The 58,825-nt window shown below is 49.1% G+C and overlaps 2 protein-coding genes across 2 annotated transcripts; both read right to left on the bottom strand.

Moving 5' to 3' along the window:
- Positions 1–47,574: 47,574 nt before the first annotated feature.
- LOC100382090 (Organic cation/carnitine transporter 4) lies at positions 47,575–50,470 on the bottom strand. Its single transcript, NM_001174852.1, has 3 exons — positions 50,044–50,470; positions 48,260–49,106; positions 47,575–48,135 (listed from the first exon to the last, which is right to left on the bottom strand). Exons 1-3 carry the CDS (start codon positions 50,405–50,407, stop codon positions 47,826–47,828), a joined length of 1,521 nt encoding a protein of 506 aa, NP_001168323.1. The 5' UTR covers positions 50,408–50,470; the 3' UTR covers positions 47,575–47,825.
- Positions 50,471–51,814: 1,344 nt separating this feature from the next.
- LOC103645893 (protein SDA1 homolog) lies at positions 51,815–56,969 on the bottom strand. The gene is made up of 15 exons (XM_008670617.3): positions 56,343–56,969; positions 55,583–55,759; positions 55,349–55,473; positions 55,140–55,275; positions 54,870–55,019; positions 54,718–54,771; positions 54,516–54,611; positions 54,354–54,413; positions 54,187–54,261; positions 54,049–54,102; positions 53,498–53,599; positions 52,741–53,412; positions 52,472–52,603; positions 52,268–52,375; positions 51,815–52,104 (listed from the first exon to the last, which is right to left on the bottom strand). The coding sequence occupies exons 1-15, from the start codon at positions 56,751–56,753 to the stop codon at positions 51,955–51,957; spliced, it is 2,502 nt and encodes an 833-aa protein (XP_008668839.1). The 5' UTR covers positions 56,754–56,969; the 3' UTR covers positions 51,815–51,954.
- Positions 56,970–58,825: the final 1,856 nt, after the last annotated feature.

Below are 58,825 nucleotides of genomic sequence, written 5' to 3'. Positions count from 1 at the left end.
GTTTTTAAATTAGCTCTTAGTATGTAGAAAGATAAAGTGACTCATGAATCCATATAATGTGGTAAGTTTTTTTTTACAGCCACAGAAAAAGGACCATCGTTGGCACGTGAGACCGAGGCTCCGGCGTCCGGTAACTGTAGCACCAGCCAGCCTTGTTTGGCCACGATGTATCGCCTGCCGTGGTCGCGTCGCGTCGCTGTCTCGGCGTGCTCGCTGAGTCGCTGGCCTGGCCCTGCGTGCGTCCAGTGCTCCACGAAGCGTAGGCCAGGCCAGGTCTGCCGGTCCCGCTTTGTGGATTTTGTTGGACGTCTCTGCGGCTCGCTGTCGTATGTATCGCCTGCTGGCCTGTTTGCGGCCATCAACGGACAGCCCTGAGGCCCAGTACGAACTCCGCTACGCGTTGTTGGGTCGCCAATTGGCACTGGGCTACGCTATAGTCCATTCGTAAATGAGCCCACGCATGCTGCTGCCATAGTGCCATATGCCTTGCCGGCTTGCCCTTTGCATCACAGTATCACCGGCCGCAGTCTCCTCGTAGCTCTCGGACGTGCTTGTTGCCCACAGCCAGGAAAACATTTGATGATTGTGGCTGTTAAGTAACCCTAGTTAGAGTTACGTGGGCAAATACCTGCTTTGCCTCTGAGGGGTCTCACATCTCTATATAAGGAACATATACACCCCCTTATAATACGGAGATCAGAAAGAGCCAGAGGCCCAACCCTATATCATTGTTTCGTGTGTTTCCTCTGTCATGCTTAAGGGAAGGGAGACGGGTTCTCTACAGCTTCTTGCGTCTCTACTGCTGACGGGAGGGAAGGGAGCGGATCTGGTGATCCGTGGCAACGTAGTTCTTAACACGTTATCAGCATGCTCTACCTCAACGTTGCTGCGAGATCAGATCTGCATCAACTCTTCGGCACGCCGGCAGGTCCTTGGCCTAGCCGAACTGTCTTACGCGACAGCCTTCGATTCTCCCTCTACGTAATCGAGCGGTATGACTTCTAAGTAGAATAGATCTACTGTTCTTATCTGTTCATCGGAAAAATGGTGACGCATGTCACCGCCGTCGAGGGCCTGCTGCCCTAGTCGCGAGTGCTCACGTCGGTCACGCCTCAGCCCATGCTAGCCCCGGCACGAAGCAAGGCGTGTCCGTGCCATGTACGCGGTGCAACACATCGTCGACGGCTCAGCTGGCCATGCCGCGTGTAACGCCCTGCTGGCGAGTCCACGAGTCTACTACTGGAAGAGAACGACGCGTGCTAGCCGCCTAGCCCTGCACTGTAGCCGACGGCTACTCAGCCACACGCGAGGAATGGAGCCGGTCAACCAAGCGGTTAGCGCGTCGGAAACGCTCCTGCTTCCGAAACGGTCGCGCGTCCAGTCAAGCGCCTGTCAAAAGCGCTATTATCTTCCGTGAAAATTTTGCATGTGTGCATGCAAGACTTGGCCGAGTAGATGAAAAAAAGATAGTTGTGCTGACCCATTCAACCATTCCATCACCACGCAAAATGAAGAAACAATTGGATCTATACCATGAAAAGATCCAAACTTTAAATATATACCATGGACCCCACATGTCATTGACTCATGTGGACCCATATGTAAGTGAGATAGTAATGGTATGGATCTAAAATGGTGATTTTTTAATGGTATGGATCCAAATTTCTCCAAAATGAATGTAGCCATGCAAACGTCTGTATGCATGTGCACCAGCATGTGCACCACGACATGAGAGAACTTGGCCCCGATGGCTTGATGCGTGGAGGATGTGGGGCCCTGGCCGTTGCAACAAATATTAGAAAACACCTTCTTCCACTAATGAGTTTATGCACATGCATTATTTTTGGTATTTATTTTTTCTATATTAATAATTATTTCTCGCAGGAAATAATTGACAGAAAATAATTAAATTGCATGTGAAGGCTATGTTGGGTATTTTTAAATCGCTCTAAATATTTGTGGTGCGTTGAATTTCTGATTCACGCCGAGCGATTAAATATTATAGTGGGTACTCGGACACACTGATCAAGCTATGTTATTATCGACTAAATTATGACATTAGCTGAATATTGACTGCGCCCTCGCAACACGACGCAATATTTGTGCCGTTCGAACTTGGTTGCGTCATGTGATTTCTATATCGCGCTCTCGCTTAATCGGATCGCTCCCGTTGAGTCGGACCGCCATCGCCGAGTCACACATTTTTCGTGCGCCCTGAAGGCATTGCATGTGTGTCGTAACTATTGAGTCACAGTTGCGCTTGTTGCGCTTGTTATGCCTGTTGCGCGTACTTATCGTGTACCCAACTACCAAGCCACAACTGCGTCTGTTGCGCTGGTTACGAAGGTTTGATGTGTTGTCGTTGCTCTGATGGCCGCACACCCATTGACGCCAGATACGCTAGAGCTTATACTCGCGTAGTGTCAGCGTTTCGACCTCGGGGGGTCCCTGGACTGACGAGTAAATTGTCGTCGCGTGCCCCTGCCCAGATGGGTCGGCGCGAGACGGAGCGTCAAAGGGGGAAAAAAGTCGGAGGGAGACAGGCGTAAAAGGGAAAACCCGCGGCCTTCGTGTTTGTCCCGCGTCCAGGTCGGGTGCGCTTGCAGTAGGGGGTTATGAAAGTCGCCTAGAGGGGGGGTGAATAGGGCGAAACTGAAATTCTCAAAAATGATCACAACTACAAGCCGGGTTAGCGTTAGAAATATAATAGACTCCACGAGAGAGGGTGCAAAACAAATCGCAAGCGAATAATCAAGTGAGACACGCGGATTTGTTTTACCGAGGTTCGGTTCTCTCAAACCTACTCCCCGTTGAGGAGGCCACAAAGGCCGGGTCTCTTTCAACCCTTACCCTCTCTCAAACGGTCCCTCGGACCGAGTGAGCTTTCTTTTCTCAATCACTTGGAACACAAAGTTCCTACAAGGACCACCACAAGATTGGTGTCTCTTGCCTCAATTACAAGTGAGTTTTGATCGCAAGAAAGATTGAAAGAAAGCACGATTGCAAAAGCCAAGCGATAAGAGCGACAAATAACACACGGATCACTTTCTCTCTCAAGCCACTAATCACTAATGATCTCTTTTCTCAATTGTGAAACTTGAAGAGAAGGAGGCTTTGAATGTGTCTTGGAATGGATTGCTAGCTCTTGTATTGAATGTTGAAGGTTGGAATGCTTGGATGTGGTGAATGGAGGTGGTTGGGGTTGTATTTATAGCCACCAACCACTTCCTAGCCGTTACTCCATTCTGCTGAGCGCGGACGGTCCGCCCGCCAGGTCCGGACGGTCCGCCCCTGTAGATCAACGGCTGAAAATGCAACGGTCAGCAGTAACGGCTATATCAACGGCTATATTGCATTTAATGCGTCGTCAGATGTCAGACAGACCCAGTCGCGGACGGTCCGGTCGTGCACCCCGGACGGTCCGCGAGCCCGCTATAATTCATTCTTCCGAACCCGTCACCTTCGGGTTTTTCGGATACTTGCCTACCGGACAGTCCGCGCCTGAGGCCGGACGGTCCGAGCGAGGTCTCAGACGGTCCACGCTTATCCTCCGGACGGTCCATAGTGCAGACTCGGATTTTTGCATTGGTTCTGTCCGAGGGTCATCCTTGTGTCGCGGACGGTCCGCCGCAAGGGCCCGGACTGTCCGCGCTTGGCCTGTTTTTCCAAAAAGCTTCTCCTGTCCAGAATAATCTACGGTATTCCGGACAGTCGATTTAGTATAGTTGTAGATGAACCTTTGACACCTGTAGAACATATAATCTAGAGCAAACTAGTTAGTCCAATTATTTGTGTTGGGCAATTCAACCACCAAAATCAATTAGGAAGTAGGTGTAAGCCTAATTCCCTTTCAATCTCCCCCTTTTTGGTGATTGATGCCAACACAAACCAAAGCAAATATAAAAGTGCATAATCGAACTAGTTTGCATAATGTAAGTGCAAAGGTTGCTTGGAATTGAGCCAATATACATACTTACATGATATGCATGGATTGTTTCTTTATTTTTAACATATTGGACCATACTTGCACCACAAGTTTTGTTTTGCAAATTCTTTTGTAAATTCTTTTCAAAGTCCTTTTGCATGATAGTCAAAGGTAAATGAATAAGATTTTGAGAAGCATTTTCAAGATTTGAAATTTTCTCCCTTTGTTTCAAATGCTTTTCCTTTGACTTAAACAAAACTCCCCCTCAAATAAATTCTCCTCTTAGTGTTCAAGAGGGTTTTAAGACAACAATTTTGAGAATACTACTTGCTCCCCCTTTAGAACATAAAGATATACCAATTTGAAATTTACCAATTGAACATCATTAATTTTTAAAATTAGGGTGGGTGGTGCGGTCCTTTTGCTTTGGGCCAATACTTTCTCCCCCTTTGGCATGAATCGCCAAAAATGGATACTTGGAATGAAATATAGGCCCTTTCTAGCTACTTTCTCCCCTTTGGCAAGGAAAACATATAAGTGAAGATTATACCAAGGATGGAGAGTGATGCGGAGCGACGACGAAGGATGAGTAGTAGAGTGGAGTGGAAGCCTTTGTCTTCGCCGAAGACTCCAATTCCCTTTCAATATACTTATGACTTGGTTTGAAATATACTTGAAAACACATTAGTCATAGCATATAAAAGAGACATGATCAAAGGTATATTTATAAGCTATGTGTGCAAATTAGCAAAAGAAATTCCTAGAATCAAGAATATTGAGCTCATGCCTAAGTTTGGTAAAAGTTTGTTCATCAAGTGGCTTGGTAAAGATATCGGCTAATTGATCTTTAGTGTTAATGTATGAAATCTCGATATCCCCCTTTTGTTGGTGATCCCTAAGAAAATGATACCGAATGGCTATGTGTTTAGTGCGGCTATGCTCAACGGGATTATCCGCCATGCGGATTGCACTCTCATTATCACATAGAAGAGGAACTTTGGTTAATTTGTAACCATAGTCCCGCAGGGTTTGCCTCATCCAAAGCAATTGCGCGCAACAATGGCCTGCGGCAATGTACTCGGCTTCGGCGGTAGAGAGAGCGACCGAATTTTGCTTCTTTGAAGCCCAAGACACCAAGGATCTTCCCAAGAACTGGCAAGTCCCCGATGTGCTCTTTCTATTGATCTTACACCCCGCCCAATCGGCATCCGAATAACCAATCAAATCAAATGTGGATCCCCGAGGGTACCAAAGCCCAAACTTAGGAGTATAAGCCAAATATCTCAAGATTCGTTTTACGGCCGTAAGGTGGGATTCCTTAGGGTCGGATTGAAATCTTGCACAGATGCAAACGGAAAGCATAATGTCCGGTCGAGATGCACATAAATAAAGCAATGAACCAATCATCGACCGATATACCTTTTGATCGACGGATTTTCCTTCCGTGTCGAGGTCGAGATGCCCATTGGTTCCCATGGGTGTCTTGATGGGCTTGGCATCCTTCATTCCAAACTTGGTTAGAATGTCTTGAGTGTACTTCATTTGGCAAATGAAGGTGCCCTCTTGGAGTTGCTTGACTTGGAATCCTAGAAAATACTTCAACTCCCCCATCATAGACATCTCGAATTTTTGTGTCATGATCCTACTAAATTCTTCACATGTAGATTCGTTAGTAGACCCAAATATGATATCATCAACATAAATTTGGCATACAAACAAATCATTGTCAAGAGTTTTAGTGAATAAAGTAGGATCGACCTTGCCGACTTTGAAGCCATTTGCAATAAGGAAGTCTCTAAGGCATTCATACCATGCTCTTGGGGCTTGCTTGAGCCCATAAAGCGCCTTAGAGAGCTTATAGACATGGTTAGGGTACTCACTGTCTTCAAAGCCGGGAGGTTGCTCAACATAGACCTCCTCTTTGATTGGTCCATTGAGGAAGGCACTCTTTACGTCCATTTGGTAAAGCTTGAAACAATGGTAAGTAGCATAGGCCAATAATATACGAATTGACTCAAGCCTGGCTACGGGTGCATAGGTTTCACCAAAATCCAAACCTTCGACTTGTGAATACCCTTTGGCCACGAGTCGAGCTTTGTTCCTTGTCACCACACCATGCTCGTCTTGCTTGTTGCGGAAGACCCACTTGGTTCCTACAACATTTTGGTTAGGACGTGGAACTAAACGCCATACCTCGTTCCTAGTGAAGTTGTTGAGATCCTCTTGCATCGCCATCACCCAATCCGAATCTTGGAGTGCTTCCTCTACCCTGTGTGGCTCAATAGAGGAAACAAAAGAGTAATGCTCACAAAAATGTGCAACCCGAGATCGAGTGGTTACCCCCTTATGAATGTCGCCGAGGATGGTGTCGACGGGGTGATCTCGTTGGATTGCTTGGTGGACTCTTGGGTGTGGCGGCCTTGGTTGTTCATCCTCCTTGTCTTGATCATACGCATCTCCCCCTTGATCATTGCCGTCATCTTGAGGTGGCTCATCTCTTTGATCTTCTCCTTCATCAACTTGAGCCTCGTCCTCAATTTGAGTTGGTGGAGATGCTTGCGTGGAGGAGGATGGTTGATCTTGTGCATTTGGAGACTCTTCGGATTCCTTAGGACACACATCCCCAATGGACATGTTCCTTAGCGCAATGCACGGAGCCTGTTCTTCACCTATCTCATCAAGATCAACTTGCTCTACTTGAGAGCCGTTAGTTTCATCAAACACAACGTCACAAGAAACTTCAACAAGTCCTGAGGCCTTGTTAAAGACTCTATATGCCCTTGTGTTTGAGTCATATCCTAGTAAAAAGCCTTCTACAGTTTTAGGAGCAAATTTAGATTTTCTACCTCTTTTAACAAGAATAAAGCATTTGCTACCAAAAACTCTGAAATATGAAATATTGGGCTTTTTACCGGTTAGGAGTTCATAGGATGTCTTCTTGAGGATTCGGTGTAGATATAACCGGTTGATGGCGTAGCAGGCGGTGTTGACCGCCTCGGCCCAAAACCGATCCGGTGTCTTGTACTCATCAAGCATGGTTCTTGCCATGTCCAATAGAGTTCGATTCTTCCTCTCCACTACACCATTTTGTTGTGGTGTGTAGGGAGAAGAGAACTCATGCTTGATGCCCTCTTCCTCAAGAAAGCCTTCAATTTGCGAGTTCTTGAACTCCGTCCCATTGTCGCTTCTAATTTTCTTGATCCTTAAGCCGAACTCATTTTGAGCCCGTCTCAAGAATCCCTTTAAGGTCTCTTGGGTATGAGATTTTTCCTGCAAAAAGAACACCCAAGTGAAGCGAGAATAATCATCCACAATAACTAGACAGTACTTACTCCCGCCGATGCTTATGTAAGCAATCGAGCCGAATAGATCCATGTGTAGGAGCTCCAGTGGCCTGTCACTTGTCATGATGTTCTTGTGTGGATGATGAGTGCCAACTTGCTTCCCGGCTTGGCATGCGCTACAAATCCTGTCTTTCTCAAAATTAACATTTGTTAGTCCTAAAATGTGCTCTCCCTTTAGAAGCTTATGAAGATTCTTCATCCCAACGTGGGCTAGTCGGCGATGCCAGAGCCAACCCATGTTAGTCTTAGCAACCAAGCAAGTGTTGAGTTCAGCTCTATCAAAATCTACCAAGTACAGCTGACCCTCTAACACTCCCTTAAATGCTATTGAATCATCACTTCTTCTAAAGACAGTAACACCTATATCAGTAAATAGACAGTTGTAGCCCATTTGACATAATTGGGATACGGAAAGCAAATTGTAATCTAAAGAATCTACAAGAAAAACATTGGAAATAGTATGGTCAGGTGATATAGCAATTTTACCCAATCCTTTGACCAAACCTTTATTTCCATCCCCGAATGTGATAGCTCGTTGGGGATCTTGGTTTTTCTCATATGAGGAGAACATCTTCTTTTCCCCTGTCATGTGGTTTGTGCACCCGCTGTCGAGTATCCAACTTGAGCCCCCGGATGCATAAACCTACAAAACAATTTTAGTTCTTGATTTTAGGTACCCAAACGGTCTTGGGTCCTTTGGCATTAGAAACAAGAACTTTGGGTACCCAAACACAAGTCTTGGAGCCCTTGTGTTTGCCCCCAACAAACTTGGCAACTATCTTGCCGGATTTGTTAGTCAAAACATAAGATGCATCAAAAGTCTTAAATGAAATGTTATGATCATTTGACGCATTAGGAGTTTTCTTCTTAGGCAACTTGGCACGGGTTGGTTGCCTAGAGCTAGATGTCTCACCCTTATACATAGAAGCATGGTTAGGGCCAGAGTGAGACTTCCTAGAATTAACTTTCCTAATTTTGTTCTCAGGATAGCCGGCAGGGTACAAAATGTAGCCCTCGTTATCCTGAGGCATGGGAGCCTTGCCCTTAACAAAGTTAGACAAGTTCTTAGGAGGGGCATTAAGTTTGACATTGTCTCCCCTTTGGAAGCCAATGCCATCCTTGATGCCAGGGCGTCTCCCATTATAGAGCATACTTCTAGCAAATTTAAACTTCTCATTTTCTAAGTTATGCTCGGCAATTTTAGCATCTAATATTGCTATATGATCATTTTGTTGTTTAATTAAAGCCATGTGATCATGAATAGCATTAATATCAACATCTCTACATCTAGTACAAATAGAAGTGTGCTCAACGGTAAATGTAGAGGGTTTGCAAGATTTTAATTCAACAACCTTAGCATGCAACATATCATTCTTGGTTCTAAGGTCGGAAATGGTAGTATTGCAAACATCAAAATCTTTAGCCTTAGCAATTAATTTTTCATTTTCAATCCTAAGGCTAGCAAGAGAGATGTTTAATTCTTCAATCTTAGCAAGCAAATCATCATTATCATTTCTAAGATTGGGAATTGAAACATCACAAACATGAGAATTAACCTTAGCAATTAAACTAGCATTTTCATTTCTAAGGTTATCAATAGTCTCATGGCAAGTGCTTAGCTCACTAGACAATTTTTCACATTTTTCAACTTGTAGAGCATAAGCATTTTTGACCTTAACATGCTTTTTGTTCTCCTTAATAAGGAAGTCCTCTTGAGAGTCCAAGAGATCATCCTTCTCATGAATAGCACTAATCAATTCATTTAATTTTTCTTTTTGTTGCATGTTTAGGTCGGCAAAAAGGGTACGCAAATTATTTTCCTCATCACTAGCATTATCATCACTAGAGGACTCATATCTAGTGGAGGATTTAGATTTAACCTTCTTCCTTTTGCCGTCCTTTGCCATGAGGCACTTGTGGCCGACGTTGGGGAAGAGGAGTCCCTTGGTGACGGCGATGTTGGCGGCGTCCTCGTCGGAAGAGGACTCGGTGGAGCTCTCGTCGGAGTCCCACTCCCGGCAAACATGGGCATCGCCGCCCTTCTTCTTGTAGTACTTCTTCTTTTCTCTCCTCTTTCCCTTCTTGTCGTTGCCCCTGTCACTAGATATAGGACATTTTGCAATGAAATGACCGGGCTTACCACATTTGTAGCACACTTTCTTGGAGCGGGGTTTGTAGTCCTTCCCCCTTCGTTGCTTGAGGATTTGGCGAAAGCTTTTGATGATTAAAGCCATCTCCTCATTGTCGAGCTTGGAGGCGTCAATTGGTTGTCTACTTGGTGTAGACTCCTTCTTCTCCTCCGTCGCCTTAAAAGCCACTGGTTGTGCTTCGGACGTGGAGGGTTCGTCAAGCTCGTTGATCTTCTTTGATCCTTTAATCATGCATTCAAAGCTCACAAAATTCCCGATTACTTCCTCGGGAGTCATTAGTGTGTATCTAGGATTACCACGAATTAATTGAACTTGAGTAGGGTTAAGGAAAATAAGTGATCTCAAAATAACCTTAACCACCTCATGGTCATCCCATTTCTTGCTCCCAAGGTTGCGCACTTGGTTCACTAAGGTTTTGAGCCGGTTGTACATATCTTGTGGCTCCTCCCCTTGGCGAAGACGGAAGCGACCGAGCTCCCCCTCGATCGTTTCCCGTTTGGTGATCTTGGTGAGTTCATCACCCTCGTGCGCGGTCTTGAGTAGGTCCCAAATCTCCTTTGCATTCTTCAACCCTTGCACCTTGTTGTATTCCTCCTTGCTTAGAGAGGCTAGGAGTATGGTTGTAGCTTGAGAGTTGAAGTGCTCGATTTGGGCCACTTCGTCCGTATCATAGTCTTCATCCCCTACGGATGGTACCTGTGCTCCAAACTCAACAACATTCCATATACTTTTGTGGAGTGAGGTTAGATGAAATTTCATTAAATCACTCCACCTAGCATAATCTTCGCCATCAAAGGTTGGCGGTTTGCCTAATGGAACGGAAAGTAATGGAGTAGGTCTAGATGTACGAGGATAGTGTAAGGGGATCTTACTAAACTTCTTGCGCTCTTGGCGCTTAGAGTTACGGACGGCGCATCGGAGTCGGAGGTCGATGTTGATGAAGTGTCGGTCTCGTAGTAGACCACTTTCCTCATCCTCTTGTGCTTTTCGCCTTTCCGATGCGACTTGTGGGAAGAAGATTTTTCCTTCTTCTCTTTGTGGTGAGAAGAAGAGGATCTTTTCTCCTTCCGTTTGGAGGAGTCCTTCTTCTTCTCCTTCCTCTTGGTGCGGGACTCTTCCGATGAAGTGCTCCCTTGGCTCGTAGTGGATTTGTCGCCAGACTCCATCTCCCTCTTGGCGTGATCTCCCGACATCACTTCGAGCGGTTAGACTCTAATGAAGCACTGGCTCCGATACCAATTGAAAGTCGCCTAGAGGGGGGGGGTGAATAGGGCGAAACTGAAATTCTTAAAAATGATCACAACTACAAGCCGGGTTAGCGTTAGAAATATAATAGACTCCACGAGAGAGGGTGCAAAACAAATCGCAAGCGAATAATCAAGTGAGACACGCGGATTTGTTTTACCGAGGTTCGGTTCTCTCAAACCTACTCCCCGTTGAGGAGGCCACAAAGGCCGGGTCTCTTTCAACCCTTACCCTCTCTCAAACGGTCCCTCGGACCGAGTGAGCTTTCTTTTCTCAATCACTTGGAACACAAAGTTCCTACAAGGACCACCACAAGATTGGTGTCTCTTCCTCAATTACAAGTGAGTTTTGATCGCAAGAAAGATTGAAAGAAAGCACGATTGCAAAAGCCAAGCGATAAGAGCGACAAATAACACACGGATCACTTTCTCTCTCAAGCCACTAATCACTAATGATCTCTTTTCTCAATTGTGAAACTTGGAGAGAAGGAGGCTTTGAATGTGTCTTGGAATGGATTGCTAGCTCTTGTATTGAATGTTGAAGGTTGGAATGCTTGGATGTGGTGAATGGAGGTGGTTGGGGTTGTATTTATAGCCACCAAGCACTTCCTAGCCGTTACTTCATTCTGCTGAGCGCGGACGGTCCGCCCGCCAGGTCCGGACGGTCCGCCCCTGTAGATCAACGGCTGAAAATGCAACGGTCAGCAGTAACGGCTATATCAACGGCTATATTGCATTTAATGCGTCGTCAGATGTCAGACAGACCCAGTCGCGGACGGTCCGGTCGTGCACCCCGGACGGTCCGCGAGCCCGCTATAATTCATTCTTCCGAACCCGTCACCTTCGGGTTTTTCGGATACTTGCCTACCGGACGGTCCGTGCCTGAGGCCGGACGGTCCGAGCGAGGTCTCAGACGGTCCGCGCTTATCCTCCGGACGGTCCATAGTGCAGACTCGGATTTTTGCATTGGTTCTGTCCGAGGGTCATCCTTGTGTCGCGGACGGTCCGCCGCAAGGGCCCGGACTGTCCGCGCTTGGCCTGTTTTTCCAAAAAGCTTCTCCTGTCCGGAATAATCTACGGTATTCCGGACAGTCGATTTAGTATAGTTGTAGATGAACCTTTGACACCTGTAGAACATATAATCTAGAGCAAACTAGTTAGTCCAATTATTTGTGTTGGGCAATTCAACCACCAAAATCAATTAGGAAGTAGGTGTAAGCCTAATTCCCTTTCAGGTTACAAGTGTCCGCGTGGGAGAGAGCGAGAGGCTTACGCGCGCGCCGTCCCGTCCTTCCCCGCGCGGCCAACCCTCTGTAAGAGGGCCCTGGACCTTCCTTTTATAGGCATAAGGAGAGGGTCCAGGTGTACAATGGGAGATGTAGCAGTGTGCTAACGTGTCTAGCAGAGAGGAGCTAGTGCCCTAAGTACATGCCGTCGTGGCAGCCGAAGAGGTTTTGGCACCCTGTTCGTGTGATGTCGTGGCTGTCGGAGGAGCGCTGGAGCCTGGCGGAAGGACAGCTGTCGGGGCTGTCGAGTCCTTGCTGACGTCTCCTTGCTTCCGTAAGGGGGCTGAGAGCCGCCGTCGTCATGGAGCACACGGGGCGCCATCATTACTTGTTTACCGGGGCGAGCCAGATGGGACGCCGGTCTTGTTCCCCGTAGCCTGAGCTAGCTAGGGGTAGGGTAATGATGGCCCCTTCTGTGACGTGTCGGTCCGAGCCCTGGGTTGGGCGAGGCGGAGGCTCCTCCGAGGTCGAGGTCGAGTCTGTCTTCCGAGGCCGAGGTCGAGTCCGAGCCCCTGGGTCTGGCGAGGCGGAGACCGTCGGCTGAGGCCAGGGCTGAGTCCGAGCCCTGGGGTCGGGCGAGGCGGAGTTCGTCGTCTTCCGGGGCCGAGGCCGAGTCCGAGCCCTAGGGTCGGACGAGGCAGAGTTCGTCGTCTTCCGGGGCTGAGGCCGAGTCCGAGCCCTGGGTCGGGCGAGGCGGAGTTCGTCGTCTTCCGAAGCCGAGCCCGAGTCCGAGCCTTGGGTCGGGCGAGGCGGAGCTTCCTATGGCGCTTGAGGCCGGACTTGGCCGCTGTCAGCCTCACTCTGTCGAGTGGCACAGCAGTCGGAGCGACGCGGGCGGCGCTGTCTTCTTGTCAGACTGGTCAGTGGAGCGGCGAAGTGACTGCGGTCACTTCGGCTCAGTCGACTGAAGGGCGCGCGTCAGGATAAGGTGTCAGGCCACCTTTGCATTAAATGCTCCTGCGATACGGTCGGTCGTTGTGGCGATTTGGCCAAGGTTGCTTCTTGGCGAAGACTGGGCCTCGGGCGAGCCGAAGGTGTGTCCGTTGCTTGAGGGGGTCCTCGGGCGAGACGTAAATCCTCTGGGGTCGGCTGCCCTTGCCCGAGGCTGGGCTCGGGCGAGGCGAGATCGCGTCCCTTGAGTGGACCGAGCCTTGACTTAATCGTACCCATCAGGCCTTTGCAGCTTTGTGCTGATGGGGGTTACCAGCTGAGATTAGGAGTCTTGAGGGTACCCCTAATTATGGTCCCCAACACGTAGATTGTGGTGGGTTGTTCGAGCCCCTAAAGTCACATTATACGCAACTTTCGTAAACAATTTTGTTTGCCTATATATTTTATTTGATAGTGTTGTGTGGCATCATATATTTATATATATCGCCAAGGGGCCATAACAGCTGTATCAAGCTCTATAGTGCTTGAATAATCTAGGAAATTAAATTGAAATACAACAGAACATGGATAAGTTCATTCTCTCCTCTCTCCTCATGCATAAAGTTTTACCCGAAGTAACCTGAAGATATATAATATAATGCATGAAAGCCTTTTTGGCATAGAAGATATCACAAATTGGGATTATATTAGTAAGCAAAAAGACCTTACCAAATGATTTAAGATCAGAAATCTCAGTCATACATTACTCAACCAGATGTTAGCACATTGCTCTCTTTCTCGCTGGATGACATGAAGTAAACTATGAGATAAAAGGACCTTTAACCGCTAGCAACACGAAGTTGCGAGTATACCGAGAGGTTATTCTGAGAAATTTTTCACTATGTTGGTGTGAAAACCATAGTGAGTTCCCGTCGAACCACTTTACTTGTTCCATCTAGGACCTCTATGCTTGTGTCGCATACATCTCTCGGAATTGTAAATACTTATAGTCACTGAATTGACTCGGGATAGTCCTTTGACAAGTTTGGTATACATTGTAAGCTAAATGGTAAAGGTCGGTCCTGAATGGACACATAACTGGGGTTTATGTAGCCGAACTACACTGAATTCCACCATTTGGCATGCTTACCATTATCTACCTCTGATCTACTAGAAGTGAGAAGAGTAGACAAATAACTATGAAATCCCACATCACCACAAAGCTTGTAGCTAAATTAGACATTAACATATTCTTGGTCCTCGGAGCCAGAAGAGCCATATGTCTTGACCACTAGACTACTAGTGATGATAATTTGTGATAGCAATATGAAGATCTTGTAGAGACCTGTTGTATCCTCTCTACTCCTGATGATTTCTTCGTACGAGAGCAGTACTATCTGGTGTTGAAGATGGATCCTAGGCGGATACCAGTATTGTTTCGTTCTTGCCAAGCAGTTATCATCATTTGCTTCATCAAAAGCTAGTTATATGGTGATTTTCCTAGATAAAATGAATTCTTGGCCTTGTCTGTTCTATTCCAAAGCTTCTCTTTTTGTCGAACAACGAAGAGATCGAAATAATGCTTTATAGAACAAATTGGTATATAATATGAGGAGAAATGTTTGTCCTGCTGGCAACATCACAAATTATTAACTATTGTTATAAATTCTCTCACAAAATTATAATACCTAAAAATGTTGCATAAATTGATACCCAATTTCAGATCGGTATGAGTAATTGGGTAAACAATGGGCAATAATAAAACGAGCTGGACTATACATCTCTGCATATAAAAATCTCTGCTTGACAGCATTGGCCTGATGTCGTGCACTTTACTACCAATATAAACACACATTTTCCTATGTAGCATAATGCAACCAGTGAATGTCTTTGTGAGCGTTAGACCCTGATGGTCATTTTACTTGTTGATCTGAAGTCAACTAATGGCTCCAAATGACGAATGGTATTCATGAGCCCCTGAAGAAGCCTTATGGATAAAATAGTGTTGTGCATGTTAGTCTAAATCTTAACGATTGACTGTGCATTTGGTAACAATAACAATAAGTTTGCAGAATTGTAACCATGAAGCAACTTGTTGTTGCGTGTCTCGCTGGATGTTGAGACTAACCCTTCATGTGAAGGACAAATATGTAGTATTCATGCCATTACATTAATCTAAGTCCAAAGCTCACTGCATAAAACCCCTATCTGTAATGTGCATAAGATTTCCCAAATAAATCACCACAATAGCATACATTGGCCACAACTGGATGATTATGGTTGGGGATTTTATATGTATGCTTTTAGAACATCTCGGCATTAGGGGGAGGAATGCCCATATAGTGTAATGCATCAATATTCTATTAAATGCACAAAAGCCAAACTGAACCTGTCGTTCGGTGTGTACTCCTGTGTATATGGAGTTTGCCAGAAATCGTTGAGGAGTAACTGAAAGTCGCCTAGAGGGGGGTGAATAGGGCGAAACTGAAATTTACAAAATTAATCACAACTACAAGCCGGGTTAGCGTTAAAAATATAATCGAGTCCGCGAGAGAGAGTGAAGAACAAATCGCAAACGAATAAGGAGTGTGACACGCGAATTTGTTTTACCGAGGTTCGGTTCTCGCAAACCTACTCCCCGTTGAGGAGGCCACAAAGACCGGGTCTTTTTCAACCCCTTCCCTCTCTCAAACGGTCCCTCGGACCGAGTGAGCTTTCTCTTCTCAAATCAACCGAGAACAAAACTTCCCCGCAAGGACCACCACACAATTGGTGTCTCTTGCCTCGGTTACAAGTGAGTATTGATCTCAAGAAAGAATGAGAAAGAAGAAAGCAATCCAAGCGCAAGAGCTCAAAAGAACACGACAAATCACTCTCACTTAACACTAAAGCTTTTGTGGAATTGGGAGAGGATTTGATCACTTGGGTGTGCCTTGTATTGAATGCCTAGCTCTTGTAAGTGGTTGGAAGTTGGAAAACTTGGATGTCTTGAATGTGAGGTGGTTGGGGTTATTTATAGCCCCAACCACCAAACTAGCCGTTTGGTGGAGGCTGCTGTCGCATGGCGCACCGGACAGTCCGGTGCGCCACCGGACAGTGTCTGGTGCGCCAGCCACGTCACCAGGCCGTTGGGTTCCGACCGTTGGAGCTCTGACTGCTGGGCCCGCCTGGATGTCCGGTGGCACACCGGACATGTACTGTAGAGTGTCCAGTGTGCCACTTCGCGCGTGTCTGACTTCTGCGTGCTCTGGCGCGCATTAATTGCTTCTGCAGGTGACCGTTGGCGCGAAGTAGTCGTTGCTCCGCTGGCTCACCGGACAGTCCGGTGTGCACCGGACATGTCCGGTGAATTATAGCGGAGCGGATTCTCGAAGCTGGCGAGTTCAGAGTCGCTCTTCCTTGGAGCACCGGACACTGTCCGGTGTACACCGGACAGTCCGGTGAATTATAGCGGAGCGCCTCTGAGTTTTCCCGAAGGTGAAGAGTTTGGCTTGGAGTTCCCTGGTGCACCGGACACTCTCCGGTGGTGCACCGGACACTGTCTGGTGGCACACCGGACAGTCCGGTGCGCCAGACCAGGGCAGCCTTCGGTTATCCCTTCCTCTCTTTGTTGAACCCATTTCTTGGTCTTTTTATTGGCTAAGTGTGAACCTTTGGCACCTGCATGACTTATACACTAGAGCAAACTAGTTAGTCCAATTATTTGTGTTGGGCAATTCAACCACCAAAATCATTTAGGAAATAGGTGTAAGCCTAATTCCCTTTCAATCTCCCCATTTTTGGTGATTGATGCCAACACAAACCAAAGCAAGTATAGAAGTGCATAATTGAACTAGTTTGCATAATGTAAGTGCAAAGGTTACTTGGAATTGAGCCAATATAAATACTTTATAATATATGCATGGATTGTTTCTTTAATTTCAACATTTTGGACCACGCTTGCACCACATGTTTTGTTTTTGCAAATTCTTTTGTAAAACCTTTTCAAAGTTCTTTTGCAAATAGTCAAAGGTAAACAATAAGAGTTTGCGAAGCATTTTCAAGATTTGAAATTTTCTCCCCTATTTCAAATGCTTTTCCTTTGACTAAACAAAACTCCCCCTTGATAAATTCCTCCTCTTAGTGTTCAAGAGGGTTTTAAGATATTGATTTTGAAAATACTACTCTTTTGAAAGGGAAATGTGCCCTTGGGCCAATTCTAAGTATTTTGGTGGTTTAGTGCCCAACACAAGTGCCTAAGTGTAAAGAGGTGGACAAAGTACAAATCAAGAATAAAGGTATGTTTCTCAGACTTAGTACGTTGTTTTGTGGACTAATGTATTGTGTCTAAGTGCTGGAAACAGGATAAATCAAATTGGAAATGTCTTGGCTCATGCAGCCAAGAATCTGCTGAGTCTGGGTGCACCGGACAGTGTCCGGTGGTGCACCGGACAGTGTCCGGTGCGCCAGGCTGACTCGGCGTGAAGTGGTCGCTCTCGGGAATTCGCCGACGGCGTACGGCTAAAATTCACCGGACTGTCCGGTGAGCCAACGCTCGGCCGCGGAATCTGCGCGCGACACGTGGCCGGGCCAACGGTCGGAAGGGGGCACCAGACTGTCCGGTGTGCACCGGACATGTCCGGTGCGCCAACGGCTCCCAGATCAGCAACGGTCGGCTGCGCCATTGTAGGAAGGAAATCGGGCACCGGACAGTGTCCGGTGTGCACCGGACTGTCCGGTGTACCCGACGACAGAAGGCAAGATTGGCCTTCCAGATTTGCTCTCAACGGCTCCTAGCTGCCTTGGGACTATAAAAGGGACCCCTAGGCGCATGGAGGAGAATACCAAGCAACCTTAGAGCATTCTTGATCATCCACACTCAGTCTTTGCGCATTCGTTTGTCATTCTCAGTGATTCGAGCTCCGTTCTAGTGAGAACTTTGAGATAGTCTTTTGAGCTCGATTCTTGGCCGTGTGTGTGCGCATTTTGCTGTGAATTTGTGTGTGTTGCTTCTCTCCCTTACTCTGTGCTTCTTTGTGAACTTCAAGTGTAAGGGCGAGAGACTCCAAGTTGTGGAGATTCCTCGCGAACGCGATAAGAAAAGAAAAGCATAACACTGTGGTATTCAAGTTGATCATTGGATCACTTGAGAGGAGTTGAGTGCAACTCTCGTCCATTGGGACGCCACAACGTGGAGTAGGCAAGTTTTGTACTTGGCCGAACCACGGGATAAACCACTATGTCTTCTCTGTGTTGAACTCCTTGTGGTTATCGTATTGTGCAAGATCTTCTCTCTAGCCACTTGGCATTAACTGTGCTAACGCTTAATCAAAGTTTTGTGGCTTAAGTTCTTAAGTTTTACAGGATCACCTATTCACCCCCCCTCTAGGTGCTCTCAATTGGTATCGGAGCCGTTCTCTTCACAAAGGGACTAACCGCCCGAAGAGATGGATCCTAAAGGGAAGGGAATCGTGATCAACGACAAGGAGAAGGAGTCCTTCGTCAACGAGCCAAGGGATGACAAGTCCAACGACTCGGGCTCGGGCCACAAACGCAAAGATGGGAAGAAGAAGACAAGACGCATCAAGGAGATCGTCTACTACGACAGCGATGAGTCTACTTCCTCCCAAAAGGACGACGACCACAACGAATACGAGAAAAAGAAACCGGTCAATTCGAAATTTTCTTTTGATTACTCTCGTATTCCTCAAAGTACTAATGCTCATTTATTATCTATTCCACTTGGTAAACCTCCTCATTTTGATGGAGAGGACTACGGATTTTGGAGTCACAAAATGCGTAGTCACTTGTTCTCTATCCATCCTAGCATATGGGAGATTGTAGAAAGTGGAATGCACTTTGATAGTACGGATAGTCCCATGTTTATTAATGAACAGATTCATAAAAATGCACAAGCTACTACTGTGTTGCTAGCCTCTTTGTGCAGGGACGAGTACCATAAGGTGAGCGGCTTGGACAATGCCAAGCAGATCTGGGACACCCTCAAGATCTCTCATGAGGGGAATGATGTCACCTTGCTCACCAAGATGGAGTTGGTGGAGGGCGAGCTTGGACGGTTCGCGATGATAAGGGGCGAGGAGCCAACTCAAACATACAACCGGCTCAAGACCCTTATCAACAAAATAAGGAGCTACGGAAGCACGCGATGGACGGATCACGACGTCGTCCGCCTAATGCTAAGGTCCTTTACCGTTCTTGATCCTCATTTGGTGAACAATATTCGTGAAAATCCTAGGTACACCAAGATGTCGCCCGAAGAAGTTCTGGGGAAGTTCGTAAGCGGGCGAATGATGATCAAGGAGGCAAGATATGTGGACGACGCGTTGAACGGTCCTATTCATGAGCCTCAACCCATTGCTCTCAAGGCAACGAGGAGCAAGGAGGCGCTACCGAGCAAGGTGGTGCAAGTTGAGGCGGCCAGGCTAAATAATGAGGAGATGGCTCTCATCATTAAGCGCTTCAAGACGGCGCTTAAAGGTCGCAAGGGACAGCCAAGCAAGACCAAGACAAAGGAGAAGCGCTCGTGCTTCAAATGTGGTAAGATTGGTCATTTCATTGCTAATTGTCCCGATAATGAAAGTGACCAGGAAAAGGGGAACAAAAGGGAGAAGAAGAAGCATTACAAGAAGGCCAAGGGCGAGGCACATATCGGAAAGGAGTGGGATTCGGATTGCTTCTCCTTCGACTCCGACAATGAAGGACTCGCCGCCACCGCCTTCAACAAGTCATCCCTCTTCCCCAACGAGCGTCACACTTGCCTCATGGCAAGGGAGAAGAAAGTAAGCACTCATGATACTAGTACTTATGCTTCTTCAAGTGAGGATGAGTCTAGTGATGATGATGAGATAGATTACTCATGCTTATTCAAGGGATTAGATAGATCTAAAATTAATAAGATTAATGAGTTGATTGATGCTTTGAATGACAAGAATAGATTACTAGAAAAACAAGAGGATCTTTTATATGAGGAGCATGATAAATTTGTTAGTGCACAAAATTCTCTTGCTCTAGAAATTAAAAGGAATGAAATGCTCTCTAGTGAATTATCTACTTGTCATGAATCCATCTCTAAATTAAAAAGTGTTAATGATGATTTGAATGCTAAGTTAGAAATAGCTAGTAAATCAACATCTTGTGTAGAAATTGTTGAAACTTGCAATAGATGTAAAAAGTTTGACATTGATGCTTGTAGTGAACACCTAGTTTCAATTTCCAAACTTAATGATGAATTGGCTAGTCTTAATGCTCAACTTAAGACTAGCAAGAGTAATTTTGATAAGCTAAAATTTGCTAGGGATGCCTACACAATTGGTAGACACCCCTCAATTAAGGATGGACTTGGCTACAAGAAGGAAGCCAAGAACTTGACAAGCCATAAGGCTCCCATCTCCGCCAAGGAGAAAGGGAAGGCCCCTATGGCTAGTAGTGTGCAAAAGAACCATGCCCTTATGTACCATGATAGGAGACAATCTAGAAATGCTCATAGGAGATGTAACGCATATGATGCTTTTGATTCTCATGACATGTTTGCTTCTAGCTCTTCTTATGTGCATGATAGAAATGTTGGTAGGAGAAATGTTGTTCATAATATGCCTAGGAGAAATGTTGTTAATGTTCCTAGGAAAGTAATGAATGAACCCTCTACAATTTATCATGCTTTAAATGCTTCCTTTGCTATTTGTAGAAAGGATAGGAAAATAGTTGCTAGGAAGTTAGGGACAAAATGCAAGGGAGACAAAACTTGCATTTGGGTCCCTAAGGATATTTGCACTAACCTTGTAGGACCCAACATGAGTTGGGTACCTAAGACCCAAGCCTAAATTTGCCTTGCAGGTTTATGCATCCGGGGGTTCAAGCTGGATTATCGACAGCGGATGCACAAACCATATGACGGGGGAGAAGAAGATGTTCACCTCCTATGTCAAGAATAGGGATTCCCAAAATTCAATTATATTCGGTGATGGGAATCAAGGCAAGGTAAAAGGGTTAGGTAAAATTGCAATTTCTAATGAGCACTCTATCTCCAATGTGTTTTTAGTTGAGTCTCTTGGTTACAATTTGCTATCTGTTAGTCAACTATGCAATATGGGATATAATTGTCTTTTTACAAATGTAGATGTGTCTGTCTTTAGAAGAAGTGATGGTTCACTAGCCTTTAAGGGTGTATTAGACGGCAAGCTTTACTTAGTTGATTTTGCAAAAGAAGAGGCCGGTCTAGATGCATGCTTAATTGCTAAGACTAGCATGGGCTGGCTGTGGCATCGCCGCTTAGCACATGTGGGGATGAAGAACCTTCACAAGCTTCTAAAGGGAGAACACGTGATAGGTTTGACTAACGTATAATTCGAAAAAGATAGACCTTGTGCAGCTTGTCAGGCAGGTAAACAGGTGGGAGGAGTGCATCACAGCAAGAATGTGATGACCACATCAAGACCCCTGGAGCTGCTACATATGGACCTCTTCGGAACTATCGCCTATCTAAGCATAGGAGGAAGTAAGTATGGTTTAGTTATTGTTGATGACTTTTCCCGCTTCACTTGGGTGTTCTTTTTGCAGGATAAGTCTGAAACCCAAGGGACCCTCAAGCGCTTCCTCAGGAGAGCTCAAAATGAGTTTGAGCTCAAGGTGAAGAAGATAAGGAGCGACAACGGGTCCGAGTTCAAGAACCTTCAAGTGGAGGAGTTCCTTGAGGAGGAAGGGATCAAGCACGAGTTCTCCGCTCCCTACACACCACAGCAAAATGGTGTGGTAGAGAGGAAGAACAGGACGCTAATCGATATGGCGAGGACGATGCTTGGAGAATTCAAGACCCCCGAGCGTTTTTGGTCGGAAGCCGTGAACACGGCTTGCCACGCCATCAACAGGGTCTACCTTCATCGCCTCCTCAAGAAGACTTCGTATGAGCTACTAACCGGTAACAAACCCAATGTATCTTACTTTCGTGTATTTGGGAGCAGGTGCTACATTCTAGTGAAGAAGGGTAGAAATTCTAAATTTGCTCCCAAAGCTGTAGAAGGGTTTTTGTTAGGTTATGACTCAAATACAAAGGCGTATAGAGTCTTCAACAAATCATCGGGTTTGGTTGAAGTCTCTAGCGACGTTGTATTTGATGAGACTAATGGCTCTCCAAGAGAGCAAGTTGTTGATTGTGATGATGTAGATGAAGAAGATGTTCCGACGGCCGCTATACGAACCATGGCGATTGGAGAAGTGCGACCACAGGAACAAGATAAACGAGATCATCCTTCTTCCTCAACAACGGTGCCTCCCCCAACTCAAGACGATGAACAGGTTCATCAAAAGGAGGCGAGTGATCAAGGGGGAACACAAGATGATCACGTGATGAAGGAAGAAGCGCAACCTGCACCTCCAACCCAAGTTCGAGCAGTGATTCAAAGGGATCATCCCGTCGACCAAATTTTGGGTGACATTAGCAAGGGAGTAACTACTCGATCTCGATTAGTTAATTTTTGTGAGCATTACTCCTTTGTCTCTTCCATTGAGCCTTTCAGGGTAGAGGAGGCCTTGCTAGATCCGGACTGGGTATTGGCTATGCAGGAGGAGCTCAACAACTTCAAGAGAAATGAAGTTTGGACGCTGGTGCCTCGTCCCAAGCAAAATGTTGTGGGAACCAAGTGGGTGTTCCGCAACAAACAAGACGAGCACGGGGTGGTGACAAGGAACAAGGCTAGACTTGTGGCAAAAGGTTATGCCCAAGTCGCAGGTTTGGACTTTGAGGAGACTTTTGCTCCTGTGGCTAGGCTAGAATCAATTCGTATCTTGCTAGCATATGCCGCTCACCATTCCTTCAGGTTGTTCCAAATGGATGTGAAGAGCGCTTTCCTCAACGGGCCGATCAAGGAGGAAGTGTATGTGGAGCAACCCCCTGGCTTCGAGGATGAACGGTACCCCGACCACGTGTGTAAGCTCTCTAAGGCGCTCTATGGACTTAAGCAAGCCCCAAGAGCATGGTATGAATGCCTTAGAGACTTTCTAATTGTTAATGCGTTCAAGGTTGGGAAAGCCGATCCAACTCTTTTTACTAAGACATGTGATGGTGATTTGTTTGTGTGCCAAATTTATGTCGATGACATAATATTTGGTTCTACTAACCAAAAGTCTTGTGAAGAGTTTAGCAGGGTGATGACGTAGAAATTCGAGATGTCGATGATGGGCGAGTTGAACTACTTCCTTGGGTTCCAAGTGAAGCAACTCAAGGACGGCACCTTCATCTCCCAAACGAAGTACACGCAAGATCTGCTAAAGCGGTTTGGGATGAAGGACGCCAAGCCCGCAAAGACTCCGATGGGGACCGACGGACACACCGACCTCAACAAAGGAGGTAAGTCCGTTGATCAAAAAGCATACCGGTCAATGATAGGGTCTTTACTTTATTTATGTGCTAGTAGACCGGATATTATGCTTAGCGTATGCATGTGTGCTAGATTTCAATCCGATCCTAAGGAGTGTCACTTAGTGGCGGTGAAGCGAATTCTTAGATATTTGGTTGCTACGCCTTGCTTCGGGCTCTGGTATCCAAAGGGGTCTACTTTTGACTTGGTTGGATACTCAGATTCCGACTATGCTGGATGTAAGGTCGCTAGGAAGAGTACATCAGGGACGTGCCAATTCTTAGGAAGGTCCCTGGTGTCATGGAACTCTAAGAAACAAACCTCAGTTGCCCTATCCACCGCTGAGGCCGAGTATGTTGCCGCAGGGCAGTGTTGCGCGCAACTACTTTGGATGAGGCAAACCCTTCGGGACTTTGGCTACAATCTTAGCAAAGTCCCACTCCTATGTGACAATGAGAGTGCTATCCGCATGGCGGAAAATCCTGTTGAACACAGCCGCACAAAGCACATTGACATCCGGCATCACTTTTTGAGAGACCACCAGCAAAAGGGAGATATCGAAGTGTTTCATGTTAGCACCGAGAACCAGCTAGCCGATATCTTTACCAAGCCTCTAGATGAGAAGACCTTTTGCAGGCTGCGTAGTGAGCTAAATGTCTTAGATTCGCGGAACTTGGATTGAATTGTAGCATACATGTATTTATGCTTTTGATCATGTTCCTTTTTGCATTTTGTTGTTTAGTATGGTGCTCAAGGTGTACAAACACTCCCTGGACCTCACAAGTCCATTGCAAAGTGATGCACAGTTTTAGGGGGAGATGTGTTACAACTTGACCCTTTGAGACTAACCATATGCTTGAGTTTGCTTGTTTTAGTCTCGAAGGAGAATTAAAAGGGAAAAGGTGGACTTGGACCATGCAAGACTTCCACTGCACTCCGATGAAAAGAGTAACTTTTCCAAGTTCATCTTTTAACTCTTATTGCCTATTTGCTCTTAATTGAAGATTTTGGTGAGGCAATGGGGTTATAGGGCCAAGATTGATCCCGTTTTGGTGCTTGATGCCAAAGGGGGAGAAAATAAAGGCCAAAGTGATAAATGGATCAGCTACCACTTGAGAGATTTTGAAAATAGTAGAATAGAGTTTTTTTTGTTGTTTTGTCAAAACTCTTTTATTGTCTCTCTTGTCAAAAGTTGGCCTCTTATGGGGAGAAGTGTTGATTATGAGAAAAAGGGGGAGTTTTTGAAATCCTTGATCAAATTTCTTTGGAAAACCTCTCTTTATGTCTCTACAAGTGGATTTGACTTAGAGATAGGAATTTGAGTTTGATTTGCAAAAACAAACCAAGTGGTGGCATAGAGTGATCCATATATGTCAAAATTGAATCAAAATAATTTTGAGTTCTAATTTGATTTGATTTTGTACTTGTTCTACTTGCTTTATATTGTGTTGGCATAAATCACCAAAAAAGGGGAGATTGAAAGGGAAATGTGCCCTTGGGCCAATTCTAAGTATTTTGGTGGTTTAGTGCCCAACACAAGTGCCTAAGTGTAAAGAGGTGGACAAAGTACAAATCAAGAATAAAGGTATGTTTCTCAGACTTAGTACGTTGTTTTGTGGACTAATGTATTGTGTCTAAGTGCTGGAAACAGGATAAATCAAATTGGAAATGTCTTGGCTCGTGCAGCCAAGAATCTGCTGAGTCTGGGAGCACCGGACAGTGTCCGGTGCGCCAGGCTGACTCGGCGTGAAGTGGCCGCTCTCGGGAATTCGCCGACGGCGTACGGCTAAAATTCACCGGACTGTCCGGTGTGCACCGGACTGTCCGGTGAGCCAACGGTCGGCCGGGCCAACGGTCGGCCGCGGAATCTGCGCGCGACACGTGGCCGGGCCAACGGTCGGAAGGGGGCACCGGACTGTCCGGTGTGCACCGGACATGTCCGGTGCGCCAACGGCTCCCAGATCAGCAACGGTCGGCTGCGCCATTGTAGGAAGGAAATCGGGCACCGGACAGTGTCCGGTGTGCACCGGACTGTCCGGTGTACCCGACGACAGAAGGCAAGATTGGCCTTCCAGATTTGCTCTCAACGGCTCCTAGCTGCCTTGGGACTATAAAAGGGACCCCTAGGCGCATGGAGGAGAATACCAAGCAACCTTAGAGCATTCTTGATCATCCACACTCAGTCTTTGCGCATTCGTTTGTCATTCTCAGTGATTCGAGCTCCGTTCTAGTGAGAACTTTGAGATAGTCTTTTGAGCTCGATTCTTGGCCGTGTGTGTGCGCATTTTGCTGTGAATTTGTGTGTGTTGCTTCTCTCCCTTACTCCGTGCTTCTTTGTGAACTTCAAGTGTAAGGGCGAGAGACTCCAAGTTGTGGAGATTCCTCGCGAACGCGATAAGAAAAGAAAAGCATAACACTGTGGTATTCAAGTTGATCATTGGATCACTTGAGAGGAGTTGAGTGCAACTCTCGTCCATTGGGACGCCACAACGTGGAGTAGGCAAGTTTTGTACTTGGCCGAACCACGGGATAAACCACTGTGTCTTCTCTGTGTTGAACTCCTTGTAGTTATCGTATTGTGCAAGATCTTCTCTCTAGCCACTTGGCATTAACTGTGCTAACGCTTAATCAAAGTTTTGTGGCTTAAGTTCTTAAGTTTTACAGGATCACCTATTCACCACCCCCCTCTAGGTGCTCTCATCTTTCCCCTTTTTGAACACAATGAGATACCAAATTGAAAATCATATCATTTGAAAAACTCTTTTTAAAATTAGGTGGTGGTGCGGTCCTTTTGCTTTGGGCTAATACTCTCTCCCCCTTTGGCATGAATCGCCAAAAACGGAGTCATTAGAGCCCTTTGAACTACTTTTCTCCCCTTTGGCAAATAAAACGTATGAGTGAAGATTATACCAAAGCCGGAGAGATGCTCGGAGCGACGGCGAAGGATGAGTGACGTAGTGGAAGCCTTTGTCTTTGCCGAAGACTCCAATTCCCTTTCAATACACCTATGACTTGGTTTGAAATTCACTTGAAGACACATTAGTCATAGCATATAAAAGAGATATGATCAAAGGTATATTTAAGAGCTATGTGTGCAAATCAACAAAAGAAGTTTATAGAATCAAGAATATTTAGCTCATGCCTAAGTTTGTTAAAAGTTTGTTCATCAAGTGGCTTGGTAAAGATATCGGCTAATTGATCTTTAGTGTTAATGTATGAAATCTCGATATCTCCCTTTTGTTGGTGATCCCTTAAAAAGTGATACCGAATGGCTATGTGTTTAGTGCGGCTATGCTCAACGGGATTATCCGCCATGCGGATTGCACTCTCATTATCACATAGAAGAGGAACTTTGGTTAATTTGTAACCATAGTCCCTAAGGGTTTGCCTCATCCAAAGTAGTTGCGTGCAACAATGGCCTGCGACAATGTACTCGGCTTCAGCGGTAGAAAGAGCTACGGAATTTTGCTTCTTTGAAGCCCAAGACACCAAGGATCTTCCCAAGAACTGGCAAGTCCCCGATGTGCTCTTTCTATTAATCTTACACCCCGCCCAATCGGCATTCGAATAACCAATCAAATCAAATGTGGATCCCCTAGGATACCAAAGCCCAAACTTAGGAGTATAAACTAAATATCTCAATATTCGTTTTACGACCGTAAGGTGAGCTTCCTTAGGGTCGGCTTGGAATCTTGCACACATGCATACAGAAAGCATAATATCCGGTCGAGATGCACATAAATAGAGTAGAGAGCCTATCATCGACCGGTATACCTTTTCATCCACGGACTTACCTTCCGTGTCGAGGTCGAGATGCCCATTGGTTCCCATGGGTGTCTTGATGGGTTTGGCATCCTTCATCCCAAACTTGCTTAGAATATCTTGAGTATACTTCGTTTGGCTTAGGAAGGTGCCCTCTTGGAGTTGCTTCACTTAAAATCCTAAGAAATACTTCAACTCACCCATCATAGACATCTCGAATTTTTGTGTCATGATCCTACTAAACTCTTCACATGTAGATTCGTTAGTAGACCCAAATATAATATCATCAACATAAATTTGGCATACAAACAAATCATTTTCAAGTGTTTTGGTAAAGAGTGTAGGATCGGCCTTTCTAACTTTGAAGCCATTAGTGATAAGAAAATCTCTTAGGCATTCATACCATGCTCTTGGGGCTTGCTTGAGCCCATAAAGCGCCTTAGAGAGTTTATAAACATGGTTAGGGTACTCACTATCTTCAAATCCAGGAGGTTGCTCAACATAGACCTCTTCCTTGACTGGTCCGTTGAGGAAGGCACTTTTCACGTCCATTTGATAAAGCTTGAAGCCATGGTAAGTAGCATAGGCTAATAATATACGAATTGACTCAAGCCTAGCTACGGGTGCATAGGTTTCACCGAAATCCAAACCTTCGACTTGGGAGTATCCCTTGGCCACAAGTCGGGCTTTGTTCCTTGTCACCACACCATGCTCATCTTGCTTGTTGCGGAAAACCCACTTGGTTCCTACAACATTTTGATTAGGACGTGGAACTAAATGCCATACCTCATTTCTAGTGAAGTTGTTGAGCTCCTCTTGCATCGCCACCACCCAATCCGAATCTTGAAGTGCTTCCTCTATCCTATATGGATCAATAGAGGAAACAAAAGAGTAATGTTCACAAAAATGAGCAACACGAGATCTAGTGGTTACTCCCTTATGAATGTCGCCGAGGATGGTGTCGACGGGGTGATCTCGTTGGATTGCTTGGTGGACTCTTGGGTGTGGCGGCCTTGGTTCTTCATCCTCCTTGTCTTGATCATTTGCATCTCCCCCTTGATCATTACCGTCATCTTGAGGTGGCTCATTTGCTTGATCTTTCGCTTCATCAATTTGAGCCTCATCCTCATTTTGAGTTGGTGGAGATGCTTGTGTGGAGAAGGATGGTTGATCTTGTGCATTTGGAGGCTCTTCGGATTCCTTAGGACACACATCCCCAATGGACATGTTCCTTAGGATGATGCATGGAGCCTCTTCAACACCTATCTCATCAAGATCAACTTGCTCTACTTGAGAGCCGTTAGTCTCATCAAACACAACGTCACAAGAAACTTCAACTTGTCCAGAGGACTTGTTAAAGACTCTATATGCCCTTGTGTTTGAATCATATCTGTCTGCGTTTCGACCCCGAGGGTCCCTGGACCGACGAGTAAATTGTCGCCGCGTGTCCCATCCCAGATGGGTCGGCACGAGACGGAGCACGAAGGGGGGAAAACAAGGAGACAGACATAAAGGGGAAACCTGCGGCCTTCGTGTTTGTCCTGCGCCCAGGTCAGGTGCGCTTGCAGTAGCGGGTTACAAGCGTCCACGTGGGAGGGAGCGAGAGGCCTGCACGTGCCGTCCCGTCCTCCCCGCACGGCCAACCTCCCGTACGAGTGCCCTGGGCCTTCCTTTTATAGGCGTAAGTAGAGGGCCCAGGTGTACAATAGGAGATGTAGAAGTGTGCTAACGTGGCTAGCAGAGAGGAGCTAGCGCCCTAAGTACATGCCGTCGTGGCACCCGGAGAGGTTTTGGCACCCTGTTCATGTGATGTCGTGGCCGTCGGAGGAGCGCTGGAGCCTTGCGGAAGGACAGCTGTCGGGGTTGTCGAGTCCTTGCTGACGTCTCCTTGCTTCCGTAAGGGGCTAAGAGCCGCCGTCGTCATGGAGCACGTGGGTCGCCATCATTATTTATTTACCAGGGCGAGCCAGATGGGACGCCGGTCTTGTTCCCCGTAGCCTGAGCTAGCTAGGGGTAGGATAATGATGCCCCCCCCTGTGACGTGGTCGATCCGAGCCCCGGGTCGGGCGAGGCGGTGGCTCCTCCGAGGTCGAGGTCGAGTCTGTCTTCCAAGGTCGAGGTCGAGTCTGAGCCCCGGGTCGGGCGAGGCGGAGACCATCGTCTGAGGCCAAGGCTGAGTCCGAGCCCTGGGGTCGGGCGAGGCGGAGTTCGTCGTCTTCTGGAGTTAGGGCCGAGTCCGAGCCCTAGGGTCGGGCGAGGTGGAGTTCGTCGTCTTCCGGAGCCGAGGCTGAGTCCGAGCCCTGGGTCGGGCGAGGTGGAGTTCGTCGTCTTCCGGAGTCGAGGCCGAGTCCGAGCCCTAGGGTCGGGCGAGGCGGAGTTCGTCGTCTTCCGGAGCCGAGGCTGAGTCCAAGCCCTGGGTCGGGCGAGGCGGAGTTCGTCGTCCGAGGCCGAGACGGGGGCCGAGCCCTGGGGTCGGGCGAGGCGGAGCTTCCTATGGCGCCCGAAGCCGGACTTGGCTGCTGTCAGCCTCACTCTGTCGAGTGGCACAGCAGTCGGAGCGGCGCAGGCGACGCTGTCCTATTGTCAGGCCGGTCAGTGAAGCGGCGAAGTGACTGTGGTCACTTCGGCTCTGTCGACTGGAGGGCGCGCGTCAGGATAAGGTGTCAGGCCATCCTTGCATTAAATGCTTCTGCGATACGGTCGGTCGGTGTGGCGATCTGGCCAGGGTTGCTTCTTGGCGAAGACTGGGCCTCGGGCGAGCCGAAGGCGTGTCCGTTGCTTGAGGGGGCCCTCGGGCGAGACGTGAATCCTCCGGGGTCGGTTGCCCTTGCCCGAGGCTGGGCTCGGGCGAGGCGAGATCATGTCCCTTAAGTGGACCGAGCCTTGACTTAATTGCACCCATCAGGCCTTTGCAGCTTTGTGCTGATGGGGGTTACCAGCTGAGATTAGGAGTCTTGGGGGTACCCCTAATTATGGTCCCCGACAGTAGCCCCCGAGCCTCAAAGGGAGTGTTAATACTTGCTTGGAGGCTTTTGTCGCACTTTGTTTGCAAGGGGACCGGCCTTTCTCGGTTGCGTTTCGTTCCGGTGGGTGCGTGCGAGCGCACCCGCCGGGTGTAGCCCCCGAGGCCTCGGAGGAGTGGTTTGACTCCTTCGAGGTCTTAATGCGTTTCGTGATGCTTCGGTCGGTCTGGTTTTTCCCTCATGCGAACTGGCCGTAGCCCGGGTGCACAGTCGAGTCCCAAGTTCTCGGGCTGGTATGTTGACTCTGTCAACGGTTTGGCCGGAGCCGGGTTTGCGAGAGCAGCCCCCGAGCCTCCACACAGAGCGAGAGGACGGTCAAGGACAGACTCGACTTTTTTACATACGCCCCTGCGTCGCCTTTCCGCAAGGAGGAGGGGGGGAAGCGCCATGTTGCCCTCGGAGGGCGCCGAACATGGTGTCTCCAGTGAGTTGCTAACGGGTAATCCGAGCGGACGCCCGTGCCCCATTTGTTAGGGGTCGGCTAGTGGCCCGGAGGCGCGCTCCAAAAGTACCTGCGGGTGATTTGCTGGACCCAGTCCCCTTTTGACGGGGTCCGAGGGCTCGATGCCTCCCTCTGGTGGGATTCCGTTACAAGATCGTTCCCGTTGGTATCGGAAATGTCCTAGGGTACCTCGGGAGCGTAGCCCGAGCCTTGGTTATGTATCGAACGTACCCAGGGTCATCCCTCGCTCTGCGTCTGAGGCGGCTGTCGAACCCTTCGGGGGCCAGCCTACGAACCCCTGATCAGTAGTGGGCGCGGAGCCCGAGTGGCCTGAGGCGGCCGTTGAACCCTTTTGAGGGGCCGGCCTTCGAACCTCTGACCAGTAGTGGGTGTGGAGCCCAAGTGCTCTGAGGCGGCTGTTGAACCCTTCCGAGGGGCCAGCCTTCGAACCTCTGATCAGTAGGGGGGCTCGGGGCCCGCTTCCTTCGTGGAGAAGGATCCCTTTCGGGGTATCCCCTTTCCCGGTCCCTGTTGTAAGAGAGAGAAAGAGGAAAAGGAAAAGGGTACGAAATCGAATGACGTGGCGCACCTTTTTTGACGCGGTCATTATGGCGGAAGCGAAGCGTCGCCTGCTTCGCTTGCCAAAGGTGCCGCCTGTCCTGCCGCAGAGTTAATGCGACGGGACGAGTGGTTCGCGGGGCAGCTGTTGCGCGTGTGCGAGCCGTTCGAGGAACGGAACACGGGCGCGTCGTCTTCACGCCGTGGGAGAGGGTTCTCTCGCTGTCCCAGCAGGGGACGTGAGCTTGGCTGACGACATGACCGCTGCTTCCGCCCGCCTGCCACCGCCATTACTGTCGGCCCATTTCTGGCCATATCGACCGTCGCGCCTTCTCCCGCGGTCGACTGACTCGTGACCGATGTGCTCGGTTGGCACTGTCGGGTCATGCGCAGGGTCGCCTCGAGTTGCGGTACTGGTTCCGCAGTCGAGGAGGCACGGTAGTTGCGCGAGTGGCGGTGCAGTTTCTTGTACGCAGTAACCGGCGCGCCGGTTACATGACGTGTGGGCCTAGGCCTCCATGCTGGACGCGTCGAAGTCGAAAGGGTGCGCCCCCTTGGTGCGGTTGCATGCCGCCTGCATGGCGGCCCGCCCTTTCGCCCGCTGGCCTGGGCGGAAGTGGAGGAATGCTCGTAACCGCTGGGCAGTTGTGCGCACCGCGCGCGGCGGTTTGGCTTTTTTCTGCCATGGGCCAGCTTGCATGACACGTGGGACCCAGCCCCCGTGTCGTAGGGGGAGGACCTTGGAGCGTGTTGGAGAAGACTCAGCCCGCGACGGCTGAGGACACAAGTGGGGAGAGTTGCCTTTAAAAGGAGGGTGACCCCCTTGAAAGGCAACCATGTCTTTGCGCTCCCCTCATGCATCGCATCTTTCCACCTTCCGAGCCCCCGAGGGAGGGTCGGGCTTTGCCGAGGCAAGGCCGACCCTTCCTTGATGGTTAGACTTTGTGTGTGAACGAGGTGTACGAACGACTTGAAAGCATCTTAAGGGTAGAAGCGACGTAGCTGTCAGATGTTCCAAGCGTTGCTGTAGACCTCGCCTTGACAGTTGGCCAGCTTGTACGTCCCGGGCTTCAGAACCTTGGCGATGACGAACGGCCCTTCCCAGGGAGGCGTGAGCTTGTGCCGCCCTCAGGCGTCTTGTCGCAGCCGAAGCACCAAGTCGCCCACCTGGAGGTCTCGGGACCGAACCCCTCGGGCGTGGTAGCGTCGCAGGGACTGCTGATACCGCGTCGAGTGTAGTAAGGCCACGTCCCGAGCCTCTTCCAGCTGGTCTAGTGAGTCTTCTCGGTTAGCTCGATTGCTTTGGTCGTCGTAGGCCCTCGTCCTCGGGGAACCGTATTCTAAGTCTGTGGGCGAGATGGCCTCGGCCCCATAGACTAGAAAGAACGATGTGAAGCCCGTGGCTCGGCTCGGCGTTGTCCTCAGACTCCAGACCACCGAGGGGAGCTCCTTCACCCATCGCTTGCCGAACTTGTTGAGGTCGTTGTAGATCCGTGGCTTGAGTCCTTGCAGAATCATGCCGTTGGCACGCTCTACTTGCCCATTCGTCATGGGGTGAGCCACGGCGGCCCAGTCCACCCGGATGTGGTGATCCTCGCAGAAGTCCAGGAACTTTCTGCTGGTGAACTGGGTGCCGTTGTCGGTGATGATGGAGTTCGGGACCCCAAAGCGATGGATGATGTTGGTGAAGAATGCCACCGCCTGTTCGGACCTAATGCTGTTTAGGGGTCGGACCTCGATCCACTTGGAGAATTTGTCGATGGCAACCAGCAGGTGCGTGTAGCCCCCGGGTGCCTTCTGCAAGGGACCAACGAGGTCCAGGCCCCACACAGCAAATGGCCAGGTGATGGGTATTATCTGCAGGGCCTGAGCGGGCAGGTGGGTCTGCCTTGCATAGAATTGACACCCTTGGCAGGTGCAGACAATTCTAGTGGCGTCAGCCACCGCGGTCGGCCAGTAGAAACCTTGTCGGAAGGCGTTTCCAACAAGTGCTCGAGGCGCTGCGTGATGACCGCAAGCCCCCGAGTGTATTTCTTGTAAGAGCTCCTGGCCTTCGGCGATGGATATGCATCGCTGGAGGATGCCTGAGGGGCTGCGGTGGTAGAGCTCCTTCCCGTCCCCCAGCAAGACGAACGACTTGGCGCGCCGCGCCAATCACCGAGCTTCGGCTCGGTCCAGGGGTAGCTCTCCTCGGTGGAGATATTGCAGGTACGGGGTCTGCCAGTTTTGATTAGGCGTGACCCCGCTCCGCTCTTCCTCGACGCGCAGTGCCTCACCCTCGGGGGCCAAGGGTGCCTCGGGCTGGGCCGAGGCCTTCTCGGGCTCGGGCGTGTCATCGGTCTTGACTGAGGGTTGATGTAGGTCTCGGGAGAAGACGTCCGGGGGAACCGTTGTTCGCCCCGAGGCTATCTTAGCCAGCTCGTCCACAGTCTCGTTGTATCGTCGGGCGACGTGGTTGAGCTCGAGTCCATAGAACTTGTCTTCCAGGCACTGAACCTCGTCGCAATAGGCTTCCATCTTCGGGTCGCGGCAGTGGGAGTTCTTCATGACTTGCTCGATGACAAGCTGCGAGTCACCGCGAGCGTCGAGGCGTCGGACCCCTAGCTCAATGGCGATGCGCAACCCGTTGACCAGAGCCTCGTACTCAGCCACGTTGTTGGACGCCGGGAAATGGAGGCGCAGCACGTAGCGGAGGTGTTTCCCGAGGGGTGAGATGAAGAGCAGGTCCGCGCCCTCTCCTGTTTTCATCAGCGACCCGTCGAAAAACATGGTCCAGAGTTCCGGTTGGATCGGAACTGCTGGAAGCTGGGTGTCGACCCATTCAGCCACAAAGTCCGCCAAGACTTGGGACTTGATGGCCTTCCGAGGGGCGAACGAGATTGTCTCGCCCATGATTTACACCGCCCATTTTGCAATCCTACCCGAGGCCTCTCGGCACTGGATGATCTCCCCCAGGGGGAAGGATGACACCACAGTCACCGGATGAGACTCGAAGTAGTGTCGCAACTTCCGCCGCGTCAGGATCACCGCGTACAGTAGCTTCTGAATTTGTGGGTGACAGATCTTGGTCTCGGACAGTACCTCACTGATGAAGTAGACCGCCCTCTGGACGAGCAATGCATGCCCCTCTTCTCGTCTCTCAACCACGATCGCGGCGCTAACCACCTGAGTGGTAGCAGCGACGTAGACCATGAGGGCTTCTCCGGCAGCGGGGGGCACCAAGATGGGCGCGTTCGTGAGGAGCGCCTTCAGGTTCCCGAGGGCTTCCTCGGCCTCAGGGGTCCAAGTGAAGCACTCGGCCTTTCTTAAGAGGCGGTACAGGGGTAGACCTCTTTCGCCGAGGCGCGAGATGAAGCGGCTCAGAGCCGCAAGGAATCCCATGACCCTCTGTACGCCTTTCAAGTCCTTGATGGGCCCCATGTTGGTGATGGCCGTGATTTTCTTCGGGTTGGCCTCGATGCCCCGCTCGGAGACGATGAACCCCAAGAGCATGCCTCGGGGGACTCCGAAGACGCACTTCTCGAGATTGAGTTTTACGCCTTTCGCCTTGAGACACCGGAATGTCGTTTCAAGGTCGGAAAGGAGGTCGGAGGCTTTCCTTGTCTTGACTACGATGTCATCGACGTAAGCCTCGACCGTTCGACCGATGTGTTGGCCGAACACGTGGTTCATGCACCTTTGGTATGTCGCACCCGCATTCCTCAAACCAAACGGCATGGTAACATAGCAGTACATGTCGAAAGGTGTGATGAAAGAAGTCGCAAGCTGGTCGGACTCTTTCATCCTGATTTGGTGATACCCTGAGTAGGCATCGAGGAAAGACAGGGTTTCGCACCCAGCAGTGGAATCCACGATTTGATCGATGCGAGGCAGAGGGTAGGGAACCTTCGGACATGCTTTATTTAGACCAGTTTAGTCTACACACATCCGCCATTTCCCTCCTTTCTTTCTCACAAGCACAGGGTTGGCAAGCCATTCGGGATGGAATACCTCTTTGATGAACCCTGCTGCCATTAGCTTGTGGATCTCCTCGCCTATGGCTCTGCGCTTTTCTTCGTCGAATCGGCGCAGAGGCTGCTTCACGGGTCGGGCTCTAGCTCGGATATCCAGCGAGTGCTCGGCGACTTCCCTCGATATGCCGGGCATGTCCGAGGGACTCCACGCAAAGACTTCGGCGTTTGAACGGAGAAAGTCGACGAGCACTGCTTCCTATTTGGGGTCGAGCTCGGAGCCGATCCGGATCTGCTTAGAGGCGTCGTTGCTAGGGTCGAGAGGGACGGATTTGACCGTCTCTGTTGGCTCGAAATTGCCGGCATGGCGCTTCACGTCTGGCGCCTCCTTGGAGAGGCTCCCCAGGTCGGCGATGAGGGCCTCGGATTCGGCGAGGGCCTCGGCGTACTCCACGCACTCCACGTCGCATTCGTACGCGTGCCGGTACGTGGGGCCGACGGTGATGACCCCGTTGGGGCCCAGCATCTTGAGCTTGAGGTAGGTGTAGTTGGGGACGGCCATGAACTTGGCGTAGCATGGCCTCCCCAGCACTGCGTGGTAGGTTCCTTGGAACCCGACCACCTCGAACGTGAGGGTTTCCCTTCGGAAGTTGGAGGGAGTCCCAAAGCAGATGGGTAGATCGAGTTGTCCGAGGGGCTGGACGCGTTTCCCGGGGATGATCCCGTGAAAAGGCGCCGCGCCCGCCCGGACCGAAGACAGATCGATCCGCAGGAGCCCGAGGGTCTCGGCGTAGATGATGTTGAGGCTGCTGCCTCTGTCCATGAGGACCTTGGTGAGCCTGACGTTGCCGATGACAGGGTCGACAACGAGCGGATATTTCCCTGGGCTCGACATGCGGTCGGGGTGATCGCCCTGGTCGAAGGTGATGGGCTTGTCGGACCAGTCTAGGTAGACTGGCGCCGCCACCTTTACCGAGCAGACCTCCTGACGCTCTTGCTTGCGGTGCCGAGCTGAGGCGTTCGCCACTTGCCCACCGTAGATCATGAAGCAGTCGTGGACCTCGGGGAACTCCCCTGTCTTGTGATCCTCCTTCTCATCGTTGTTGTGGGCCCTGCCACCTTCCGCAGGTGGCCCGGCCTTGTGAAAGTGGCGCTGAAGCATGGCGCACTCCTCAAGGGTGTGCTTGATGGGCCCTTGATGATAGGGGCATGGCTCCTTGAGCATCTTGTCGAAGAGATTGGCGCCTCCGGGAGGTTTCCGAGGGTTCTTGTACTCAGCGGCGGCGGCGTCGCGTTTTGCTTGCGACTTCTTCTTGCCTTTCTTCTTGGTGCCGCGCTGAGTGGACGCCTCAGGGACATCTTCCGGCTGGCGGCCCTAGGCTGCTTGTCCTTCCGGAAGATGGCCTCAACCGCCTCCTGGCCAGAGGCGAACTTGGTGGCGATGTCCATCAGCTCGCTCACCCTGGTGGGGGTCTTGCGACCCAGCTTGCTCACCAGGTCGCGGCAGGTGGTGCCGACGAGGAACGCGCCGATGACATTCGAGTCGGTGACGTTGGGTAGCTCGGTGCGCTGCTTCGAGAATCGTCGGATGTAGTCCCAGAGAGACTCTACCGGCTGCTGGCGGCAGCTTCGGAGATCCCAGGAGTTCCCGGGGCGCACGTACGTGCCCTGGAAGTTGCCGGCGAAGGCTTGGACTAGGTCGTCCCAATTGGAGATCTGCCCCGGAGGCAGGTGCTCCAACTAGGCTCGAGCGGTGTCGGAGAGGAACAGGGGGAGGTTGCGGATGATGAGGTTGTCATCGTCCGTTCCACCCAGGTGGCAGGCCAGCCGGTAGTCCGCGAGCCACAGTTCCGGCCTCGTCTCCCCCGAGTACTTTGTGATAGTAGTCGGGGTTCAGAACCGGGTCGGGAACGGCGCCCGTCGTATGGCCCGGCTGAAAGCCTACGGATCGGGTGGTTCGGGCGAGGGACTCCGATCCTTCCCGCTGTCGTAGCGTCCCCACGCCTGAGGTGGTAGCCTCGACGCACCCTCTCGTCGAGGTGGGTTCGACGGTTGCGGTGGTGGTGCTCGTTGCCGAGGCGACCCGGGGCCGCAGGCGCTGTGTTGCGTGTGCGCCCGGTGTGGATCGAGGCTTCCCGCATGAATCGGGAAGTCGCGGCGCGATGCTCTGAGGGGTATCCCTACCTTCGGGAGGCAGAGCTTTCGGCCCGTCGGACCGCGGCATCCTCCAGGAGATTCTTGAGCTCTCCCTGGATACGCCGCCCCTCGGTGATTGATGGCTCCGGCATCACGCGGAGAAGTATTGCCGCTGCAGCCAGGTTCTGGCCAACCACACTGGAAGCCGGTGGCGGCCTTGCCCTGACATCGTCGGCGATGCGGTGCTGGATGCCCTAGGGTAGATGACGCGCTTCTCCGGCCGGAGCTTGGCCTGCCCATTCCTGCCCGATGTCCCGGCGGAACGACTCAAGCGTTCCTGCTCCCTTGTCGAGCCTGGCCTGCATCTCGTGGATTTGCTCGAGCTGTGCGTCCTGACCCCCCGCAGGGACTGGGACCACAACTAGCTCCCGAAGGATGTCAACGCGAGGCGCAGGCCTAGGGGGATCACCGTTTTCCGGTATACCAAGATGGTTGCCTTCGCCGGGACCCCTAGATCGACGTGGAAACATTCACGACTTGGGCCGTAGTCCTCGTCGCCGAAGCTGCGGCTACCGTCGGAACAGTCGGAAAGGCAGTAGTCGCATGCGGTCATGAAGCCCCGTATGGCACTGGGGTTGCCAAGTCCAGAGAAATCCCAACAAAAGTCGGGCTCGTCATCTTCCTCGGAACCCGAGGGCCCGTAGGTCGAGACGGATGTCAGCCGGTCCCAGGGTGACCGCACACCGTACCTCGGAGGGTTTGGACACGCCTCTATGAAGGCTTCCACCGAAGCGAAGTCGATTGGCGGGTCGAGGCTAAATCCAAAAGGCACAAGATGGGAATCGGTCGGTACCTCCTGGTCGACAGGCGGTGACGAAGTTGCGTCAGGGGCAGACTACACCGTCGTCTCGGGTATGAGGGTGACGCCCAGCAAGTCCTTTGCGAGCGTGCTGGCGTCGTCCGTCCGCTTGGAGTTGGTGTGTTGCGGGGAAACGTCGCTCGTCTTCGTCTTAGACGCGAGGTCGATGCCCGATGTGTCCCCCGTTGGGGCGCCGGCGCCGTCGACTCGCTCGACAGCCGACGAGGTGTCGCCTCCTGCTTGGCCTTGGTTGCCCCGCCTCCTCCTCCTCCGCTGACGGGGGAGGCGACGGGACAAACCCGAATGTTGCTCTTCCACCACGTGGGGAAGACGTCGTCGATTCCGCCGCTGGCGGGCGAGTTGTCGGCCGCCATTGTCGCTGCTGCGCGGCGAGGGAAGGAGTATCATGTCGTAGCTGCCGTCGAGGGACATGAACTCAAGACTCCCGAAATGGAGCACCGTCCCGGGCTGGAAAGGTTGCTGGAGACTACCCATCTGGAGCTTGACGGGAAGCTGTTCGTCAACACGCAGCAGGCCCCTACCTGGCGCGCCAACTGTCGGCGTTTCGACCCCGGGGGGTCCCTGGACTGATGAGTAAATTGTCGTCGCGTGTCCCAGCCCAGATGGGTCGGCGCGAGATGGAGCACGAAGGGGGGAAAACAAGGAGACACGCGTAAAGGGGAAACACGCGGCCTTCGTGTTTGTCCTGCGCCCAGGTCGGGTGCGCTTGCAGTAGGGGGTTACAAGCATCCGCGTGGGAGGGAGCAAGAGGCCTGCACGCGCCGTCCCGTCCTCCCCGCGCGGCCAACCTCCCGTACGAGTGCCCAGGGCCTTCCTTTTATAGGCGTAAGGAGAGGGCCCAGGTGTACAATAGGAGATGTAGCATTGTGCTAACGTGGCTAGCAGAGAGGAGCTAGCGCCCTAAGTACATGCCGTCGTGGCAGCCGGAGAGGTTTTGGCACCCTGTTCATGTGATGTCATGGCCGTCGGAGGAGCGCTGGAGCCTTGCGGAAGGACAGCTGTCGGGGTTGTTGAGTCCTTGCTGACGTCTCCTTGCTTCTGTAAGGGGCTGAGAGCCGCCATCGTCATGGAGCACGCGGGGCGCCATCATTATTTGTTTACCGGGGCGAGCCAGATGGGACACCGGTCTTGTTCCCCGTAGCCTGAGCTAGCTAGGGGTAGGATAATGATGCCCCCCTGTGATGTGGTCGGTCCGAGCCCCGGATCGGGCGAGGCGGTGGCTCCTCCGAGGTCGAGGTCGAGTCTGTCTTCCGAGGTCGAGGTTGAGTCCGAGCCCCGGGTCGGGCGAGGCGGAGACCATCGTCTGAGGCCAAGGCTGAGTCCGAGCCCTGGGGTCGGGCGAGGCGGAGTTCGTCGTCTTCTGGAGTCGAGGCCGAGTCCGAGCCCTAGGGTCGGGCGAGGCGGAGTTCGTCGTCTTCCGGAGCCGAGGCTGAGTCTGAGCCCTGGGTCGGGCGAGGCGGAGTTCGTCGTCTTCCGGAGTCGAGGCCGAGTCTGAGCCCTGGGGTCGGGCGAGGCAGAGTTCGTCGTCTTCCCGAGCCGAGGCTGAGTCCGAGCCCTGGGTCGGGCGAGGCGGAGTTCGTCGTCCGAGGCCGAGACGGGGGCCGAGCCCTGGGGTCGGGCGAGGCAGAGCTTCCCATGGCGCCCAAAGCCGGACTTGGCTGCTGTCAGCCTCACTCTGTCGAGTGGCACAGCAGTCAGAGCGGCGCAGGCGGCGCTGTCCTCTTGTCAGGCCGGTCAGTGAAGCGGCGAAGTGACTGCGGTCACTTCGGCTCTGTCGACTGGAGGACGCGCGTCAGGATAAGGTGTCAGGCCATCCTTGCATTAAATGCTTCTGCGATACGATCGGTCGGTGTGGTGATCTGGCCAGGGTTGCTTCCTGGCGAAGACTGGGCCTCGGGCGAGCCGAAGGCGTGTCCGTTGCTTGAGGGGGCCCTCGGGCGAGACGTGAATCCTCCGGGGTTGGTTGCCCTTGCCCGAGGCTGGGCTCGGGCGAGGCGAGATCGTGTCCCTTGAGTGGACCGAGCCTTGACTTAATTGCACCCATCAGGCCTTTGCAGCTTTGTGCTGATGGGGGTTACCAGCTGAGATTAGGAGTCTTGGGGGTACCCCTAATTATGGTCCCCGACAATATCCTAGTAAAAAGCCTTCTACAGTCTTAGGAACAAATTTAGATTTTCTACCTCTTTTAACAAGTATAAAGCATTTGCTACCAAAGACTCTAAAATATGAAATATTGGGCTTTTTACCGGTTAGGAGTTCGTATGATGTCTTCTTGAGGATTCGGTGTAGATACAACCGGTTGATGGCGTAGCAGGCGGTGTTGACCGCCTCGGCCCAAAACCGATCCGAAGTCTTGTACTCATCAAGCATGGTTCTTGCCATGTCCAATAGAGTTCGATTCTTCCTCTCCACTACACCATTTTGTTGTGGCGTGTAGGGAGAAGAGAACTCATGCTTGATGCCCTCCTCCTCAAGGAAGCCTTTGATTTGTGAGTTTTTGAACTCCGTCCCGTTGTCGCTTCTAATTTTCTTGATCCTCAAGCCGAACTCATTTTGAGCCCGTCTCAAGAATCCCTTTAAGGTCTCTTGGGTGTAGGATTTTTCCTGCAAAAAGAACACCCAAGTGAAGCGAGAATAATCATCCACAATAACTAGACAGTACTTACTCCCGCCGATGCTTATGTAAGCGATCGAGCCGAATAGATCCATGTGTAGGAGCTCCAGTGGCCTGTCGGTCATCATGATGTTCTTATGTGGATGGTGAGCACCAACTTGCTTCCCTGCTTGGCATGCGCTACAAATCCTGTCTTTCTCAAAATGAACATTTGTTAATCCTAAAATGTGTTCTCCCTTTAGAAGCTTATGAAGATTCTTCATTCCAACATGTGCTAGTCGGCGATGCCAGAGCCAGCCCATGTTGGTCTTAGCAATTAAGCAAGTGTCGAGTTCAGCTCTATCAAATATTACTAAGTATAGCTGACCCTCTAACACTCCCTTAAATGCTATTGAATCATCACTTCTTCTAAAGACAGTGACACCTACATCAGTAAATAGACAGTTGTAGCCCATTTTGCATAATTGAGAAACGGAAAGCAAATTGTAATCTAATGAATCTACAAGAAAAACATTGGAAATAGAATGGTCAGGAGATATAGCAATTTTATCCAATCCTTTGACCAAACTTTGATTTCCATCCCCAAATGTGATAGCTCGTTGGGGATCATGGTTTTTCTCGTAGGAGGAGAACATCTTTTTCTCCCCTGTCATGTGGTTTGTGCACCCGCTGTCGATTACCCAACTTGAGCCCCCGGATGCATAAACCTACAAAACATGTTTAGTTCTTGACTTTAGGTACCCAAATGGTTTTGGGTCCTTTGGCATTAGACACAAGAACTTTGGGTACCCAAACACAAGTCTTTGACCCCTTGTGCTTGCCCCCAACATACTTGGCAACTACCTTGCCGGATTTGTTAGTTAAGACATATGATGCATCAAAAGTTTTAAATAAAATGTCATGATTATTTGATGCACTAGGAGTTTTCTTCTTAAGTAACTTAGCATGGGTTGGTTGCCTAGAACTAGATGTCTCACCCTTATACATAAATGCATGGTTAGGGCCAGAGTGAGACTTTATAGAATGAATTCTCCTAATTTTGCTCTCAGGATAACCGGCAGGGTACAAAATGTAACCCTCGTTATCTTGAGGCATGGGAGCCTTGCCCTTAACAAAGTTAGATAATTTCTTAGGAGGGGCATTAAGTTTGACATTGTCCCCCTTTGGAAGCCAATGCCATCCTTGATGTCAGGGCGTCTCCCTCTATAGAGCATACTTCTAGCAAATTTAAATTTTTCGTTCTCTAAGTCATGCTCGGCAATTTTAGCATCCAATTTTGCTATATGATCATTTTGTTGTTTAATTAAAGCCATGTGATCATGAATAGCATCAATGTTAACATCTCTACATCTAGTGCAAATAGAGGTATGTTCAACGGTAGATGTAGAGGGTTTGCTAGATTTTAATTCTACAACCTTAGCATGCAATATATCATTTTTACTTCTAAGGTCGGAAATGGAAGCATTGCAAACATCAAGTTCTTTAGCCTTAGCAAGCAATTTTTCATTCTCAATTCTAAGGCTAGCAAGAGAAATGTTTAATTCTTCAATCTTAGTAAGCAAATCATCGTTATTATTTCTAAGATTGGGAATTGAAGCATCACAAATATTTGAATCAACCTTAGCTAACAAATTAGAGTTCTCATTTCTAAGGTTGTCTATAGTCTCATGGCAAGTGCTTAGCTCACTAGATAGTTTTTCACATTTTTCTACTTCTAGAGCGTAAGCATTTTTAACTTTAACATGCTTCTTGTTTTCTTTAATAAGGAAGTCCTCTTGGGAGTCCAAGAGATCATCCTTCTCATGGATGGCACTAATCAATTCATTTAATTTTTCTTTTTGTTGCATGTTTAAGTTGGCAAAAAGGGTACGTAGATTATCTTCCTCATCACTAGCATTATCATCACTAGAGGACTCATATCTAGTGGAGGATTTGGATTTAACCTTCTTCTTTTTGCCGTCCTTGGCCATGAGGCACTTATGGCCGACGTTGGGGAAGAGAAGGCCCTTGTTGATGGCGATGTTGGCGGCGTCCTCGTCGGAGGAGGAGTCGGAGGAGCTCTCGTTCGAGTCCCACTCGCGGCATACATGGGCGTCGCCACCCTTCTTCTTGTAGTATCTCTTCTTCTCCTTTCTTCTCCCCTTCTTGTCATCGCCCCTGTCACTATCACTAGATAATGGACATTTTGCGATAAAATGACCGGGCTTACCACATTTGTAGCATACTTTCTTGGAGCAGGGTTTGTAGTCTTTCCCCCTCCTTTGCTTGAGGATTTGGCGGAAGCTCTTGATGACGAGCGCCATTTCCTCGTTGTCGAGCTTGGAGGTGTCGATGAGTGTTCTACTCGGTGTAGACTCATCCTTCTTTTCCTCCGTCGCTTTGAATGCGACCGGTTGAGCTTCGGACGTGGAGGGGCCGTCAAGCTCGTTGATCTTCCTTGAGCCTTTGATCATAAACTCAAAGCTCACAAAATTCCTGATTACTTCCTCGGGAGTCATTAGTGTGTATCTCGGATTGCCACGAATTAATTGGACTTGAGTATGGTTAAGGAAAATAAGTGATCTTAAAATAACCTTAACCACTTCGTGGTCATCCCATTTCTTGCTCCCGAGGTTGCGCACTTGATTCACCAAGGTTTTGAGTCGGTTGTACATGTCTTGAGGCTCCTCCCCTTGGCGGAGACGGAAGCGACCGAGCTCCCCCTCGATCGTCTCCCGCTTGGTGATCTTGGTTAGCTCATCTCCTTCGTGCGCGGTCTTGAGCACGTCCCAAACTTCCTTGGCGCTCTTTAATCCTTGCACCTTGTTATACTCCTCTCGACTTAGAGAGGCGAGGAGTATAGTTGTGGCTTGGGAGTTGAAGTGCTCGATTTGGGCCACCTCGTCCTCATCATAATCCTCATCCTCTACGGATGGTACTTGTGCTCCAAACTCAACAACATTCCATATACTTTTGTGGAGTGAGGTTAGGTGAAATTTCATTAAATCACTCCACCTAGCATAGTCTTCACCGTCAAAGGTTGGCGGTTTGCCTAATGGAATGGAAAGTAATGGAGTATGTCTAGAGGTGCGAGGATAGTGTAAGGGGATCTTACTAAACTTCTTGCGCTCATGACGCTTAGAAGTTACGGAGGGTGCATCGGAGCCGGAGTTGGAAGGTGATGAAGTGTCGGTCTCGTAGTAGACCACCTTCCTCATCTTCTTTTTCTTGTCGCCACTCCGATGCGACTTGTGGGAAGAAGCTTTCTTCTCCTTCCCCTTCTTCTTTTTGCGGGACTCTTCCGATGAAGCCTTCCCGTGGCTTGTAGTGGGCTTGTCGCCGGTCTCCATCTCCTTCTTGGCGAGTTCTCCCGACATCACTTCGAGCGGTTAGGCTCTAATGAAGCACCGGGCTTTGATACCAATTGAAAGTCGCCTAGAGGGGGGTGAATAGGGCGAAACTGAAATTTACAAAATTAATCACAACTACAAGTCGGGTTAGCGTTAGAAATATAATCGAGTCCGCGAGAGAGAGAGAGAGAGTGAAGAACAAATCGCAAGCGAATAAGGAGTGTGACACGCGGATTTGTTTTACCGAGATTCAGTTCTCGCAAACCTACTCCTCGTTGAGGAGGCCACAAAGGCCGGGTCTTTTTCAACCCCTTCCCTCTCTCAAACGGACCCTCGGACCGAGTGAGCTTTCTCTTCTCAAATCAACCGGGAACAAAACTTCCCCACAAGGACCACCACACAATTGGTGTCTCTTGCCTCGGTTACAAGTGAGTATTGATCTCAAGAAAGAATGAGAAAGAAGAAAGCAATCCAAGCGCAAGAGCTCAAAAGAACACGACAAATCACTCTCACTTAACACTAAAGCTTTTGTGGAATTGGGAGAGGATTTGATCACTTGGGTGTGCCTTGTATTGAATGCCTAACTCTTGTAAGTGGTTGGAAGTTGGAAAACTTGGATGTCTTGAATGTGAGGTGGTTGGGGTTATTTATAGCCCCAACCACCAAACTAGCCGTTTGGTGGAGGCTGCTGTCGCATGGCGCACCGGACAGTCCGGTGCGCCACCGGACAGTGTCCGGTGCGCCAGCCACGTCACCAGGCCGTTGGGTTCCGACCGTTGGAGCTCTGACTGCTGGGCCTGCTTGGATGTCCGGTGGCACACCGGACATGTACTGTAGAGTGTCCGGCGTGCCACTTCGCGCGTGCCTGACTTCTGTGCGCTCTGGCGCACATTAATTGCTTCTGCAGGTGACCGTTGGCGCGAAGTAATTGTTGCTCCGCTGGCTCACCGGACAGTCCGGTGTGCACCGGACATGTCCGGTGAATTATAGCGGGGCGGATTCCCGAAGCTGGCGAGTTCAGAGTCGCTCTTCCTTGGAGCACCGGACGCTGTCCGGTGTACACCGGACAGTCCGGTGAATTATAGCGGAGCGCCTTTGAGTTTTCCCGAAGGTGAAGAGTTTGGCTTGGAGTTCCCTGGTGCACCGGACACTGTCCGGTGGCACACCGGACAGTCCGGTGCGCCAGACCAGGGCAGCCTTCGGTTATCTCTTGCTCTCTTTGTTGAACCCATTTCTTGGTCTTTTTATTGGCTAAGTGTGAACCTTTGGCACCTGTATGACTTATACACTAGAGCAAACTAGTTAGTCTAATTATTTGTGTTGGGCAATTCAACCACCAAAATCATTTAGGAAATAGGTGTAAGCCTAATTCTCTTTCAGTAACCATATTGGTCTGAATGCTTCTACCTGATGTAGATGTGGATATACCCGGGATTAATATCATATCCACATTTGACTTATTGGCATTTGATCTATTCTCGGGGACGCCTGCGAATATGATCCATTGGCCTTAGTCAAAGCATATGTTTCTGATTGCAGATTCACGTGGTCTGTGATAACTCTCCTCCGATTAATTCACCCTGATGGTGATTTGCCTCACGAAGAGGTTCATCTTGATGATGAAGTTCCTAGCAATGCGCGCAATATCATTGTGCTGGGAATACGGAACAATGAATCTTTCGTTTTGGGAAATGACGGAGATCATTATTAAATGTGGGAGACAAATATGTCGACACCTATCTTGCCTCTCTAGATTGGAAAGGGATCCAAAACAAAGTCTTAGGCATGAGTGTTTGAAGCTCTCTTATCGGGTCAATGATAAATGCAATCGAGGCTGAACCAATAATCGCAAAGTGAAAGTCACGAGCTTGAAGTTCGGACATTATGGGCACTATTGAAATAATGTGTGGTGAATGCGATGGTTCAAGTAGTCTTGTGAGAGATCCATCCCACATATGTGTTGAATAAACACTGTTCCGCTATATGATATAATCTAGCAAATGGCATGAATTAAACTATGCAGTTAATAGGATTCAGAAGATCCGTCATGAGATCCAAGGAGGACTCATATTCTTGAATTATAAATATGCAACATATAAATCTCATACTGAATAATGTGTTCCTGATGAATGACCATTCTCAAGTGTAGAGAGAATATCTACTAGTTGAGAGTACAGTTCCCTGATGGAACCTTTCTAGAAGAAATAAGGTCTGAGTTGAACACCAAAATTTGTTAATCCCGATAAAGGGATAAAGACCCATACAGACCCGAAAAGGAATAAGATGAGGTACCAAAGGACTTGAAGTTCACCGAATAAGCACATGTGCATTCCACGAGTTTTACTCATGGTAATTTTCACTAGATGTGGAATTACGGTATCCTCTAAAGCTACGATGGCATAAACCTATAAGGTTTAGGTGTTACTGGCAAAATATCCCCATTGTGCCAGAATGACAGACTATAACGATATATCTGATTGATGAAAAATCTCTGATGGATTACGATCTTTCATGTACTTTTGTTACACCATCATAGAAGTTGTAATGAATGAACGCCTGGAGCGATGAGTCATATCTAGAATATGTACTATTACAACTATAATATCTCCTAAGTCCTATGGAAGGACAAGTTATTTGCTTTGCACAACTATGTATACATTGTGGTATATGATAGAATGAAAGGTGTAGCTCCCTAGCCTCATCCACCCTCATTATTCCAGATGAATAATGAGACATATATCTTGAAGAATATACTTGAGTTATGAGGTATAACGACTTTGACAGATGTCATCGTCAGGGGGGAGCGAATGCTATTTATCACAATCATGAGACAATAAATGTCATATTCCATGCCCTGAAGGCATCAGCTTGATGATCAATATGTGAACCTTTATGAAAGTTTATATTAAATATATAGATCCAGTCAATCGAACACCATCATTCAAAGTGGCTTATTTATGTTGATACGTGCACTTACCTCGTATATCCTAAAAGTGAGTAGAGGTAAAGTTCCTGAAATAGTCCTTGCAAGGATATGCAATCCGTTTGCTAAATCTTTATGTGCATATACTTCCAGAAGAAGATGTTTTGCCTTATTGATACGGTTTTGCAAGGATTAGGGGGAGTATATTTCTAAAGTTAGCCCTTGTAGAAGATTCAATAGAATCTAGATCTCAGAGGATCGAAATCTGTCCCGATGACAGCTGTTGTACTCTTTTTCCCTTAGTGAGTTTTCTTGAAGTTTCTCATATGAGGTTTTTAACGAGGCAACAAAGTGCAAATGCAATTTGTATCACCATGCACTCTTTCTCCACATTTTTTCCACTGGGTTTTTCGGAGTTTTAACGAGGCATGTGTTGGTCGCGGTATTCGCCCAAGGGGGAGTGCTAAGTAACCCTAGTTAGGGTTATGTGGGCAAATACCTGCTTTGCCCCTAAGGGGTCTCACATCTCTATATAAGGAACATATACACCCACTCATAATACGGAGATCAGAAAGAGGCCAGAGGCCCAACCCTATATCATTGTCTCGTGTGTTTCCTATATCGTGCTTAAGGGAAGGGAGACGGGTTCTCTGCAGCTTCTTGCGCCTCTACTGAGGGAAGGGGGCGGATACAGTGGCTATGGACATTGGCTTCTGTTTCAGTCCAGGACACAGCTTCCTTGACGACAAAAAAAAACGCAAACCTGGATTTTCCATCCTCCGGAAAACGAGGAAAAACAATTCTTCGTTAAACTTGGAGATGTGTAGTCGGGCACAAGCTGGACGCTTAGATGTACACTAGCGTAACCTGAAAAACAGCACCGCTAGATCCCCACTCCTTGGCAGTAAGCCAGCACTAACTCTCCTCGTCTTTGTGGAATTCATCACCTCGCGACATCTTGCACTATTGCACATTCGATCGTAGTGAACACGAGACTACAAAAGACCGTTTCATCTGATCTGAGATCCCAACATGTGTCACTTGACAACGTTCTTCTCCCCTTCCTCCAGACCCGCCATGGTGTCGTACAGGGGCTTGTTCATCGTCTCCGGCAGGTACAAGACAAGCAGGCCGCCGACGATGCCCGAGGCGCCGAACACCGCGAACGGCAGCCTCTCCCCGAGCATCACCACCAGCGGCGCCACGATGGCCCCCATCTGCGCCGCCTGCGCCGTGCACCCCAGCGCCGCGTTCCGCACCACCGTAGGGAACAGCTCCGCCGTGTAGATGAACAGCAGGTTGTACGTTGCCGCCATGCCGAAGATGCCCACCACGCCGCACGCCACCCTGCCGCCCATTCGCATCGCATGGGAGTTTAATGTGCACGTTCGTCAGTCGTTATTATAAGTGCGTGGAACATAATTTTCGTTCTCAAGAACGACTGAATCATCTTGATGAGCTGATGACAAACCTCATGATCCCTGCGCCGGGTACGAGACTCCCGGCGGTGCAGAAGACGCCGCTGAGCAGCATGGTGCCGATGGCGAGAGGCTTCCGCCCGAAATGATCGAGGAGGAGCGCCGTGAGCAGGTAGGCGGGCATCTCGGCGAGCGAGTTGACGACGACGGTGACGTAGAGGTTGGTCTTGAGGTTGACCACGTTGAGGCTGAGGCCGTAGTACACCACCGAGCTGAGGAGGTTGATAAGCACGGAGAGCACAAGCCGCACCCGCGTGGTCGGCGACCGGAACACGTCGACGATGGAGCCCGAGGACGCCGCATGCGCCGTACTCCCACCAACGTCCTTGTTCCCTGGCTCCTCGTCGTCGAGCTTAAGCCTGAGATCCTCAGGGACGGCCCTGCCGTTGGTGGCGGCGATGGCGCGGATGACCCGCAGGGCGTCGTCGGGGCGGCGGCGCACGAGGTACCACCGCGGCGACTCGGAGACGAAGAACGGCACGACGGCGACGGCGAAGACGAGCGAGGGGAGCGAGGTGACGGCGTAGAGCGCGCGCCAGGAGCCCTGGAAGAGCGCCGCGACGGCCGCGAGCGCCGCGATGCCGCCGGAGAAGAAGTAGAAGGTGGACATGCCCGCGGCGCCGCGGCGGGCGGGGCCGACGGGCTCGGTGGCCAGGACGAAGGCCAGCACGCCCACGCTCCCCGCGCTGAAGCCCGTGAGGAGGCGCAGCGCCGCGTAGGCCCAGTAGTTCGGGGACAGCGCGGTGAGGAGGCCGAAGGCGGCGTTGAGCACGCACACCACCTGCAGCGCCCCCTTCCGGCCCAGGAACGAGTCCGACAGGTGGCCGAACACGCCCGCGCCTGGATTGCATTGCAATTGCATTGCATGCAGAGGAAGACAGTTAGTTAACGTGTTGGACGAGGCCGTGTGTCTAGCTGGAAAAGTAGCCCATCCAAAGACCCAAAGAGGCACCCAGCCCGTAGCCTGGTTTTTGTGTAGTTGTGTGATGCAGTGGGTTTTTGGATGCTTGTGTCAATGCAAGCGATATTGATTGGCTGAGGTGATGAGCCGTGACAGCCGCCTTGGCGTGGCACTTGGCGCGGCGGGGGCAGCCACGTATCCGAGCTACGGTGAGGAAATCTGCTCCACGCGTGTCACCTCGCGCTACGGCGGCCGTCTCCTAGACCAATCGGTGGCTGACGAGAAGAGGGCCGTCTCGTATAGCTTTGGAATGCCTGCCTAGACGGCTAGTAGACATGACCAACCTGACCACTGCCTGCCTAGGACTGTGGACCGAGAAGATGACCATCTCGTCCATCTGATCGGATCAGAGTCAGACAAACCTTGTCGACAGCGCATAGCAGCAGGTCGGCATCGGCACTCGTGTCGTGCATGTGGCCGAGCACGCCGGAAGCGAAGCACTCGCTCGACGCCCGCCTCGGAAGCGCAACACGAGTACACGTCCACGAGATCGCTCTTGTGCCTTGTCGTCGCGCTCCCTTCCGATTCCGAATATGCTGGGGCTCGAATAATCAAGCTCGAAGTGCCCGTGCTTTACATTCCCCACCCAACTGTCGTTCCCAAAATGCCAAGCCGCAGCTTTATTAGATACCGATTCGACGCGAATTATTGCCCTGAACCACACATACTACTACTACTACTCCCTAGTAACCACGAACGAGCAGGAAACGAATTCCAGTCCAGGTACACGCAGGGGTACGGCACGGCACGGCGAAACGGAACGAACGAATGGATTAGAGCGCGTGGCCAGCAGCGGCGAGCTAGCACGGCACTGACCGATCATGCAGCCGGCGAAGAAGACGGCCTGGGCGAGGCCGACCTTGTAGCGCTGGCCGCAGACGAGGCCCCACTCGACGACGGTCGACGCAGCGGCGCCTGAACCGCCGCCACCGGCCCACTCCCGCCCGGCGGCGGCGCAGGGCACCGGCACGGTCGCCGGCTCCCGGTCCGCGAAGATGATCACCATGGTGTGCAGCGCCTCGAGCGCCCACGCCGCCGACACGGCCACGAAGTGCCGCAGCTGCCACCGCCCGAACTCCCCCGCGTGCGCCGACAGCGCCTCGTCGATGCCCACGCGCGGACCCTTGCCGCCCTTCTTCTTCTCGGCGCCGGCCGAGAGGAGCGGCTCCGTCGTCGACATGTCTGGTCTGGTCTGGTTCCACCCGCTCGCTGCTGGCAGTGTCGCTTTTGCCGCTGCGTTGCGTTCCGGGCGCCGAGTGCGTCGCGGGGCGCTATTTGTAGCTGTACTTGTAGCCGCGCCCCCGGTTGCGCTATTAGTTGATTTTTGCCTTTTTGGTGTCACGGCTGGCCAAATGTTTGCTCGTGGGATTTTTTTGGTGCTAGATCAGATTTGGAATTGGAACTGAAGGCATGTAGAGAGCATTTAGATGCATGGTTTCACTTATAGTTAAGTCTCATCTAGATATCTGCCTTCGTAAACTGTTTTTAGAGCCATTTTTGCACCCACGAAATTTTACAAAATTAGTGATTCATACTAGATTTTTACCATATATTTGCATCTTTCTCTATTTCACTCTAGCTTGGCCACGGGATAGATGGATGTATGTATATCTATCCATAAGAGTGTGCGTCAGTGCGTGCGTGTATATATGTGAGCATCTTCATATATATAACATAAGTCAAGGTTAAAAGGGGTTGATTGGTATTCTTTTTAAAAATATACTACACCCTCGCTATCGACCAGTCAGTCATCTAGTAGAAGAAGAATAGTAGTAGTATTGTATCATTATAAACTAGAATAAATCTTTAAAAAAATAGATAGAAGTAGGTTATCGTCTTATCGATGTACATGAGTATCGGATGTGTGTGTATCTCTTTGACTGGCCGTCATATATACTACTATAGGTACAATTCCTGGCTCCGCCTTTGTCCGGACTCGGGACACGCTGACGCGTCATGTGGACGATCAGCTCCACGCCTTTCGTCTGCTTGCCGAGAAGACAGACAGGGAGGAGCTGCTTGTTTACCAATGAGACGAGCTTGTCCTTCCTAACTTCGTGCAGTTAGCTATCACCTCAGTAAACAAAAGAAACTCAACCCATCCCACTTCATCAGTTACCGTGTGGGGTTGTCCACCAACGCACGTACGGCGCGGCGGGGAAACAGACAGATCCGCCGGACGGATGCAGGCGATGCCATCTCCTGTGACCAAAACCACGCACCAACCTGCCTCAAAAAATTGAATCGGAGATCCGACTGACACGCACACGGCCCCCCGCATGTGCCCCGTTGTGGAATCGAATCCCCTGGGCTCTGGCTCGGCCACGAGGGCGCGCGGTCGAGGTCTTGGCACTACACGGCGGCAATAGTAGATGGCGCGGTGGCCTGGGCCGGGGATAGCTGAATTGGATCGCATCGGGTCTCCTCCCGACGCTTCTCTTGGCCTCTTGCGCAGCCCTCGTCATTGCGTCGTCCGCATTGGGCTGTGCCTCTGACCTCTACTGGAATGCGACAGGGAATTCCTACTCGCTTTCAGCCCAAGACGAATCACATTCCAGGACCATACGGAGGGGGGGACCGGAGCAGATACCAACGGCGAAATATGGAAAAGCATTCTCATAGAATCAAGGTATTATATGGAAACATTAACTGGCAGAAGAAGATACAAAGAGTCAAAAAAATTGGCCATTCGGCTAGATGAATCGCAAAGCGGCAGCAGAGGCTCTCTCACTTCCACGCCTTGCGGCCCCTGAACTGATTCCCGGAGCGCTTGCGCTGCTGCTTCTTCTCCTGCCGGGAACGTGCTGCCTTGGCTCTAGTCGCTGCCAGTGGCATCCTCTTCTTGTGCTGCTTCTGCTTATTGCTCAGTCCACCGGTCTGCGAGGCATTATTATAATCCATACAATCAGACGAGGTTATGGAAGAAACGATTAGGCGATCGGCGATCCTGATGGTAAGGATGCACTCGCGGGAACGGTATGAATTAAAAAAAGACATGCTACCACCACAAAACGAACACGCCAACAGCCAGGATGCTTACCTTTTTCTGTTTCACGGCCGCCCTTGCCATGTAAGGACCTCTATCCTCTCTTCCAGCTTTCACCAACGCCAACCTTTCTTCCTTGGACATCTTTCTCCTGACGTGAGCCTGCCCCCACGAAATTTATTCAGTGTCAAGCGTGTGCATTGCATGTGTGTCACTGTGTGAGTGAGTGAGTGCGCGACAAAGGTACAAGGAGAGCACCTCAAGCTCAAGTGGATCGACACGCTTCCTGCTGAGCTGGTCAGATGATGGCATCTTAAAGGTTACAGACCTTGTGTCGACACCCTTGATTAGTCCATGCTGAGCCAAAGCCAGCTTCGCTTCTTTCTTAGCCTGAAACACAAATATATTCGGTTAGAACATCAATGATCCATCTAAGACCAGAATGTGAACAATTTTATTTTGCCAAAATTAGCTTCTTTTTTTTAAAAAAATACTGTAGATCTATAAGCCATCCAAAATCCACATACCTTGAGTTCTTTGATGCGTTTGAAATCTTCATCGGATAGAATTTTACCAGTTTCATCAGATGGTTCTTCAGCCTTCTTGGCAGTTGCTAACCTCTTCAGAGCTCGAAGGCTTGCATCAGCAGAATTTAGCTGTCCAATATAATCATTTAACTTCCTCTTCTGCGCTTTAGAGCCACTGCCTTTTGACTTGTCTTCCTCTTCGCTGTCTTCATTCTGGTCTAAAGCTTCATCCTCTGAACCATTTATGCTTTCTTTCAGTTCACCGTCGTCACCTTCGTCTTCATCAGATATATCAGTACCCACATCCACATCAGAGTCATCGTCTAGTTCATCACTATCACTGTTGGAGTCATCTTGATCCGTACCATCTTCATCATCAGATGCGTCATCTTCCTCTTTGGTATCTCCATCGGCATCATGTTTGTTTGCAACAGATGAACCCTCCATATTTTCTTCTGTTCCAGGAGGGGCAGGTGTCAAGTCCATCTCATCATCGGAGTGAAAACCATCAGACTCATCGTCCGAACTTTCCCCTTCTGAAGAAATATTTTCATCTAGCAACTCGGCACCAGGAACGTTGCTAGCAACAGTGACTTCTCCAAATGCTTTGGGCCGAGCCTTTGGATCCACAGGACGGCCACGATCTTTCTTGACTAACAATGAAGGACAGATCTGAACTTCAATCAACAGAGGTTTAGCGACAGGGGATTCCAACATATAGAAAAAATATTGGAAAATTTGTAAGAAATTATCTGACCTCTCTGAACAATGTGATCAGCGAACGAGCAGCAATGGAAACAGCTTTCTCATGGGACTTTTTGTATAAAACGAGGTCTTGGAGCAGATCCTCATTCATCATCTGCAGGTTTGCCATAGTGGATGAAGTATAAAGATAAGTTGAAGAAAGAAACTGTACATCTGACCAGATATTCTAGAATGCACAAAAATCTCAGGTTTACATGTGTGTTTTGCATCAGCAAGAGCACCAATAAAAAAATCCACCACAATGACGATAATGGCAGACAACCACAAACTAAAACCGTTCACAACTTTATTCCAATTCAGCTATTTACATGTTTAATTCTGTTAGGACTTAGGAGCACAACATTGCAACCTTTTCAGTCTATCAGTAATTAATACAGAAAAGAATAATTAGTGAAAACATGGTCATTATCCCCTCTGCTTATGTCATATATGAAACACAGCTAACAAAAGCAATAGATTTCAGTTCCAGTGCCTAAGGGTATCTGTCTAGTACCATTGCAGACAAGAGTATTGTTTAAGCCATCCAAACATTAAGGTACCTACCAAAGGTATTCTCATGCAGATCTCTCTCACAACATTTAAGCCAACAGCAATAGCCTAAAAGAAGTAAAGTCAGATATATGTTCATGCAGTCTTGTTAGCTGGAACAACACATAGTATGCTGAAAGGGGGCATGCAAACCTCTGGACGAGAACGGTCATGCACAAACTGATTTACTATCTGCTTGAACAGTGGTTCAACAGCATCTGGAGGTACCTAACATTTACACATACATTTTGCATTCAGAAAAAAAGTAATGTAAGTGGAACCAATAGTTGCAAAGCAATGAACTTTTGAAGACGCGCAACCATATCATGGCAAGCCTGAACTGCTGCAGCGAGTAGAGTCGTCACATCTCGTTGATGAGGCTGCACATGGATGTACCAAAAATTATACATGAGTTAGTATTACCAAACTAGTTGGTGTTTCAAAGGACGACACAAACAAAAATACCATCTTAAATAACATACTTGAACGTATCTTTGAAGATACGGGTAGAAGTTCAACAAAACCAAGTGATGCAGCCCAATGGTCCTCGCGATTACTTTTAGCATCATCATCCTTACCTGCAGTGAAAAAGATTTTCTCGAAGCTTAAATGCTTGATTCTTGCCAAAGAGAAGGTCAAAGAAGGCATTAGCAACGTTATGCGTGTACAAAAAATGAGTATGACCTCAAATCGCTCATTGCATTTCTGCAACCGAGAGAAAAGCTTCTCCGCAAAACCCTGCCATCCAAAAACAAAAATAAACATTTTAGCATAATAGAGTTCCATAGATAAGAAATGGATATGCCATTCCATAGTTATTAGAGGCACCATCTCACCTGGGCATCTTTTAAATATGTCAGGGGTGAATAGAAACTGGAACCAGTTTCCTCGACAGATTTCCGCTGTTGTCTTTTCATGCTACGAATGACCCGCTGTAATTTAGCTTTCTTCTTTTTTTTACTAGCAGACGTACCCTTGTGATTTGCCTGAGAATTCATATACCAAGAAAATGCAAACGATGCATCAGAGGGAATAAAGCAAAGCAAACCAAGTATATCTAAAAATGACAAATGGGCAATTAAGGCACAATTAAACAGTTAAAGCACCTTATAAACGTCCTGTTTACTGAGAAGAATTTGTGGGTTTTGATCTGCTTCATCTTCACTGCTTGATGCGTCGCTATCATCCTCTTGTGGAGCATTTTCATATCCAAGAAGAAATGAAATAGCAGCTATCATAATCCTGCGTGTAATGACAATCATTTTAGGCTGGGAGCTGTGAATAGATTTTTTTTAAAATGTTCTGCAGCATGTACCTAGAGGAAGGGTGGAAACAAGCATCACATATTGCATTTGTTGTGCGTTCATCAAACCAGACCCTCCGACGGTGAAGATCACAAAGGATAGTAAATGCTCTCTTTGCTCGTGACTCTTCTTCAGCCTGACAAACAGGTGTACAAAATGAGCTAGGGGAAAACAAATTTGTATTTGTTTTTCAATATGCTAAAACCTGGTACCACTGATTAATGCATTCACAATATGTTGCAGACCTGTAAGAATTTAAAAAGGACGTTTTGCAGTTTACGATTTGTCGATTCATTCTTGTGCTTCTGGTTCATCCTCCTGATACTGTGTACAATATGCGAAAATGCTAGCTTTTTTACAGCTCGATCTCCAATAACTTGAAGCTCCATGAATAACTCCATTGTGTCCTCAAGATCGACAATCTGATTTTTATTTTTAAAACGAAAGAGGGGTTAGCAAAACAAGTGGTTGGATTTCAATGGTTCACAGGATGTGTAAGTTCAATCAGTTATTGTGCAAAGAAAAGGTGAATTATTGGCACCTAGTTAATAACCCATACCCAAAAATACTAGTTTCAGATATATATATTCCCAATGCTTACTTGAAAGAGGGTACTCATTGTAATACAGATCTAGCAAAAGTTATCTAGCACTATATCCAAGTGTAGTGATATGTAGTGAAGCTCACATATTTGATAAAAAAATCAATGATTTATTGATGTTGAAATACTAGAATAGGAACATGAGCGTGTAGTTTTGAAAAATTCTAAAAAAATCATACTCAGTGTAAAACCGATTTCCTTAATCTGTTGGCATCCTTCCACTAAGCCAACCGCAATCATATCTATTCTAAACTCCACACAAAAAATTAACCATTTTGCATTTGCAATACTAAGCTGCAATTAAAAGACAAAATGGCTACCCGTTGTCAAAACAAACATAACTCACATGTCCCCGAGATTTTGATTGAAAAACTATCAGCGGCAGTAAGACCAAAATTATTTACCTTCCGATTCACCAGCAATACAAGCGCCTGCACGAGGTGAGACCTGAGCCCCGGCGGCAGCCCACGCGCGTTGGTGTCGAGCAAGCCACCAATCTGGTCGGGCAAATCGGCGAGGTCATCCGGGTAGAAAGGCGCGACGTGGGCAAGGAACAGGGCGAGGTCCCCGAGCTCCTTGGCCACCTCCCCGCCGCCTCCCGAGGACGAGGTTGTAGCCAGCGCCGCCTGCTGCTGGAATAGGAACACCGAGGACTCGAAGTGGCGGTGGAGCTGGCGGAGCTCCTCCTCGTAGCCCTCCGGGTCACGCTTCATCTTCGCCTGAAGCACGGGGAGGTTATGCGGCTGGCCAGCCCCGCCTGACGAAGAGGCGGAGGCTGCCTCCGGCGTAAACGCCGGCGCGTGCTTGCGCGGCATCGGCGCGGGCAGGGGAAGCCCTTGGTATGCAGCGCCGCCGGTGTGTGCTAAAAGCCTAAAACCCTAGGCGCGGTAGCGGAGGGATTCAGGGGCGAAGCGACGTTGGCAATACCGCAATGGCATGCGGGGTGCGGCCGCACCGCACCTCGGGAGAGTCACGAATCATTTTTTTTCCCTTCTTTTTTTGCATCTCTAGGCCCTAAGTCACGCACGCACAAGCCGAGATCACCAGCCCAGCCCAGCCCAGCCCACCGCCCTCCAAACCAGGCCTTGCTGCTGGCCGGCGCCACAGCACAACAAACTGTACGCGAAAGATAGCAGAAAGATGTTTTTCGGGCACGAGGATTGCAAAGGCACAATTGTCTAGTGGAATTGATGATGAGCTGAGTAATGACGTGGTTTTTCGACCGTAGTCTACCAAAAATTTAGACAGATTTTTTACACTATTATATATTGTAGACTACAATATTCGTATAGTGAAATTTGAATATAGATATGAAGATATATAAGGTGCTGGAGATAGTCTTACTATTCTAGCCAGAATAAATTAATCGATAGTCACCGTTTTTCACGGACATGGAAGGGAAACAACGCAAATATAAACACTACTAGTCTAATACCCGCGCTGTTTTACTAGCACAAAACTCGTGCGTTGCGACGGTACACAAATTATTCATTAAAATATTAGTTTACAACAAAAACGAAAACATACACTAAATACCTCATATTATTTTCGCAAATAACCAATACATTGCAAAATAGCCCGGGACTGAGAGTCGCACAAGCCACGTGCGGTCTGCATTCACTGTCGGCGCACCTAGCTCCTGTGGGCTCTACAGTGGTGGGAAGCCCTCATCAAGCTGCTCACGGATGGAAATAGCTATTGCAGGATGTACATCAAATAAGATGACTTTGTCAGCATAGAACTTTGTAGAAATAATGCATAAATTTAAAATAAAAAAGAACTACAATGCAAGAAAAATTTATATAACAACAAATTCAAGACTAAACCAATCAAAATTTTGTAGCCAGAAAAAATCACAGATTATAAAGGGCAATAACAACAATAGCATATTGCATGGCTTGCAAGTACGATGAAGTTAAATGGAAATCCATAACATCAGAATTCCTCCATAGTTTATCTCACTCCTTTCCACCAGAGGTCAAATGACAACAGATAAAACCAAATGGTTGTGTGGTGCAAACTTATGGACCCTATAAAAAATGGAAGCATACTCAATAGTCTATATTGTTGTAACAACGAATAAACATCCACGCCCAAGGCAATCAATCTAAGAATATCAAAATTTGTCATCCCTTGAACTATATAACTCAATTTTAACTTCAATTAGGAGTAATGAGTTCTCGGCTAAAATGGATCAGCTTGCAGCGGTAGTCTCCAAATTCAAGGATTCACATGATTTAAATCTAGGTTGCAATAAATTACATTAGAATAAAGATATACCAATTCAAGAGTGGTATGGGTAAAGCACCGGTGGCGCAAAGACACCACTAAATAAAATGAAACCAGTCATTCAGGTACGATACAAGCAGTAGAAACTTCAAGTGATTCACAAAATTATCTTCACAAATTGATAGAGCGGTATTCCATGGCTGTGGAACCAGGGGCAGACCCAGCTAAGATCTGCATGAGAAAAAACTACTAGCTTTATTCACCTCTCTCTAGTCCTTTTATTCACCTCTTTCTAGTAACATGTTGGGTCCTTTAGAACTGCTGAAGATACATTTGGTTACACCTATAAACTGAACCCAAATGGGTGTAACACTAAGGCCAAATTTACATATGCTCAGTTTTAACTTCAATTAGGAGTAATGAGTTTTCAGTTAAAATGGATCAGCTTACAGCAGTAATATCCAAATTTAATGATTCACACAATTTAGGTTGAAATAAATAAAACAACTTAACCAACAACTATTGAGCTTCTTAAATACATAGAACAAGAAACAATATTACTCACACAAAAGGAGGAAAACCCAAAATCCTACCAATTAAAGAGTATCGATTCAAGCACACAAAATCCAAATTTTCTAAGAACAGAGCTATGTGGTAC

This window comes from Zea mays, chromosome 2 (genome assembly GCF_902167145.1).
Source record: "Zea mays cultivar B73 chromosome 2, Zm-B73-REFERENCE-NAM-5.0, whole genome shotgun sequence".
Taxonomy (NCBI): domain Eukaryota; kingdom Viridiplantae; phylum Streptophyta; class Magnoliopsida; order Poales; family Poaceae; genus Zea; species Zea mays.
Note: the sequence above shows the minus strand (reverse complement) of the source record. Positions and strands in the feature narration are given on the sequence as shown.

Bases quoted from the DNA above. Each gene is read 5' to 3' on its own strand.
- LOC100382090 (NM_001174852.1), bottom strand. From the start codon at position 50,407: ATGTCGACGACGGAGCCGCTCCTCTCGGCCGGCGCCGAGAAGAAGAAG. The intron at 49,107-50,043 runs GTCAGTGCCGTG...AATGCAATCCAG, and splicing joins CTTCGCCGGCTGCATGATCG to GCGCGGGCGTGTTCGGCCAC. The intron at 48,136-48,259 runs GTTTGTCATCAG...AATGGGCGGCAG, and splicing joins CCCGGCGCAGGGATCATGAG to GGTGGCGTGCGGCGTGGTGG.
- LOC103645893 (XM_008670617.3), bottom strand. From the start codon at position 56,753: ATGCCGCGCAAGCACGCGCCGGCGTTTACGCCGGAGGCAGCCTCCGCC. The intron at 55,474-55,582 runs GTCTGCAACATA...CCTGTTTGTCAG, and splicing joins TCCTTTTTAAATTCTTACAG to GCTGAAGAAGAGTCACGAGC. The intron at 52,604-52,740 runs GTATGTGGATTT...TTTGTGTTTCAG, and splicing joins AACGCATCAAAGAACTCAAG to GCTAAGAAAGAAGCGAAGCT.